The sequence below is a fragment of the Silene latifolia genome, chromosome 1, assembly GCF_048544455.1.
Source record: "Silene latifolia isolate original U9 population chromosome 1, ASM4854445v1, whole genome shotgun sequence".
NCBI lineage: Eukaryota > Viridiplantae > Streptophyta > Magnoliopsida > Caryophyllales > Caryophyllaceae > Silene > Silene latifolia.
In genome coordinates, this window is record NC_133526.1 from 173590745 (window position 1) to 173662224 (window position 71480).

Below are 71480 nucleotides of genomic sequence, written 5' to 3' on the forward strand. Positions count from 1 at the left end.
AAAGGATAGATCTTCATACAATAGTTGTAAATTAAGACGATAATGTAAATGTATACTAAGGAACAATAGTGAAAATATGAGTGTGCGATTTTTGAGAACGAAAGTAATTCTACCCGGCTAAAACTCAAACCGCCTGCACTCCTCTGATACAAAATGGAGGCTCCTCCTCCAATCCTCCTTTTCCTGCTTGTTTTCTTGTCCGAAAGTTGTTTTCCTCTTTTTATGACCCACTGTTTCCTCTTTCTATGAAAATATGTGGACTTGTCTCCACTACCTAGTACCTCCCTACTACTCTTGTTCCCAGCCAAAAATCAATTGTCAAGTCCTCTTCCTTTTGGCCTTTTTTTGACGGGTCATTTAGTAATAGGCCCAAGTTAAATATTGAAAGCATGTATTCACACAAGCTCAACATGATAATCCACGAGATATAACTTTCGAGAACCGTCTTGATCCACTTTATCGGCTTTGTTTTCCCTTGACTCGGTACCTACATCACAAAAAAGATGGACGCAGTACCAAATCCCGGAAAATAATATAGATCGACATAAATTAACATAAAACCAATAATATTCTATTTTATTCCAAAGTGGGTGAATTAGTCGATAGTCGGGTGACCAATTTGACTAAATAAGAGATGAAATGTGGGTTAAAAATCGGCAAAATAAAGTGTTATCATACACATTAACAGTTACGAATATATTAAAAATATCCCAAAATATTCCATTGCTATTAAAAATGTGAGACTAAAAAAATTTATACAATTTGATCAAGTTAAGGTTTTATTCAACAAAGTTGGACCTCCATTCGGCATAATGGATAATTATATTTGATTATCGACAATCTTAAGTATCTTCAACAACATTCGATAACGGCAATAGCGAATTATACAATACGAATACGTGTCATGTTGTTCTCTTTTTTATTCTAATTTCTTTTTATCTCTTAATTTCTCATCCATTAATTTGATTCCAACTCACCACAAAGGAAAAATATGATTTTTTTTTTTGAAAAATCAAACCAAAATAAAATATATAGGTGAAAATAGACAACCTTTTATGTTCTTTTTTTTCTAGGAATGTGTTAGAGTTCTTATCAATTGATCATCTTTTTAGGCAAAATTTTATCGAATTGATCTCATAATTATAGAATATGAAAAGTTTGGCATTAAGTAGAGATATTGTGGTTATGAAATGAAGTAATGCGTGGAAGATGATGGTTTACATAATGTGGAAAATCAGTATATTAATTGCTACTTTGCCTTTTCATGTTTTTTTTTTACTTTTTTTATTATCTTTTTTAGGTAAAGCTAATTTTGTTACCCGTGAAAATCACGGATTATCTCTATGAAAATTAAAAATTTAAATAGTTGATTTTTTTTTGTGAATATCAAATGAAATCGGAATTCATTTCATCATTGATCATATGCCTATTCTTTAATTTTGATCATCAACTAATAAAGATTCATAAATTTTAGAATTTGATTATGTACGAATTAGAAAACTTAAAACCAAATTAAAATATTGAAATTGCTAGTTGTATAAAAAGTAAATTTACCTGTGGAGTATGCATGAGCATGGCATCAAGAGTTAGCCGCTAACCATATGACTTCACCACAAGGTCTTCCTTTCGTATTGTCTACAAAACAAAAGTACAACAAAAAATAATACACAAATTAGTATTTCGTCATTCCAAATTCAAGTTAACGAAAATACTGCAATTTTTTACCATCCACAAATGATCGTTTTAGAGGAAAACAAATGAGACGTTCTTAAATAGGAGAGGCTAAATAATGTTAATTTGGAAGTTAAATAATGTACACTAAAATTAGTGTTCACAAACTTTAAATGACATAAATATTAATTAGGAAAAATACAAAAACATTCAAAGGGTTGTATATAGTGGGTTGCTTTATACAATCTTTATGGTGGTAGGAATTATTGCAAAATTAGTATGCGAGTTAAATTGAGTAACGGTTAGGGTAGGGTAGGGAATTAGAAGAGACTTGTGAGAAAATTCGACGATGCCTTTAAGAAAATCATTGGACTTATGTGAAAATTATCGTGGGTTGAACTTAAATAATGGTTGAATATAAAATGCCATAATTTTACGTTTAAGAATATTATTAAGCTCATTTATTTTTCTTTTCAAGTTTGTGTAATTTTAAATAAATAAATAAATGTATAACTTTTATGAGCTATATTACTATGAAAAATGTTAATCGATTCACTAACATTTCTTTTTATTGTAAAATGGGAATTTTAATTATAAATTAAGAAATTTTGATAAGTTACATATTTTTTTTTGGAATTTTTTAATTCAACCATGAAATATAGTTTTTAATTTGGAAGTTCATGAGTAATAGTTATTAAATGGAGGATTAGTGAATGAAAACTATTGTATGTTTAATAGCCATTATAAACTATTGCTTCCCATCTTTTAATTTGCCTTTTCATTTATTTTTGAGTTATAAGTATTATTAAATAAGATAATTCATTAGTGAGAAGCTCAAGAGGTAAAACAAATAGGAAAAAAATATTAATGAAAATTACTATTATTTTTATTGATCTTAAATAGTGGTTGAAATAAAATGTCATACCTTTACTTTTAAGAATATTATTAAACTTCACAATTATTTTAGTTTTAGTTAAAAGGAATTGTATAACGATCTTAAATAAATAGATGTAGGTGTAAATTTTAAGTGGTACAATTTCAGGAAATTTAAGTTTTAACTTTTTACCAAAAAAAAAAAATTACAACATTTTCAACAAATATTTCATCATATGAAAATAAATTAAAAAAAAAACCTATGAAAAACTTTAATCAATTCATTAACATGTTTTATTACAAAACATTCAATTAAAATGTTAATTTTATAAGTTAATGTTATGTTGTCAATTGTCATTAATCAAGTAATATAAATTAAAATTAATTAATATTAACCAATCTAAAATAACATGTGGAATAAAATTAAATGGTATAAGTAGCATTTTAACTATATAGTATAGATGTCTGCGTGGAGAATTGTTGGGTAGACGTGTGTCAATCTTAACCAAGGTGGCAATGTGAATGTCTATGTGGCTTTTCCACATCCTACGTGGCTTTGTCTAGTTGGCATTTTTAGGATGCCTTTTAATAATATTTTATAGCATCAAACTTCTAATCTCTCCCAAAAACAAGAATCTCAAAGACGACTCACATTTATGAAATCGGACAAAATCCAATTCGGAACTCCTTTGGGGGGTTTAACAAACGAAAGCCTCATCAACTCCCTTAATTTATCCGGAGTTTGAGGCATTAAGATCCTGGTAGCCTCTTCTAAGTCTCTAACTTTAAACAAACCCTCCTTCATGTCCTTCTCTTCAAGGCACACCCCTGTGCAGCACAACACCGCCTTCTCAACCACCTCAGGAAACTGAGTTGCCAAGCTATATCCTACAAAGCCTCCATAGCTTATACCTACAAAGCTCAATTTTTGGGCGCCATGGATGTCCATTAACTTCATTAAGCACCTTGCTTGGAAGGCCTCTGTTCTCTCTTGTTGTGTGGTGTATGACCTTCCAAAGAAGAGTAGGTCGGGTACAAAGACCTGCGCATATCGCAGAAATACAACATCAAAGCATGCAGGATTATTACAAGTGTACAACTTTCGAATCAACTTGTAGATTACCTCTCTATCCCAAACAAGTTTTCGAGTTTAGCTTTTTGTGACATTAACAAAAGTTGCCTACCTTAACACTTTTTTTCTCGTTCAAGTGTTTGTTATATCAACAAAAATCGCCTACTTAGTTAATAAGGTCATTTGAGAATAGACTAAACATGGTTGGTAACGCAACCAATGTTCAAAACAAATTTAACAAATACGAGTAATACTTTTAGGCATTGTTTGGATATAAGAATTAAAGGAAGGGATAGGGGAGGGGGATATGAGAATTGTATTCCTTCCTTCAGATATCAAATTTTATTGAAGGGAAATGAACGGAAATAAAATCAATTTCGTTCCTCCAAGGTATATCGAAATCCTTTGAACATAGGAAAAATGTAATGATATACTCTGTACCATGTACTCCATTCCCCTTGCCCTCCTCTCTCCTCCTATTGTCCCATTTTAAAAAATGATTTGAAAAAGATTTTATATAATCCCTACCAAACTCCACATGGCGCGCACTCACTGGCCTATATACCAAGACCCTTGTACACCGTGTATTTCTAGCCTTTTCGTAGACTTCTAGTAGCACACCGAATTAGAAAAACTGTCACAATTCACCACAAATACCGTACAAATACGAGAATACAACGACAGCACGCCGACATGTCAGCAATAATTCAATAATAACTAACCTAACGGTAACGGCTAACACTCTCATCTCCTTATTTACTCTATTACCCTTACTCCTAAAAAAAAAACACCCATCTCGATCAGGTTCTCAAGGGCATAACAGTCATTTAACAAATCTTTTAGTTTTCCTTTTTACCACTCCGCCGCGAAATCAAAATCTCGTTTATTTTCCCTCTCAAATTGAAATTAGGGTTTTTCTCTCTCCTCAGAAATTAGGGTTTTTCGATTTTCCGGCGAAGTAAATGGGAGTTCCGGCGTTTTATCGGTGGTTAGCGGAGAAGTATCCGTTGATAATCGTCGATGTGGTGGAGGAAGAAGCGGTGGTTATTGACGGAATTAAGATTCCGATTGATACTAGTAAAGCTAACCCTAATGATATTGAGTATGATAATTTATATCTTGATATGAATGGGATTATTCATCCTTGCTTTCATCCTGATGATCGGGTATAATTTTCTCCGTTTATTTCGGTTTAATTTAATTGATTGTGCTGTCAATTTAGTTTATTGCTGATTTGGATAGTTGATTTACTAGTGAAGTTTTATGTCGATACGTTTATCAAAATATGCGAGGAGGATTTTTAATTATGTTGTGAAATTGTGAAGAGATTTTGAATTATGTAGTGAAATGACTTAAACGGAAGGAGTACATTTCAGTGATTTAGGGCTGGTAGTTGATATAAGGTATTAGACTTAGGACAGTAGTATTACCTTAATGGTTCGAAGTCCTACACAATTCTCGCGCTGTGACGGGTGTGGGGATGAATGAAGATTGCTGTGAGGGGTCTTTATTAAGGAATCTTTTAGGTTGTGTTTGGATTGAGTGATTTGTAGGGAAAAGAAAGGGAGGGAGAGTAGGAGATTTAAAATCCCTTGTTTGGATAGCAAATGAGGGTGGAGGGAAATGGAGGGGGAGAGATTTGGAGGGATTCAATTTCCCTCCTCCAAACCTAATCAAAATCTCTCCACAATAGGCAAGATTTGGAGAGAAATTGTGTCTAAACACCCACACCTCATTCCCCCTCCCCTTCCCTTCTCTCCCTTTCCCCTCCCTCATTTCTCCTCCCCTCCCTTTCCCTCCACTTTTGCTATCCAAAGACATCCTTAAAGCTTTGAGTTGATATAAAGTATTAGAATTAGGATGATAGTATTACATCAATGGCTCAAGGCGGCTTGTGGTGGGTGTGGAGTGGAATGAATCTGTACCCTATGTTGAAATAGAATTCCTAACTTGTTGTACGGCCTTGTAAAAATAAGTAATACGGATACTTATAACCTACTTGTCAGTCTCTAACTTAGTGATATGACGTAATACACATAGATGATCAGTTTGCAATTCGATGGAGGTATTGAGTTGAGCTGATTAGGTATGCCAAGTTAAAAACACTGTCTATTTGAAGTGTTCAAGCATTGAGTATATGCTCAGTCTACCTTCAGTAGTACATTGCTGAGCTGTGATGTTTGTATGCTGCTTTGTAGGATTTAAGTGACAGTGTATTACTTATGTTTACATGAATAAATAATAAATAAACATTGGCGGATGTTTCGTTCATGTTTTCAGTCAAAGGCAACTTAACTTATTGGAAAGAAATGTGATTGCACTTGGAATCGTATCTTTCTTGATGGCTTTTATTTTATGTGGGTTATCGTTAGTGTTTCTGAATGTCTCCTTCCACATCATGCAGCCTTCTCCATCAACCTTTGACGAAGTATTTCAGAATATGTTCGATTACATAGATAGGCTCTTTAATATGGTTCGTCCGAGAAAGCTTCTGTATATGGCGATAGGTGGGTGTCAGTTATGTTTAATAATACAAGCTTAATTATGTGATTTTTATCATTTAGACATCCATTCATATAGCCTGCTCTGTTTCCAGATGGTGTTGCTCCTAGAGCTAAGATGAATCAGCAGCGTTCGAGGCGATTCAGGGCTGCTAAAGATGCATCAGATGCTGTATGTAGTGTCCTTCTCCTTTATGTTATCTTTGTCTTCGTCTCTTTCACTGTGACTTACATGTTCATTTGAATTTTTCTGTGATTCTTCTAGGCAGCTGAAGAAGAACGACTGCGCCAGGAATTTGAACAGGAGGGTAGAAAGCTTCCTCCTAAAGAGGAGTCTCAAACCTGTGATTCCAATGTTATCACTCCTGGAACAGAGTTTATGGCAGTACTGTCAATTGCTTTGCAATATTATGTTCATCTGAGACTAAATAGTGACCCAGGATGGAAATCCATCAAGGTAGTATAGTAACATGTAATGATCTGATATGATGATGTATATGGTTTTCAATTTTCATAGTTGTGAGTTGTGACGTTAAGTTGTGTTTATGCTGGAGTACTAAGTTATGGCTGGTCACTGTTAGGTTATATTATCTGATGCTAATGTTCCTGGGGAAGGGGAGCACAAAATTATGTCATACATACGTCTTCAGAGGAATCTTCCTGGATATGATCCAAATACAAGGCATTGTCTCTATGGATTGGTATGTCTTATAGTTATATGCAGGAATTTTAAACATGTATTCCTTGTATATTAAGTTTCACTTTCTCTCTTTATGTTGTTGAATAGGACGCTGATTTGATTATGTTGGCACTGGCTAGCCACGAGGTCCATTTTTCAATCCTGCGAGAGGTCTGATTATAAATTTGTCCCTGTTTGTTGCCTCTATATTTTATTGGTGCAGATCACTTTGTGTCTTACCCATTGCGTTTGGTAATGTGATTACCCTTTGACACTTTGGTTTGATATATGTCTGAATGTTATTGCAGATTGTATTCACCCCTGGACAGCAAGATAAGTGCTTCTTGTGTGGGCAGGTAGGCCATTTAGCTGCGGCCTGCGAAGGTAAGGCAAAGAGAAAAGCTGGAGAATTTGATGAGAAAAGCGTAGATGGTGGTGTGTCCCATAAACCTTTTCAGGTTTGTCTATTTTCTAAATTTTTTCAAAGAAATGCCCCGTGCCAAGAAAAAAGTACACATTTTGTTCCTGTCATCTTGTTCTCATCCTAGTTGGAACTCCATTTTGCAGTTTGTCAATGTGTGGACTTTACGGGAGTATCTGGAGCATGAGTTCAGGATTCCCGATCCTTCTGTCAAGATTGATTTTGAGTGCATAATAGATGATTTTATCTTCATTTGCTTCTTCGTTGGCAATGACTTTTTACCTCATATGCCCACTTTGGAAATTCGCGAGGTTTGTATGTCTTATGTTACTTACGTTCGATTTATCGAAGTTAACATACATGTTATATCCTTGTAATTCGTTCGGATTTGATGTCCTGATAAATCATTTATTTTTTTGCATTACAGATGATTTGTGCTTATTTACCTTCTTTGCGGCATTGATCTTTCAATTGTTATGCCATATTGTTTTCAAGTTTAAAATTCGAATCTGTAATAATTGATCTGAAATGTTTAGGAGGTGAATGTAATTGCATGCATTTCATGTTATATGTTTCACATAGGCTTTGAAAATGATGTGGCGTTTGTGCTCTTCTCAATTATAATTACTTAACTCCTCAACATGAACGTGACCCAAATACTTAACTTGGTTCTTCATTATGACCTGAACATGACCATTTTTTTTCGTAACACATACTGGCTCGTCTAATCCATTGGATAAATAAGCAGGTCAATGTTACCCGCTTGACGCGTTTAATACTTTAATGTACCTATTTAACCCATTTAGCTCAAATATGGTTCCGAGAGTCAGAAATATGGTTCGAGAGTCAGTCTCACCCAGAGAAAACTATGAGACATACTATTAATATGGATTAGATTCCACATATTCAATTGTAATTTATGAGTAACTGCAGCGACGCCAAAAATTGTGTTAGGCTGTCTTTTTTGAAGACCTTGTGTTTTTTTTGGCTAATGTAAATTATAATGTTAACTGAATTTAACCCAAATAACTTTCATGCATGGTTATTGTCGACCCGGTTACATAAATAAGTCCAGTCCTAGTCTTAATAACTGCATGTTGGTTTCATGTTATGCTTTTTGGGCCTGGTTAAGTTTCGCCGGTTTTACTTGCACATATATAATATAAAAATAGCAGTTTATATGGCAGTCATTGTAATATGACGTGCTCTACATAACGACGTGCTCTACATAACTCTGGGACGCGTTAATGCGTTTAGTGTTTGAATTTATTGCCAACTATATATGCTCTCGATACTCGGGGACAAAATAAAGTTCAAATTGCAAAAAGTTGAGGACATCTGTGTCTCAGCTTGAGAATGTACAAGGGTTTTTGTTCTTTAAATGGGTTTATCTTTATGATATATATCTGGGTGATCTATATGTCTATGTCATCTACACGGGATTTGATTTACTATATGAGTTCTCAACTATTCTTTCCGTCATTCAGGGAGCTATCAATTTATTGATGGCTGTGTATAAGAAGGAATTTCGTGCATTGGGTGGGTATCTGACTGATGGAAGTAAGGTATAAAGTGGATTGATTTTTTTTTTTTTAATTAATTATTTTTTGTGAGATTACTTTCAAAACAATATTTGTGTCATTTTGTTTCCAGCCTAACCTGGATAGGGTCGAGTATTTCATACAAGCTGTTGGATCATATGAGGATAAAATTTTTGACAAAAGAGCTCGGTTGCAACAGGTTAGTTTGTTACCAACTACTAAATGCAGTTTGATGATGGTTGTGGTAATGAAGGGGCTGAAGCCACGAAGTTGGGTTATGCAATGGTCTTTTTTCAGTTTTCACCCTTGTTAGACTGAGATAGGTCACATAGGGACTCACATGTTTTTCATCCTTGTTAGACTGAATTACAATGGATTGTCTCATTTCGAGGTGTCTTTGGTGGGACTCATATGACCAGTACTATTATTCTTATATTTACTAAATTTTCACTGCTTGTTTGTTCAGCGGCAAGAAGATAGGATTAAACGTGAAAAAGGTCAGACCAAAAGAGGAGATGATGCTCAACCTCAGTATGTGCCCGAGTCGTTGGTTCCAGTTTCACGATTTCAGGGGTCTCGTCTTGCTTCAGCCTCATCACCTTCCCCATTCCAAAAGGGACAGAGTGGCTGTTCAAATAATTCCCCTCGCAAAGCAGCACGTCTTTCTTCATCAGCAACAATTGGTGCTGCTATTGTAGAAGCAGAGGATAGCCTTGAGAAAGAAGTATGTTTTCCTGCTTTAGGAGAGATCCTTTATGCAAATATGTCTCTTCGGTATCTTGTACTGTTGGACATTGAAATTTAAATGCAGATGTAAGGGATTGATTGCGTTTGCCATTCATCTCTACTCTTTAGGCACATGAAAATAAGGAGGATTTGAAAGCAAGGCTAAAAGAGTCTATTCGTGAGAAGTCAGATGTATTTAAATCAGAGGAAAGAGAGGAAGATAAGGTGTGCCCCCATTTTTTTTCATTTATTTTGGCTGAAGGTTTTAATTGGTGATTTGGTATGCTGTTTTATGATGCATTGTCTATCAACAAGTGAGAATTGATGTTACATGAAGCACTGATGATGGCGACGATGTTTGTTTCTTTTTCTTTTTCTAATAGCACTCAACTCCTCGAGTCTTTTGTGGTGGAATTTCGCATTGTTTGATATTAAATAGCTGGATGCCTATACTTCTTTTTTTGATGAGCGAGTTTTAATTATGGGAAATCAAGGGGGTGATGCCCACGTAACAAAAAAACAAAAGATGCCGTGAGGCCTTGGGGTGACACCCATGTATAACTGATGCTTATTAACGCCAGTTGTTAAGTTGGAGGAAACAACCCGAGCCGAGTAATGGAGCATTTGACTTGGCTCAAGGTCTGTTTCTGTTATTGAGCTCAAGACAAGCTCTCCATGTTTGGACAAGCATTCACTATATTACACAAAATTTATCAAGCATAAAATAATTTTTTTTTGTTCGTGAACATAAATGTAGATCTTACTCGAGCGCACTTGTTATCAAACGAGCATGGATGACTGGATGTAACGTTCTTGTTCATTCGTTTAGCTTTACTTATAGGTTTTGGTTGAGCTTGTTCGCTTATTGTTTGCTTACACCCTGTTTTAAAAACTGGTATAAATTTTAATGCCTCTTCCTTGTATTCATGTTATGAGAACTTGAGGCGGTGTAGCTCATAAGCTGGGTTAGTTAACGCCGAGTAATATGGATTTCACTACTCACATGAGACATCTTTCAAGTGCAGCTCAATAGTTGAAATGATCCGAACCATCACTACAAGAATTCTGTTCACGGGCGACTAATATTAGCGACTGCCTATGATAGTCGCCCGGGCAATTAATTCTTGTAGTGCATTAAGTGCAAGACTACTTTGCAGTTTGTTATACTCTTGAAGAGATGAGTTAGCTGATTTTTGATTCTTTATTGATGTTCCTCTACCAAACCAACGAAATATGTATATTTCTTGAGGGTTCCTAGTGGGTCCCCTATAAGAATTCAGAATTTTGTTGCCTCTCCAGTATTTCAAAATTTGATCTGAAAGTCATATTTCCCTGCTATTCTATGTGGACCATAGATCACCGATTTCTACTTCCTCATTACCGTTTTCAAAACCAATACCCGCCCCAATGGGTAGAAATCTAACCTCATGCCCGCCCCGTGTACCCAAAGATCAATTTTATTCGGTAGCTTTTTCATCATAAATTAGTCTAATATATGGATGTTTGATAATTGAATTATTGTAGTATTTAATTTGTAGGGTTTTTGGGGGTTTAGTTCGACGAACCTTACAAATCTAGTCTAACCACTATGAATTTCCGAAAGGTTTTTGTTTTCTGTTTATAATTATGATTTTCAACAAGAGGCCAGTAAAACTTCATAAAACAGTCATAATAACCTTATTTTTTTTAATAAGTGGCGGGTAGGCGGGTATGAGGTGGGAATGATGCAAAATCCATCTCAGCCGCACTACCCATGGTTGGTACAAATTTTGTACCCACACCCGCCAAAACTATACCCATACCTGCTCCAACTAGGGTGGATGTGGTGTGGTACCCACTTGTACCCGTGCCTCTGACATCCATAGTTATTGATTTGCTTTCAGAAGAGTGCTGGGAGGGCTGTCTAACAGTGTTGTTTGGAAAGAATGTGTTAAATTCATTAGAACTTTCCAGTTAAGCAGAGCGTAGCTGCTGAAAATTTGTGTAGTTTAAAGCCGTAAAATTATTAAGGAAAATTTACAATTATGTCTACTGTGCAGATCAAATTAGGGGTGCCTGGTTGGAAAGAAAGGTACTATGAGGGAAAATTCGTTGCCGAATCTCCTGAAGAGATGGAAGCAATACGGAAAGATGTGGTAAGTTGCTTATATCAGAATGCTATCTTTATTATTCTTGTTTGGATACTGTTACCCTTCAGTAAATGCTCTTTCAGTATATGCAAGTGCTTCTTTTAGCAAGCTTCTTCATTTTTTCTGGAATGATGTAGGAACCAACTTTTGGGGTTTACTTGACATTTTTTATTTGCTTTAGCATTTTTTATCTGCTTTGCTTTTTCTTTCTCTACAGCTCTACTAGTCTCCATAAAAACATTTGTGAAGCATTAAAGACTTAAATGGGTTCCAGCTGTATAAGCTGGTTAAGGAAAGTTAGGGGTTACTTGGCTTGCTATCATGAAAGAACGTTTTACACACTGATCAGTGATGAGAAATGCAACTACCTACTAGTTTACAGTGAATCAGAAGCATGGTCATTAGTGACCTATTTGGATTTATTTCGTAAATTAGAGTACTTGTTGATGGTCTATCTATGCTTGGACATGCCAATTGCCATCCTACAAAATCAAAAGATGCATCTTGCTGGATTTGCACTATTTCTACACATTTGTTTACGTTGTCTGCTTTCACACTCTCCCTTGTCTATGAAAACCTGGCAGAAGCAAAGGGCTACCGCCAGTACAAATCTTCGCCTTTCTTGTTTAAAAACACCACATTGATCTGCACCATAGATGAACTCACAGAGCCACAGAGCTTCAAACATCCACCTAGAACTACTTTACCTTAAACCGGTTAGATTCTCTTCCTGACGGGTCCAGCATTTTCCTTGGCAAGTTTACTTAAATAGAACAGGAAAGACTAGAAAGAGAGGATGGTATGTGGTGGTTGGGATCAACGAAGAGATGGCCAGGAGCAGCCGGGACTGGCATTGGAATTGGAGGAGAGAGAAAAGATGTTGGTTGATTGTGGAGCTACCATGAATAAATGGTGACATAAGGAGAGATAGGTTAGGGATAAAAATGTTTTTACTTTGAAAACAGAAGTAAATTTTTAGCGGAGGCTTTGCTATTGTATCTGTCCTGACCCAATGTAATGGATCATAATGACCCTTCTCCTTTCTCATCTATGCACGCCTTCTCATTAAATCTGATCTTGTCTCTTTCTTATTAGTGTATGTCTTTAGCCTGACAACTGAAACATCAGTTACACTGCGCATTGACCATGTCTGTTGAGGCTTTAGGACTGATCTTTGTTATACCAGTGACGTTGCACTGAAGCAAACAATCAAATAGGATTACTGTTGTATATGTTGGTCATAATTTATATGCTATAAAATTTTATTTATACAATATACGTGCATTAGAAGATAATGTTACATTTGCATAGATATGTCAAGTGATTCTTTACAAATTATATTCAGTGATTGAAGTTTGGTTTTAATCCACTGAGAAACTCACCATTGCCATAATTTATACGCTATGAAATTTTATCTATGACAATATACGTGCACTAAATGTGTTATTCTTGCAGGTTTTGAAGTACACTGAAGGCTTGTGTTGGGTAATGCATTATTACTACGAAGGTGTGTGCTCATGGCAATGGTGAGTTTCCTTGCTCCCATTTCTCACGTCTTCTTGTTTTACAGAATTACAGTTAATCACGCCCAAGAGCCTCTTATCTTCAGCATGTGCTGACACTCTCTACTGTTATTTATCTTCGTAAATTGCACTATATTTTGTATCTTAATTACATGTAACTGATTGCTAGTTATGGTGTAGAATGTGTTTCATTTTATCTTGAAACCGTGACAGGAGTTCTTTGGCTCTTTGCTTACTAGGTCCTTTGTTGTATTCCTTATTTATTTTGTGGGTAGGGAGAGGGGGTTTGCTATCCCAGGTTCTTTTGTTAGGTAGTGCATCACTGCATCTAGATTTGCTTGATTCATTTCTTGCTGGTGGCTGATGAACCTTGGACCGTTGGAGACATTAGGCACAGATAAGATTATTTACGTGCTAGTCTGAACTGGTTTTTGGGTGAGATTGTTTGGATTGGTACATGGTTTAAGAAGTACAATACTATTAGGTTTTTTTTTTTTTTTCTTTAAAATTTTTTTCCCTACAGTACTTATGCGTCTATCTGTTCTTATCTCAGATTTTTATGTAGTTATATACTTATATGTCAGAGTAGAGGGGTTCTCAAGCACATTGAATTGTTTTGCTTGTAAAATTTGCCATGCTGTGGCTGCTGATACAATAACCTTGATGATACTGTTCTCTATATGAGCCATGTTACTAATTTGTAGAACCTTTGATATAAATATGTAATAGAAATACGCGATTCACTCGGACTAGAGTATTCGATACTCTTGAAATATTACAATCCAGATTGTTTAGTTCGAACTTGTTTAAAGAATTAAAATGCAAAATGATATTTAGAAAAACAGGGTTTAGATAATGGATAAGTCATAATACGATAGCCTGCTGCGTACACTTCAAAAACCAATATATCAAATACAAAACATCAAGATACTAGCCAATAATAATTGGAAATGGAAAAATCGTTGCAGTTGTAGACTCTAGTCCTAAATCCTAAGACTCCTCAATCGAAATTTGTTGTCCATTCGGACTTCGCTGGACAATCAGTATATGTTGAGATATACTGTAAAGTGTCAACGTTTGATTTACAAAACCACCAGCGTCTTATCATTTTCATTAAAAGTGTTGTAACTATTAAATACTACGAGTTTTTTTGGTCAAAGCCGATATTGTTTGACCAGCAATAAATTTGGGATGGAGGAGGGAGTACTGGCCAATAGTACCACGAAATGGCGTAATTTATGAAAATGTGGATTTTACACATTGTATTGCCACATGTTTGCTAACTCATGGTCCAAAGACTCCAAGGCGTGCATAGGTTGTGTGGTCCAAGGCATTCCATGGCTTTTTGGTTCTAATTTTTGAGTTACAGCTCCGATCTTATAATCAAACTGTTATGTTGTTTTAAATAACATTCACATGAGCTTAAGTTTTTGTTGCTTACTTTTGCGCGTTTCTTTGTCTGTTTTCTCCAAGTATATCACTTAGTAATTCGGTAATTTGAGAGTATTTAGCATGAATTCCAGTGAATCGATAAGAAAATGTATTGCGGATAAATACGTGTGTATCGGTTTACGATCATAGGAGGCTTAAGAGAATCCAGTATCCCTGATTCTGAATTAGCCTTTATTATAGTAGTGGCTGAGCAGACAAGTTCATTGTCTACTAAAATTTTCAATGTTCACATTATATTCCTTTTCTGGGTGTCTGAATCTAGATGTTTGACTCGGTCCATATGTTTTTTTTTTGCATTGTCCATTTGTCCTACTGAATTTGACAGGCGCATGTCTTTGTCGTGCTGAGTGCCTGAGTTTGTTGCATTATATCTCCCTTTGCTTCTACTTCTCATTCTGTTCTTTTCTTTGTAGGTTCTATCCATATCATTATGCTCCGTTTGCTTCCGACATCAAGGATATCGCTAATTTAGATATTAGTTTTGATCTGGGCACTCCTTTCAAACCATTTGATCAACTTATGGGAGTTTTTCCTGCAGCAAGGTGTACAAATTACCTTTCTCTTGCTTTGTTACTTGCTGTATCTAGGATTTTAATGATATGTTTATGTGCAGTGCCCATGCACTTCCAGTGCAATACAGGAAGCTGATGAGTGATCCTGATTCCGCAATTGTTGATTTTTACCCACAAGGTATGTATAAATCGTTGGCAATGTGCAGTTACCTGATGTTGTGTACGGTAGCTTTTAAAGAGAGCTTAATTGCGTGGTTTTTGAGGTTGTGTTGCATTCAAGGTTTTTGTTAACCATTCTCTTCCCTCCTCCTAGATTTTGACGTTGACATGAATGGGAAGCGTTTTTCCTGGCAGGTTTGCTTTCCCTCTTCTTTCCTGCTTCGCTTTTTAGTTTGGACTGCTACTGTAAGTTATGCAGATGTATTATTTTCGAAATGTTACAGGGAATTGCAAAATTGCCGTTCATTGATGAAGGTCGCCTCCTTGCAGAGATAAAGAAAGTTGAATATTCTTTAACGGTGTGTTTTAAAATAGAAACCAAACATGATTTGGTTGTCTTTTTCTCTCTATTCTGCTACAAATCGTCCATATTCATACCTTGATAATCCGTTGTATTTCTCCAGGAAGAAGAAAAGAGGAGGAACACTACCATGTCTGACATGTTATTTGTGGCAGTATCCCATCCATTGTCACCATACATATTTTCTCTCGATGATCGTTGTAAGCAGATGAATGAGACGGATCGGGCATCAGTCAGAGAAAAAATTGACCCTAAAGCTAGGTATTATTTGCGTTGTTGAGAGTGTAAAATATCTGCTTTCGTTTGTGTTCTAGTCATGCTTAGTTCTTTACTGTGGTGGTTCTCTAAAGAATTTTATCCCGAGGGTATATACTCTGATGGCCTGATGCATATAGACCTGGTTCCAAAGGCTGGTCCAGTATTTGAAATTTAGAAGTATTTGGAGTTCACACAAAAACAAACTTTGTTGTGCTCAGATCGTCCGGGCTTGTGGCTCACTATAACTACTTTGTAGCGATAGAATTGCTGACTGAAGTGATTGCGCTTCGTTTTATATTTTCTTTTGACAAGTCGGTACTATCCTACCGAATCAGGTTGACATCATAGCTTTCTACTATCAAGTATTTGCTGGGATCTGGTCTAAGTACTCTGTATATCCTAAGACGTTTGTTGGGCATACAAGTGTTTACTAATGGTGTTGTGTTGCAAGGATACAAAAACTTCTTTTAATGAATAGGCAGGATGTATAAGAGTAGTATGCTCTGTCAATGGCTTCAAACGTTTAGGAAAATGTTAATTTGGTCCGCCTCTTAATCGGTCAATCTTTAGCAAACATTTTCGCCATCTATTGATGGTTACTCCAACATTATGCCTCTATTTAATTAAAATCGTAAATTCGTAACTGTTAGAAAATTGCGTGTGTGAATTTTGAGACTATTCTGCTTGTTTTCTGATTTCATTTTGGTCTATTTGCAGTGTGGGAATGAATGGTTACATATGCCCTTGTGCTGGAGACCCATGCCCTCCCATTTTCAAGTCCCCTGTTGATGGATTGGACGATATTTTTGACAACCAAGTCATGTAAGAATATACAATTCGTACAATTGTGAGATTGTTATGTATGTAGCATTGTAGCGTATGTGTTTGTAATTCTATGATAATTTCATGATTTTCACGCAGTTGTGCAATATACAAGCTCCCAGACTATCACAAGCACATAGCACAGCCACCTCCGGGAGTTAACTTTCCTGTAAAGGTATACACTGGTTTTTTGAAGTTTCTTCTAAATCTCTGAATTTGTTGCTGTGTTTCTTCATCCACAGAGTTACTATAGTTGTATTTTCGGTAATTTGTGCATTAAGTGCATGTTTGCATCCGTTCTGGAGTTAATGTTTTACAAAGTTCTTAATAGTTGTATTTGATTTGGCTAGCATTAAACCTTTTTGTTGGTGACCCTATGGAGAGGGGTAATCTGGTTTGACTTGTGAGTCTATTATGTCTAAATATACTTTGTGAGTGACGGTTTCATACTTTCATATGGAAAATCTTGTTAGCCGGCCTCAAACCATTTTGGACCAAGTCTATGTTGTTGTCGTGACTCGTGACTTGTGACATGAATTGGTGATATTCAGGCGTCTTTTATATGGTCTTCTCAGTATTTTCCCGATTTTTCCCACCTTAACTGCATAAAAGAAATATCTCTGTTAAATTTACTTAGGTTTCTTTTTTGCTGTTTTTATGTAAGCCTTCCTGACACCTTCTGTTTCCTTGGCAGATTGTCTCAATTGGGGAAGTGACACAACCGGTCCTATGGCACGAGGATACTGGAAGGCGTAATCATATGGGCAATGGAAATAGGCAGCATGAAAATGGGGGGCGACATATGGACAATCGAAGGTATTATTTTTTTAAGAAGTTTCTTAACTTGCGACTCGTTTTCTTCCTTTTCTTTTTGGGTAAGTATGGAGTACCATCATTTTCATTTCCAATGGAGCTGAATACTTGCTATTCTTAGAGTCTTAGGTTTATGAAAACGACGGAAAACAAAAAAAGCAATATGACCCCCTTAACGACATGTTGTTTCTTTTAAGGGCCATCCTGGTACAGCTCTTCCGTATTTTAACACAGAGTAACACTGCGTACATCTAGTCCGCCTTACCTCGTTATGGACGGGATCCCTTTAGGATGGGATCATTTTTGTGATTGTAAGGGGGAGATTGTTTTGTCCATGTTTTAACTAAGTGCTACAATAGTTGGCCTTTTTACAATTGTTTTCTCCCGGTTGGTGTCTAGGCCAAATCTTGGGGAGGGAGCACATCGGCTGGTTACTAACAGCTTACAGAATCGGGGTGACCATGGTGGATACAATGGTCCGAGGCATGCCAACTCTCCTTCTTACGGGCATGCTGCAATGCGTCCAGATAGCAGATACCATGGCTATCATAATGAGGCCATGGCCCAAAATCGTAACCATCCTTACCAAAGAAGTAATAATTATTCAGACCCCGCTCCGCCGGGATACTACCCCACTGATCCTCATCCAAATGGGCAACACTATGCACCTGGGCCTGTTAGGCCTGGTTCATACCATCACCAGGGTGGTTACAGAGGTCAGAGTCACCAAAGCTATGGTGTTGGTGGGTACAGTCAGTGGGGTGGAAGGCCCCACTCCGATAATGGTGGTCGAGGATACAGTAGCAATCCTCAACGACCTGGTAATAATTCCCAACAAGGGGGCAATCGATTTCGGCGTTAGACAGAGGATCAAATCAGGATCAAATAGAAAATCATCACCAAGACAAGGCCGCTGGTAAGTTCTCCGACTCATGCTAAAAACAGCTAGGTTAAGGGAGACGATGCTGTAAACTATGTACCAACTCTTTTTATGTACAATAGCCATTTAGATTCACTATATTTCCACCTTTGGTGAAGAAATAAACCACATAAAACAGTCGTCGTAATGGATTTCATAAATTCACGACTTCACGTACACGTTCTTCATCACCTGTAACTCGGGTCAATAGTAAATATAGTGAATACAAATGAACTATCAGAGTGACACTGTAACAGTTTTCTTCTTTTTTTTTCTTTTTTTTTGGATTGTAACTGAAACTGTTCTATATGTACAACTGTACAAGGCCTTGATGCCTCCATGTAAGTTTCACTGTATGATTATAATTTTCGCAAGGAAAGTTGACGATAAAATCAAAGAAGTTGGTTTATTTTTGGAAGTTGTAAGTTAAAACAGCTATTCTCGCTTGTGACGTAAAGTTACTTATGACATCTCATAACCACCTTTCCTTTTTTATCATTATTTAAACCGGTTGTGACTTGGCTTAAAACACGTCACAAATGATCTCATAACCACCTTTCCTTTTTTTATCATTATTTAAACCGGTTGTGACTTGGCTTAAAACACGCCACAAATGAGAATCTGAATCTATGAAGTTGAAATCTGTAATTTCGTTGTTATTTCTGTTCATGTTTAGAGGAGAATATTAGGATAAGATGAGGTGACTGAAAATTCAAAGGAGAATAAAAGTGTGAAATCAGTGAATACGCATAATGCTGACTTTAGTTTAGACAGGTTGTGATTGTCGGGAGTTAGGACGTCTTAACTCTCAAGTCTGAATTTATTGACATTTGAATTTAATGGCATTTCAGCATTTTTCCTGTTACCCCTCGTGTGTTTGACAGATAATACTGATTTCAACTCATAAACCCATGTTTGTTGGCAAGGATGTGACATTTATAGTTTAAATGCTCACTCTATAAACTAAGTCTATTTTTAGAAAAACAATATCTAGTTGTAACGCTACTTATATATATACCAGACTTAGATAAGCCGGCTAATTAATATTCTCACAAAACGAGTGGTACAAGTTTTACTTTTTTGGCGTGATTGTTCTTTAATTTTAGAGGGTTTCATTTTTTTTTTTTTTTTTTTTGAGGTGACTGAATGTTAGGGAATTTTATTTAGTGAATACGCATAATGCTGACTTAAGTTTAGAATTGATGATTGTCGGGAGTTAGGACGTTATAATTCAAGTCTGAATTTATTGACATTTATATTAATGGCATTTCAGCATTTTTCCTGTTACCCCTCGAGATATGTTTGATAATAATGCCCAATATTCTAAAAAAATGTATTTGTTGACAAAGGTGGAACTTGTGAAGTTTAGAGTTTGGTTAGTCAATTTTGATAAGGGTTATTTGAGTGTGTTATGGACTTTGTTTAAATTTTTTTTTGGTTCAAGGCCTTTTTTTGACATGGAAAATGCGGGTGTAAGTCACCTCATGTTAAGTTATTTTTGGCTCATTAGCTACATTTCATGTCAATCAGGTTTGTTTCAAGTTATGATGTTTGAAGTTGTTGCCAGTTAATCAATTCGATTGGTTCGGGTCGAATCAATATTGATTCAACTTTAGGTATGGTTATTTTTTGAGCATTATTTTAATTATGTTCATTTTTTATTTAAAAATTCAAATTCGAGAATAGATTAATTTGATAAAAAAAATTATTAAAGTTTTTATTTATAAAATAATATTTTAATTTATTTATTTTCAATAGATGACCAAATAGGTACACATTTAACATCTTTTTTTTTTTTTTTTTTTTTTTGTTGGGGTCAAACAAGCTGCAAAGGCAATATATTGGGGGTGAGTTAGGATTCGACGTGAGAGCTCGAGCTATATCTTTTATCTCGAGCCGAGCTTTGACCGAGCCGAAAACCGAGGGCTTTCGAGCAACCTGTATATTTAACCTAAGTTTTAGTTTTGAATTGTTTGTTCATTTGATATCATATTCCACTTGGAAACAAACACTAGCCTTCAAATTACGTATTCCTAATCCTACAAATGTAGAATCAAATCACAATACGAAATGTTTTTCTTTCCTATCACAAAACTTAATATTTTATTTCCAAAGTCATCAAGATTATGACTCAAAAGCGTGTAGGGTACGTAAAACAAAAATGCATAAATGCCCACCAAAGTTGGTGTTGAGTCAAAAACTAGAAGGCAACATGATACTCCCTCCCCATGCACGAAGGTTCATCTATTTTTAGTGCCCAATATTCTCAAAAAAATGTATTTGTTGACAAAGGTATAACTTGTGAAGTTTAGGGTTTTGTTAGTCAATTTTGGTAGGGTTATTTTGAGTGTGTTATGGACTTTGGTTAAATTTTTTTTTGGTTCTAGGCCTGTTTTTTGACATGGAAAATGTGGGTGCAAGTCAGCTTAGGTTAAGTTATTTTGGGGTCATTAGTTACATTTCATGTCAATTAGGTTTGTTTCAAGTTGCTGCCAAAAAAAAAAAGGTTTGTTTCAAGTTACGATGTTTGAAGTTGTTGCGAGTTAATCAATTCGGTTGGTTCGGGTCGAATCAATACTGATTACATAATTTAGGTATGGTAAATCCGAGCATAGATTGGACACTATGTTCATGAGCTCATTTAAGTCGATCCTAGCTTAATTTGATAAAAAAAAAAAAGGTATTAAGATCAAAGTTTCATATTTGAAAAATAGGTACATTTAACATTTTTTTTATAAAAATATTTTATCGGGGATGAAGATTATATATTTATTTCTATACATCTCAAAAATGTCTTATTGATTTTCCCATATTTGTATATAAAACTCTTCAACCTTGTATATTTAACAAGTAATGCATTTAGTTGTATCATATTCGACTTGGAAACAAACACTAGCCTTCAAATTAATGTAAAATCAAATCAGAATACGAAATGTTTTTCTTTCCAATCAACAAATTTTAATTAATTATTTCCAAAGTCATCAAGATTATGACTCAAAAGCGTGTAGGGTACGTAAAATGCCCAACAAAGTTGGTGTGGAGTCAAAAACGGGAAGGCAACATGATACTCCCCTCCCCATGCACGAAGGTTCATCTATTTTTAGTGAAACAGTTTTTGTACAACGTATATTGTAATTCCGACACCTGTATTTTTAAGTTAGTATTATTGTACTACGTATGACTTAAAATTCATGACTTTTAGATCCCATTTTTGGCAATTTTTAATAGGTGTCACATGATAGTGCTACTATTACTAGTTTTAGATAAGTGTTGAAACTTAAAAGTGTCAAAAATGTACACCATTTTTAGGTCAAAATGTGCAATGTGTCGATTTGTTTCTGGTTCAATCTCCATTGTTATCCCACTAAGAGTAGTCCTCCTAGGGGTGAGTATTGGTCTATGCATGCAATGCTACTCTATCCTCTTTGAGATAATGTTTGGGAAATAAAGTTTTTGGAGAGGAAAAATGACTAGACGAGACTCAGTATTTTGAGGCATTTTGGTTGTACAAGTGGGTCAATTTCTTTCGTTTTAATAAAGATGTGAAACTTTTTTTTTTTTTTTTTTTTTTTTTTTTTTTTTTTTTTTTGACAACGATGAAACGTAACTATTGCACCTTATTCAGTTTAGAATTCTAAGTAATGCGTACATATATGATAGAGTACGCATCTGGCAACAACGAGACGCCTGTCTTCGAGGTTCAAGGCGGTTGCTTGTCAGTCTGCGCGGACCTTTCTCCTATGCTACATAAGTAAAATAATGTAAAGTCTCTTGTTTGAGGACGTAGGTAAAAATTTGCAACAGAAGCTGAAAACACACCGATATGGTAGAAGCGGAGAAGCCTTTACTCACGGCCACACAAACACAACTTTAACGGTGGAAGACACACCGATAAAGTTCTTGTGACAAACCTAAGAATAAAAACTATCCATTGCAGAGTAGCAAATCTATCAAAAATGTTAAGTGTATGAAACAAAGACACCAAGGGCGGGTCGTGAATTATTGTAGAAAAATAGAGACGTAAGAGAGGTAGGACAACGAGTGGGTACAAAATTGTGTACATTATTGTACTTTAAAAAAAGTACAACAACAAAGACTTGAGCTTAAGCATGTCTCTAGCTTATTAGGAACCCGTGTGGGGGTCTTCACGAGCTCTATACGTGTGGGAACTATCTTATTTTTGGTCTTCATACTATGTATACTATATTTAGATTTGTTTATATTATTACTCCATGCATATGCTTGTTATACACCGCCAATAAATATCTATACAATTTACAAATGAAGTATGATTGTGTGATTTAGTAATTGCAAAACACGAATGGTAGGGCACCATTCTTAAATGGTAATCAGTTCATGAGTTGTATCACCGTCTCATGTGTCTCGAATCTCGATGATGAAGCATATTACCATAGCGGATCCTCCACGGTAATTGCACGTAGCTCTTGCGATACTTACTACTCTAAATTGATGATTGTATTCAAGTAATTTCACTTAAGATTTGAGTTAGGATAGATAAGGAATAAGGATAGAATGATTCGATAAATGAGGCAAAACCCGAGTTATAGGTTTGATAAACAATTGGCTTGGATTTTACCATACTCTTTATTAACCTTATCTAATTATTGTCATCACAAACTTATCTCGGTAAAAACAAAACCTCGTCCTTCTCTCTAAAAAACAAAAAAAACCCTAATCTCCTTACTTGATCCACGCCTCTCTTTCCCACACATTTCCCCTCCTCCTCCTCCTACTCTATCACCAGAGATGGGGTCACTCCTTGTTTGTCCGGCTGGCTGGGTTGGTGTTGCATGTCGTCGCCGAGGTCGTTCCGTTCTGCCGTTCTCCTGTCCTGTCATCGAAAGCTTTGCATGCAACCTAAGGGTGTTTCCCCTTCCCCTCCAACTTCCTAATTATTCTCACTTATACTTCTCAAGTATAAGCTAATCTCACTTATACCCCTACTTTTACGGAAAGGCAACACTCCAATATCTTAATTACATAGTAATCGGGACCAAAATACCAAGCACCAACAATTAAGACGTTAAAAAACCTTTCATTTCACATCTTGAACACTTAAAACTTTACTTTAACATTTGAAATACCCTTAAAAACTTTTTTCTTTTTTCATAACTTATTTATTATATTTCTTCATAAATTCTCAAATTCACCGGGTGTAGATAAAGGAGTGGGAAGGAATAGTAAATGATGAAGTGGAGAAAAAGGATAGAAAATGAATGTATAACCCTTAACACTTATGGTCACGGTTGGTATATAACTAAAAACTTAGAAGGCATAAGTGGACTTTTCTGAAAATAAGAGTATAAGTGGAATTAACCTATACTAGAGGGGTACAAGTGAGAATTTCCAAAACATAAAAATTTCATAAACCAAGTTGTTCACTTCTCATTAACATTTTTCGATTGTCATTTTGGATTCGTTTGCATTCTAGTTGGGTCATTTTTTTTTTTTTTTTTTTTTTTTTTTTTTACAACAATGAACTTTTATAGAAATAAAAACCGGTCTATAGGGTACAATTAAAGTACAAACAAAGGGGTATTAGATACCCCAAAACCACTTGAAACCCAACTAACAGAAGAAACATAACACGTAGTCGCAAGTGAAGAAAAAAGACGAGTTTTCTTGAATGGTGGATTGAAGTAGGCGTCAAACTCGATTAAGTGGGCATCCTTCCGCTTCATCCTCGTAATAGTAGCATTATTGCGGGTGTACTTGCAAAAAGAAGATGAAATCTTGGCCGAATTCAGTAATGAATCCCTCGGAATGGCCGAAACATGACCCTTTCGACCTTTAGCGTAGCAGTACACATTGCGTCTCTCAACGGTAAGTGAGTAATCCCTGACAACAGCAAACTTAAAGGGGACCAACGAGATCTCAGCAGCATAGGGTGAAGACGAATTAAGGCGAATCTTCTTATCAACCTGTAAATTAGTCTCCTCCTTAACCAACCCAACACATTCATTAGTTTGTTTAACATCAATACGGTTTAAAAGTCTCTCCGGTGGAGAAGAAGAGGTGGGAACTTCTGCTGTCCCATGAATATCCTCATGGGGAGTTCCCGTCTGGATAGTTTTAGAGGTAAGGGTACGGACCCTCACGAAAGACAAGGACCTTGGGTGGTAGAAATCCAAAGTTTTACCTTGTAGCAAGTTGTCATAAGCTTGAGTTGATAGATGTAGTGCGGTATGAGGACTCTTCTTGTTGGAAAAGCATAGCTAAGGTTATTTCGAATCTGAATCAGTCAAGGTTTCATCAGGTAGACGACTACTCGCGGAGTCCATATGCGGCTCTGGTGAGGCACATGGGACACGTTCAGGACACAGTTGCTGCTTCTATCCTAACTTCTCAATACTAGAGTCCAACTGTGATGATCATATTAAACAGATCAAAGTTCAAAGTTTGCATGCCGTGCTATTATCGAATAAGACAATATCTACTATTTTATTTTTCCCGTGAAATTCGTAGGAGTTAATGACAGAGTAATTTTTCAAGGGCTCATAACATAGGGCATTATCAGCAAATGTGACAAATTGTCGGCAAATTCAACAATTTACGTGGACAAACTATTCCATTCCCTTGCCAAAATCAGTTCAATGCACCATGCATAATTAAATACGGAGTATTAATTATGGACTACTTGATATTATTATTATTATTATTATCATGAACTACTTTTTAATTTTTGCTCGTGTTATATTGAATTTTACGTCCATAATTTGCTTGACTATTATGTAATTAAATATTAGAGATAAAGCTTTAGGTCTATTTTGTGGAACAACTCCATTTACGATAAAATATACCATTTTTTTTTGATAAAAAGTTATCAGAACAGTTTTGTAATAAGATGTAAACAATATCAGATGTAACGTTAACCTAACATTATGTCATTAAAAATGGTTACTTTTAATTGTAAAATGACTACTTCTCTCCGTCTAAATTTTAGACGAAAAAAACCCGTTTGAAATAAGAATTTGCGTTTGTGGAAATGCTTAGATTAGTAGTCGACTTGTTTGAATGTAGATTTTACATGGGTTAGGCCTTGTTCTCTGATCTCCCCCACCTTCCAATTAGCTTAATAATCTTTGGTGATGCGTTCTTTTCTTAACCACGCTTTTAAATCTAATTTGTTAATCTTAATTATTATACAATTGATGTGAATTTGAATACCAACCAATATTATCAGTCAAAAGATGGTAATGATGAAAGCCACTTTGATTAGATTGATTTGTATTATTAAATACTAAATTAACAAATTTGAAAGTGAAGTAGTAAAAAGCAAGTGATGAATAAATATTTTACGTGGGAAAATCGGATAGAAGAGGGTCGAAGTCGGCATCTCATGTTATGGAAGGTGGAATGCTAGGTAATCTAAAGTTGTACACATTACGCGAGCAAAAGTTGGTAGCGGAATCAGAAGTCCTAAATAATACTAAGAAGTTATATTATAAGTTATATCTTTGTTATCTATTTCTTTTTATTATGTAGATTTGTTTATATTTTATTAATTAAATGAGGACGCTTTTTAAAATATCTCATTTGAAAGCATGTGCAGTTTTAAAAATACATAATTTAGTTGGTTATTACATATACAGAAAGGTGAATTTAAAAATTTTAAAGCAATATATAACCACGTGTTGTTGTAATGTATAGAACATGATGATCATAGTATGCAGAAGAGATTGATTGTAGTTGACAGATTAATCAAGAGAAGCAGAGAGAGAGAGAATTGAGAAGAATATAGAAATCGTGTGTATTGCAATAATATGTTGTGTGTTACAATGATTGAGATACTTTGCCTTATATAGACAAGTTACAGCAGCTTGAATAAAGAAACCTAACAAACTTTGTAACAAACTCTTACAACAACAACTAACCGCCTAACTAACTCTATATTCCAACACCCCCCCCCCCCCCCCAAGTTGGAGGGTGTGATGAACATCCCCAACTTGTTTTGTAAGTAATGATGTTGAGGGCCATTGAGAGCTTTTGTACAGATGTCAGCAGGTTGTTGTTTAGTTGGAACATAGAATAAAGAGATTAAACCTTCTAAAAGTTTCTCACGAACAAAGTGACAGTCTAAATCAATGTGTTTTGTCCGTTCATGGAAAACGGGATTTTTAGCAATATGGATAGTTGCTTGGCTGTCACATTTGATTGGAATAGCAGTAATGTCAGGCACTTCTAACTCATGAAGCAATCTGCTAAGCCAGGCTAATTCTGCTGTGATCCTTCTGAGAGATCTATATTCCGCCTCTGCAGAGGATAGTAATACTATCTGCTACTTCTTTGACTTCCATGATAGCAGACTACCACCCATAAAGATAAGAAAGCCACTTACAGATCTGCGAGTTAGGGGACAAGATGCCCAATCAGCATCACAGAAGCCTTCTAAACCATAGGTTGATTTGTTGTTCAACAAAATTCCTTGAGAAACATCTGCTGCAATGTATCTCAGGACGTGTATAGCAGCCTCCCAATGTTGGGTTCTGGGAAAAGCCATAAACTGACTTAATAATTGGATGGCAAAAGCGATATCAGGCCTGGTATTGGTAAAGAAATTCATCTTTCCCACCAGTTTCCTGTACTCTGAAGGATTGTCCAGTAGATTCCCTGATTCTGAGTCTAATTTTATAGTAGGATCCAATGGACAGGTTGTGGGAAATAATCTGTATACTTCTCTTAATTTAGAAGGATTATAACGATTTAACAAAGATGATCTAAGGTCATAAAATAAAATACATAAACAAAAGTAAAATATTCAGAAATAACCTTCGGTCCTAGCAAATATGGCCTAAGAACAATATCAAAATTGATATTCGCCTATTAGTTGCACCCAAGACGAAAAAATATAATATGTGTTGAATTGTCGTCTAGTGAGGATCGAACCCATGACCTCTTGGTATGTGTACCCTCACTATTACCACTATGACACATTCAGCTTGTTGATATTAAATACAACTGATTATATTTAATTACGAATTAACAGATTAATTCGTCCAAGCTAACATTATATATATTTAATTAAATATAACTTATTATATTTAATTTACGAATTGACAGTTAATTCGTCTCAACTTAATATTATTTAATTTTCATTAAATAATTATCTCATCAACACATCGACTAACTTTTTAGTCATTTTGGGCATCAATGTAATTATATTTCTATAACCACATTTCTCAAACACGTCCTATAGGTGTGACCTTTAGGGACCAGTTGATCACCACCATCTGTATGATAATAACGTCAAACTTTCTAGCAAGCCAACCGTTATTAGGTAAACGTTAATCAACTGATTAAATATACGAAGTATACCCTTGTGAACCTGTAAGAGATTTACAAATGTTATCACACTAATTTGTGGAGGACACCAGCTCCAACACAGGTAACAGGTCGACAAGAATCACACCCAAACTCTTTGATCAACTCCTTTGCAAACTTTCTCTGAGTAATGGCAATACCATCTTTAAGCCTTAAAAATTCCATGCCTAAGAAAAAATTCAGAGATCCCAAATCTTTTATCTTGAAGGTGTCATGCAGATATTGTTTGAGACTCTTTATCTCCAAATCATCATTGCCAACAATGAGAATATCACCTACATAGACAGCCAAGAATACAACTTTGCCGCCTGTCTTCTTAATAAATAATGAATAGTCATTCAATGATTGCTTGTAACCCTTCATTTTCAAAGCTTGAGTAAGCTTAGCACTCCACTGTCTGGATGCTTGCTTCAGTCCATACAGGGACTTTTCCAATTTGCAGACCAAATTCTTTCCTGGAACAGGCATACCAGGAGGAACCTTCATATAGACTTCTTCGTCTAGGTCACCATGCAAGAATGCATTGTTGACATCAAGTTGAGTCATTGACCATCCCTTTTTGACAGCAACAGCAACCAAGCTTCTGATTGTAGTCATTTTGACAATAGAGGAAAAAGTTTCTGTGTAGTCTATGCCTTCTCTTTGTGTATAGCCTTTCACTACCAAACGTGCTTTATACCTCTCTATAGTGCCATCAGCTTTGTGTTTAACTTTAAATACCCACTTACACGATATTGCTTTCTTTCCTGGAGGAAGAGGTACTACAGACCATGTGTTATTAGTATGCAAGGCCTTAAACTCAGCATCAATTGCTTGTTGCCACTCAGAAAAGTGAGAAGCCTCCTCATAATTCTTTGGTTCTTGAGGTGGTAAATGGGGAGTTTCATCTCTTGCTGCATTAAGGTTAGTAACAGACAAACAAGTAGAGGGAATTTCCATAACAAAATGCTCAGCCAAAGAAGTAAGTGTGTGACAACAATAGTTTGCAGAAGCATTGTTACTTTTCTTATTTGGAATTTGACAAACATAGTTGTTTAAGTAGGATGGTGGATTAGATGCCCTGGAAGATTGCCTCACAGGAGCAACAATATTATTTTGCACGTGATTATTGTGAAGGGAGTTGGTCTGTTCTGTGACAGTACCAGTAGCAGATGTAGTGACAGGGTCAGTGTGAGGGATAAAAATGTCTTGAGTGTGCTGTGTAAAAACAGCGTCATCCACAGATAAAGGCAAACATGTGGAAGTGTCCTTGACATAAGGAAAAGTCGTTTCTTGGAAAATGACATCTCTTGAACAAATGATGGCATGATTATCTAAGTTTAACAATTTATAGGCTTTCTTCCCAAAGAGGTAGCCCAAAAATACACAAGCTGAAGCTCGAGGAGAAAACTTATCTCTTCCAGGTTTTGTAGTTGAGGCATAAACTAAACATCCAAATGCTTTCATATGTGTGAGATCAGGCTGTTTACCATATAATAATTGATAAGGTGACATATGTTGCAAAACTTTACTAGGAAGTCTATTAATGATGTATGTGGCAGTCAAAACACAGTTACCCCAATATTTAGTAGGAAGATTAGATTGAAATTTAAGTGCCCTTGCTGTTTGTAGGAGGTATTTATGTTTTCTTTCAACCACTCCATTTTGCCGTGGAGTATGGAAACATGCTAGGTAGCACCAAAACGGACACGGACACGGGACACGGACACGACACGGACACGTGACACGTCATCCCTTGAAATTTAGGACACGGGACACGTTATTTAAATTTAATAAAATATATATTTTATAATTATAAACGTTCGATTTTATTTTTATAAAAGTATTTGATATTAAATTTAAATAAGTGAAGGTAAAACTTGCCCTTGATTATAACTCGTTTTCATTTACCATCCAAACGAATCTTTTAATCAACCTCTTTCGACAGCTCATTTCACGCTTAAAGAACATCATTCACCCCAAATGATGTCCAAATGTCATAGACACGCGTCGGACACGGTCGAAATACCATGGACACTTGTCGGACACGTGCCCGAATAAATGTAGAAAGTTAGACACGGCTTTGTAGGTGTCCGACACGTTTCGAGGTGTGTCCGAGGAGTGTCGGTGTCCGACACGGTGTCGGACACGGGACGGCTGATTAGGAGAAGTGTCCGTGCTACCTAGGAAACATGTAGTTTGATGTAAAATGCCATGATCAGCTAAAAGTTGTGCAGTAGAAGTACTAGTCCCTAGTTCAAAAGCATTATCAGACCTAACAATCTTGACAGTTCTATTAAATTGTGTTTTGATCATTTGTAAGAATGATTTAAGCATTGTGAAAGCATCACTTTTATTAGTTAACAAATGAGTCCAAGTACATCTAGAGAAATCATCAACAATAGTAAGGAAATACTTGTAGCCATTATAGGTAGCAGTATGATAGGGCCCCCAGATGTCAATATGAAGTATCTCAAAAGGAGCAAAAGAAATAGATGTATTATCAGCAAAACTGAGTTTATGTTGCCTAGCCTTAGCACATATAGAGCAAGTTCTTAAAGCAATTACAGTAGACTCATTGTCACACAAAGACAACTGTTTCATTTTATATACAGGTAAATGGCCAAGCCTACTATGCCAAGTCTGAGTAGAGACAGTACTAGAAGTAACATTATTCAGGCTAGCTAAATTGTTATCAAATTTATGAGCAGAGGTGATGTCCTTGTTCTGTGAAAGCAGCAAGTATAGATCATTATGATTTTTACCAATCAAGAGCTTCCTGGCAGGGTCCTGCAAATAGCATATGGTAGGAGTAAAACTCACTACAGAATTTAATTGTTTGTTAAGCTTACTTATGGACAACAAATTAAAGTGAAAACAAGGAACATAAAGTACATTTTCTAATGTCAAATCATTATTTATGTGGACTGTCCCTACTGTGTCAATAGTAACTTTATGTCCAGTGGGTAAAGAAATGCAATAGGGCCTATCAATGTGTCTCATATCAGCAAAATCATTCTTATTAAAACACATGTGATCACTTGCACCAGAATCAAGAATCCAAACATCAGAGAATGCAGAAACATTATTTGCAACAACATTTAAATTAAAGGAAATTTTGAAAGGAATAGTGGAGTCCATACTAGCAAAATTAGCTGCAGTGAACATAAGATCTGAAGAAGTATTGTTGTTTGTATAACCATAAGTAGTATTGTTGTTTGTATAACCATAAGTATTATTTCCTGAAGTGCTTGCATTCTGAGTAGGATTCTGATCAGTAGTAGACTACAAATTGTGACCATTATTACCCTGCACCATGGAACCTCCAACATAAGTTCCTATGGTGTTGTCTTGATTTCCAAAAACATTCCCAGCAAACCTTCTGTTGCGATTCTGAAGATGGCGACAGTTATCAACAGTGTGACCTCCCTTCTTACAGTAGTTACAAAAGAAATAAGGCCTTTCTTGAACCACAGTTTTACCCTTGTCAGATACATGATTGTTAGCTTGATTTCCATAATTCCTGGGAAAATTGCCTTGAGGATAACCAGGTTGTTGCATAGAATTTCCTTGAAAACCACCCTGATAGTTGTGTCTTGGTGGAGCAGAATTCTGATGATTATTGTTCCTTGGTACAAAGTTGTTGCCATTGTTGTTTCCCCAAGTTTTATTGTTGCTGTTCTTGTAATTCATGTTTCTTGCATACAAAGCAGCTGACTCAATTTGAATTCCAGCAGAATTGTGTATTTCCCTTTGCCTTTCTTCCTGCAAAAGATTGTTGTAAATCACAGCGAGTTTAGGTAGTGGATTCTGCATCAGTATGGTTCCTCTTATGACTCCATATATAAGAATCATTTAGCCCCATTAAGAACTGAACAACTTTCTGATCTTCTTGAAACTTATGTTGTTTTACTTTGGCACCACAAGTACAACCACAAGTGCATTGAGGATTCATCCCCATTCCATCAATCTTGTTCCATATTGATTTTATTTTGGTAAAGTATGTGACTATACCATCAGTACCCTGAGAAAAATCATTCAACTTCTTATGAACACCATAAAGTTGAGCTCCATTAGACTGCCCAAATCTATCTTCTAACTCTTTCCAAGCAACTTCTGCGCTGGTACTGTAAAAAATTGAATCACTGATTTCAGGAGAAAGTGAATTCAAGATCCAGGAGAAAACAATATCATTACATCTTTGCCAGTTTCTTGCTGTAACTGCTGTAGCTGCTGGACGAGGAATACTGCCATCTATAAACCCAAGCTTGTTCTTGGCAGAGAGAGCAATGAGCATTGAGCGTTTCCAGTTTCCAAAACCAGACCCATCAAATGGTGTTGCAACAAGTTTGGACACAGGAACATCAGATGGATGGATGTAATGAGGATCATCCACCCCAATAGTTTGGTTATCTGTTTCAGGCATATTGTGATTAAATCTGTTGAAAGAAAAGGAAAATTTTGTGTTTTGTATGAAGATTGTAAGAATGAAGAACGATGAAGATATACTAGATGAAAGATGAAGATACACTAAAAAAAGGATGAAGATGTAAAAAAGAAAAGCGGAAGCAAACACTAGTAAACAGAAACAAGATCAAATTAATGACCTTGCTCTGATACCATGTTGTAGTGTATAGAACATGATGATCATAGTATGCAGAAGAGATTGATTGTAGTTGACAGATTAATCAAGAGAAGCAGAGAGAGAGAGAATTGAGAAGAATAGAGAAATCGTGTGTATTGCAATAATATGTTGTGTGTTACAATGATTGAGATACTTTGCCTTATATAGACAAGTTACAGCAGCTTGAATAAAGAAACCTAACAAACTTTGTAACAAACTCTTACAACAACTAACCGCCTAACTAACTCTATATTCCAACACGTGTAAATGTGAATCTAAAAGTTTCAAAGCGATATACTATAATCTAAGGTTATTTTATTGAGCTATTTGGAAAACATTGTTCTATTTTTTTTTTTTTTTTTTTTTTTTTTTAATATTAATCAAAATCCACAGGAGCTACAGAAGCAATGTTTGGAGAATCGGAGGTAAAGACTTCGTCCACCTACGAGTTTCCAGGTTGATTATCGTAATTGGCAAGACGATGAACATCAATAACATAAAAGCAATTGAAGTTGATTCAAGGATGACATATGTAGCTATCGTAAGTGGCTAAGGTTATATATACAATTATACATAGTGATGGCTTTCTTTAGTCGATTTTGTTATAAAGTGACAAGTGTTTAGAATTGAAGTGTATGATTATATAGTTTTGATAGATGAGTAGTCCCATAAAATGTGCCATGATGTCTACTACTTCTTCCGTCCTGGTTAATTGTTGTTCTTTGATTTTACCATAAAGATCAAAGAAAGAGAATGGAGTCAATTATTAAATAATAAGTTGATTAAATTGGGTGTGAATGATCAAATTGTTCATCAAATACATTCCTAAAATAGAAAGGATAACAACTAAAACCTCAAAATAAAATAGGATAACAAATGACCGGAATAGAGGGAGTATTTCAGTGCCCTTCATTGCGGGCTATATTTTTGTTTTATTTACTGAAGCAATTAGAAGATATTAGTGTTTACATGAAACTAAGTTTGTACTTCTCTAGAGATTATGTGTAAGAACTTCCTTAAATTTTGATATATATTTGAATAGTAGCGGATTTAAGGGAGTTATAACAGGGGTACTCGGCCCCAAAGGCTAAGAGAAATTCGAAAATTTTAGTTAAAATTGCCGAATTTTTTTAAGTTTACGTATGCTATTACTTGGTCGCCTCCCCTAACTGCAAATCCTTGCTCTGTCACATTGTTTAAAAATGTCTCGCCGATGTTTTACTTTCAAATATAAGTATTGTTAAATAGGTCAATAATAATAGCCGAAACATAAATAATTAATCAAAAAGACAACTTATATGTCAGTTTTTTTATTTACTTAGGCTATTGAGTTTCCATCACCAAATTTAGTTTAAAAAGTGTATAGAAAGTAGCCGATTCGATTAATAAAAATATTGTTCACAAAATGATAAGTATGGTCATTGTCATGAACAAATATCATATAGAAGTACAATGCTAATGCATACTACTCCATATTACCATATAGTATTATTTTCAAATGGTGATAATGTCAGCTTATTTTTGTATAAATTCACAGTTTCAATAGGTTAGGGAGAGTATTGTATCATAAAGGAGTAGCTTGAGGCAGAGGTGATTGATCAATTTATGAATTATACAACCTGTTATATATGTTGTATGGTGTAGAATCTGAGCTTTGTGATAAAGTATCCGAGCTTTATGTTAAATAATATGAGCTTTATATTAGAAAGTAATGAACTCATCCATTTACACATTAAAAACGTGAACTTTGAATTAGCTCGGAAAAAATACATATAAACTCAGATTCTTATACTTTGGTTGTACAATACTTATGATACAACTGGGTGTATAATCCTATTTGTGATGATTGAGTACATGAAATAGGTTGATTGGTCCAATCTTCAAAGATCGATCTAATTTTCTTACCTTAAAAAAATGATATAAAAGAATCATGACTTTATACAAAAGAATAGTTTGTGCTAGAGGTGAGGTAGCGATAACCATAATACTATTTATTTTCAAATATAATAAGCTTATAATATAATTATAATATTAACGAAATTGAAACTTAAATTATATGTATCACATAGCTTACATTTACTCTCTGATTTTTATTAGGGTTAAAAAGACCAATTATTCGAACCGATCCGAACTTTTAGATATCTAGTCCGAAAGTTAAGTTTGTATCAAATATCCGATCCGATATTTTTGTTATCAGATCGGAAAATTATCCTTTAGATATCCGATCGAAAAATTATCTTTTAGATATCTGACCTGAAAGTTAAGTTTGTATTAGATATCCGGTCCGATTACACTTAAATATTTAAAACATTTGAACCGAATATAAATATCAGACTTTAAAATTTATAATATAATATCTAATTCGAACTAACACTTTAAATTGGATATCCGATACGTGCTCCGTCTTTATCTTTACAATAATTTCATTTAATGTTGGACAAGATAGTCCACTTTTTGCATTAGTTAATAAAAATGTGATGAGGTAAGAATTAGAGAGACGTGTAGAGAAGAATCATTGTGTTTTTGTGATATAAAAGGACCCAACCTAAGTGTAATGCATATGTATTATTATTAGTGGTCACCTTCCCTCTAATCTCTCTCAAAACTTTACTATTCCTATCTTTTTGGGCATTTTTAGGCTCCATCCCAAATCCTTTTTTTGCAAACAAAACACTAGCACCCAAAAATATAAACCACTACCCTTATCTTATTTATTGAAGAAATTGTCATACTAAATTTTACAAAATTATCAATTTTTCATATCCAAGATTTACAATAAACAACAAACTATTTGAAGCAAAATTTTAGTTATTTTTAGACATGGAAAACAAACTAGAAAAGCAAATTAGTATGAAGAAGAGTTTAGCAACAAGTTCTAGATTTAAGAGAATTTGTGTGTTTTGTGGTAGTAGTCCTGGCAAGAATCCTAGCTACCAGCTTGCTGCTCTTCAACTTGCTAATCAACTGGTATTTTCCACTTTTCTGCTTACATAAGACTGTTGTACGATATATAACGACTTTATAATAGCTTATACGTTTCATCTATCGTTTAAAGTCGTTGCATGAGGTGTATGGGATTATTTTTATACGTCCATGATGAAAAAGCAAGTTTAAATATAGAATATGAGCAATATATATTGTGCAGATGTTAATTAGCCTAGTTGGTAAATTCTGAGCGGTGGCACTCATTACCTTAGTTCAAATCCCGACAGCATCAAATTAACAAAGAACAATATATATTGTTTGTAATGTTGTGAATAGAATATCTATTAATCAATCTTATTTTGTTAATGAAAAAAAACTAAAGATGCTATGTTGTTGATATAGGAACATAGAGGTTGAAGTGTTGTTTTCACATTTTATACAAGTTTGGAACTTTTTAATACAATTGATTTATAATTTGTTCCTTAGAATAATTATATATGTTTGCTTAATATTTTAGTGCTTTAATCTCTCAAAAGTGGGAATTAAGTAACTTGGTTAGTAAGTAAATTAAATTAAATTAAATAAATGGCAGGTGGAAAGGAAAATAGACTTGGTATATGGAGGAGGAAGCATTGGATTGATGGGTTTGGTCTCTCAAGCTGTCTACAATGGTGGTCGTCATGTCTTGGGGTAAATTTATTTACTACATTTTCACTTTTAATACGAATTTATCATCGAAAAATACTATTTTAAGTGCGCATGGGTCGTCCCATTTTTCTCTTATGGTATATATCGACTTTAATTTAAGTGAATGAAGCGAGTATAATATTATTCTTAAGCTGATTAATATAGGATTCTAGATGTATATAGGACGACCCGTGCCTTAGTCATTGCGTCCAATATTTTGAGAGGGTGCGAGTATAATTTATAACCCTACTACGATAATCATATAAATTACTCGTAGTTAATTAACTTTCATCAAAAGTAGCTATAAAAATACTCGATAAATTTGTCAATTTATTTTAAAAATTGTTTTTTTCTTATATGGTGTTTTAACGTGCAGAGTGATACCGAAGTCCCTTATGCCTAAAGAGGTACCATTCGGATCCATTTTATTTCCGTGATGTGAACTAAATACGAGTATATTAATTTCTTTTATGTAGTAAAGTGAATTATAAATAAATAAGTATATGTAAAATGACAGATAACGGGAGAGACGATAGGGGAAGTGAGGCCGGTGTCGGGTATGCATCAAAGAAAAGCAGAAATGGCACGTCAAGCTGATGCTTTCATTGCTTTACCTGGTACCATCTCCTTTTTTTGACCACTATTTTAATATGCTCTTAATTTTTTGATTAAGAATTAAATTACTGATTCGGTATTGAAAATAGGTAAAACTTTATTGGCTAATTCCCGAATCTAAAAGTTTATCATAATAACACGTGATTTTACATTGACACTATTGTTCGTATATTCTTCTAGTCGAAGGGATATATTCACTCGTTTGTAAGTATCAGATGTTTTGCCTACCTAAAGTTTACTATACATATCACCTGAAAAATACCACAAAATTAAAAATATGATAGTCGAAAATATTTGACCGGTACATTTGCACTCCAAAGGAATCAATCACACAATCATCTTATATTTAATTACTCCGTATTAAATAAGTATGATCAATTTCTACAACATACATATATTGAGATGATTTTAACAAATTAAGTTATGAATTTTCATTTTACAGGAGGCTATGGAACACTAGAAGAATTACTGGAAGTGATAACTTGGGCTCAACTCGGAATTCATGAAAAGCCGGTAATTTACTTCACTTAAAAGCTTGATAATTTAACAGCTTAATTAGCGATAACTCCAATAAGATTAATCTGTTAATTAAAAACTGAAGATATAATTGATCACAGAAAAGTTAAAATTGTGTCAAGTCTCAACTTGTAAGTAAAACACAAATATTTGGTGATAATATAATTGATGGAACTAATAACAAAACAAAAAGAACAATTATGTTCACAATGTCAATGCCATATGTTTCTTAAGGAATAATAGTGTACTCTATATGACAAATTGCTACTTTTTGTAAAGATTAGATCGATTGTTAATTGAATAGTGGAACAAAATGTGGTTCATAAACAAACACGATCCACTCTAAACAACTTAACAAAGTGCTCCACTTGATTTTAGCATCATAATGTTGTAATGTTAGGGTCTCTAGAAATAATGGAATCTTAATTATGTCGAGCATATATTTAAACAGTTATAAAACGGAATCTATTATACGATTTCAAATCAATCACCGGTAAATAAAACAATAATATGATTAAGCCATCCTCGAAATATAGAGACCACTTGCAATTTCAATATTGTTTTTTTTTTGCTCGAGAATCCAGTTATCTCGACTATTCAGAATTTAGCTAGTTATCTAATAATCTAATAATTAAAATCACCCGATTTTCAATACGAGCTCAAATTCAACTCCGATTTTTACACTAATACAAAACTAATGACTTGCAATGGGATGATTAAATTGAAAACACAGGTAGGATTGTTGAATGTGGATGGATACTACAACTCATTGTTGTCCTTCATAGACAAGACTGTTGACGAAGGTTTTGTAACCCCAGCTGCCCGTAACATTATTGTATCTGCCCCAACTGCCCATGAACTCATGTCTAAACTTGAGGTATCATCATCATCTCTCTCACATGTCATTTTTATCCATTTAAATAATCATGAACCAAGTAATCTCAGCTGTCCACGTGGCAATTGTGCAGGAGTATATTCCAAAGCATTATGGGGCCCCACGCCTGAGCTGGGAGATGGAGCAACAGCTTGGATTTGGTACGGCCAAGTCAGAAATCTCTCGTTGACTTTTCAGTCAATGGTCGACGTGTGACAGTAAAATTGGTAGTGCAGTAATAATCAAGTTTTTTAACTGCGGTAGAATTTGGGTACTAAGGAAATTGGGGTAAAACATTACATAATTAGGTTTAGTGTGTACTTAAAGTAGTGACGGTGAGAATAGAGGAACAGATTTTCTAGTATCAATTGTTAATAGAATTAAGAACTTAGTATATAAGTCTGAAACTATTTATGAATATGTAAGTTGTTTATTCATTTCTTATATCTTGATTTCTTGTATTATTATTATTCTTGGATTTCATAATAGTTATTGTTAATCAATGTTTTAAAACTGAGTTCCGAGTTTCTACTGTCAGGGTGCACATGAATATTAACCCATATGGCCTTATGTATCATCCATTTGTTGCAACATCCGTTCTATATAGCGAAGAGATCTTAGCCTAATGATTAAAACAGAGGTATCATGATTCATGACAACACATGGGTTCGAATCCCCCTCATATATTGCCGACGATTTGTGTTTTCAATATAGTGATCAGGATGCATGCATATGCTTCCTTAAGGATGCATACTTTTCAATTACATTTCGACCTTGTTCAAAAATGAAAGTAAGATCGAAGGAGGAGAGGAATGGAAGATGGAAGAGAATAGGGTGGTATACTTTTTATTCAAATTTCACCAATGGTAGAAATTTTTTCATTTCACTAGATCCAAGAATAAAAAAATCCTCCATTGCACCCGAGCAATTTACTAAACCACAAACGCAAGATTTATTAGGATTGTCAGCGTCTCTCTTTTCTCTTTAAACCTTGATTTAGAGATGTAGGTAGGTATTGAGAAGAACCGGGATGGGAGGAGAAGATCGCCCACCTGATAATTGGATCTAATTAGTTGTCTTGATGTACTGTAATTTGTAAACCAATATACACTGAACTTTCTACTTGCAGTGAATGTAGTCACATTCATAATCCACAGCAGAGGTAGATTGCAACTAAGACAAGGTTATCAAACATTAGAACACGGCACAGACGTGGGCTTGAAGTCCGTAAACACTAGAACTGTACTTGTGGTTCCATCTACACCCACCCAAAACAAAGGAGAATAATCCGCAACAATTTAACTACTTCGCACCTTAGCTGCTGCATAACAACAGTCCTTGTCTCTGTCCTTGCAAATGATATATCAGCAAGCTTTCCTTGTCATCAAAATGCTGATGTACAACACTTGATCTGTTGCAAAAACCTTGTCAATGCACACCAAAAAAGAAAAAGGCGAGATTAAGATGTTAAAAGGAAGTGAGATTTGATTCCATAATTATCCTAATTATAATTGCAAGAGACCCTACATTCAAATAGCAACTTCTCATTTTAACCGTGATACAAAGGCAGCCAAGGCTGAAGAACTATCAAAACTCTACACCCAAAACGAAAATTCTTCGTTAGGGAACTTACAGATTATCTCCAATGAATAGAAATCTTTACTCGAACATTAAAGCGTTGATGACCAACCTGCTTCTTGTATAACAGAAGTGACCGATAGCAAGATGACTGAAGCAGATGCTGCGGTTTGTCATATGCAATGCAAGTGTCTAACAACATCAGAAATACAGCTGAATACCAATGCAATTGATCACCGGAAATGGCAGGCATAGTTGTCTTTCTAGTTTTGTTCGGATATTTCAGTGAGACAAAAGGGGAGGAAGGAGAACCAGTGGAAAAGAAAGGGAAGGTTCCTCTTGGTTCGTCGTCAAAAGAAAGGAAGAGTCCCTCTTGGTTTGTCGTCAGGTCACAAAAGTTAATATCTCCCAAGCTAGTCCATTCCATAACTCCCAAAACTAATCCATCTAAACTTAATTTTTGGCATCTGGATTCTGGGCTTAAAAAGTTGTAAGCATAATAATAATGCTGAATCCAATCAATTAATGGACAAAACAGCATCAAGGTTCTTCTGAAGCATCCAACCCCTCGGATACTTGGCACCATGAGCATCCAAATGCAGATGCCAGTTCATTATCTTCCCACAACTGTCAGGAATGCCTTCCATTTGACTTTCTTCTGCGATGACTTGCTCTAATAACGCTGTCTCCTGAAAAATACTAAGTATCAGAAAATGGTAAACAAACTCCAACAACATTTATTCAAAAAGATTGTCCGCCTTCCTTTGTAACAATATAGTGATAACACCTTGTTTTGCGTACCAACAGATCCCGCTTTAAACCCTTTTGACCTATTTTGACGGCCCTATTGAAGCCTAGATCATGCGTTTTACGTTCTTTTCAAAAGTTCACTCTGGTGTGCCTTTTTTTTTTTTTTTTTTTTTTTTTTTTTTTTTTTTTTTACCATTTAGCCATATTCCAGAACGATGATACTGCTTTCTTTTGGATCTGATCCAGTTAAATTCAAGAGGGTTGAAATTTCGTAAACGCAAACAGGCAAGTTTGGCCAAGTATCCCTGGCTAATAGCTCAATCTGGATAACCCATCCCAGATGACGGGACACAAACCCAATTGAACCCAAATCCAAAAACAAAACCACCTGTAGTAAACATGAAGCAAGAACCGCACAGAAATCTGACACAACCTATCTCTAAAATGACCATTTAAGAGAAAAAAAAACGACCTCAAATTCCTAAAATGACCCAATTAATCCGACAAACAACAATTAATCCGACAAGCAATCACCAACTCAAAAATAATCCAAATTTGAATTGACCCAATAACAATCCACCATAAATTACCCGAACCCGTTATGAGCCAACACAAATGACCTTGGTACTTGCTTTAGAGGCGAGTCTAGGATTTGGTTGATGGGGGTGCCTAAAAATTTCTTGCAATGAAAATCGAGTTATACATAAAAGTTTCTTAAATTTGATTGGATAAAGCAAATGGTAAAATAACATGGGAAAAAAAATTATTAATTATAGGGATTGAACCCATGACCTTCAAGTAAGAAATAATATCAACCACCACTAGACCAATATATTTAATGTTCTTATTTGCACAAAAATGTGGGTATTTCTGGAAAATGAGGGGTGCAGATGCACCCACTCCATCCCCCTTGGAAACCCTATGGTACTTGGTAGGTCTAATCATAACTCATAAGATATCATGCAAAGAGCTCACGCAAGAGCATGACACATAAAGTGAATACCTGAAAATCCTTGACAGTGTCCAGCTGCAGTACATGATTCAAAAGCGGACGTTGCCATCTCTGAGAATCCCACAAAATGGTGCTATTAAATGCAAATCCTGACATATCAACATGAAATCTTCGAAGTCTCTTGCTTTTCTCATTTGTATGCCATCCAATTACTTGACTCCCATTGCACACAGGGCCTTCAAGAATTGCCTTATTTTTACCTTGTGCCAGCATTGCAACAGGCCAAGTGCCAAAACGACTGTAAATGTTACAAGAACTTGATTTTAGGTATTTTGATCAAGCATAGAGAGAAACAGAGCAATGAAATAATATGGTCAATCCTGAATACTGAATGCTTTTCGATACAAAGGAAATTGGATGGACCAATTTCCCTCTCCTTTACCCTTTTCACTTATTCTTGTTATATTTCCTTTAATAAAATTTTCTAGTTTATGAAAGGAAATATATTGTTTGATGAGAGCTAACACAGAATTTCTTCCAGGAAAATGACCAAATATCTTCCAGGCAAATGACACCATAAATGAAGTGGAGAATACAATAACAAAACAGGCTCAAAAATATTGTTTGATGAGAGCTAACACAGAATTTTAGTTTAGAGTACATTTATAGAATGAAACGAACAAGACAGAAAATTCACTAGAAATTTTTAAGGTGGTGTTTCGGTGGTTGGTGCTGGATTATAGTCGATGTGGTGGGTGTTCAATGTGGTAGGTGGTCATGATGAGGAGGTGGTGGGCCTGGCGGCAGTGAGGATCCGGTAGTGGCGAGGTGGCTGTAGATTAGGCTTTGAGAAAGGCGGTGGCCAGTGGGTCAGGCGGTGGGTTGTGGTGGTGCTTGGTGATGGTGTTGTGGACTGAGGTGGAGAAAGAGGATGAGGGATGTGTATGTATTAAGGAAGAGCTAGTTAGTAATAACTAGTTTAGACACCGTGCATATTACTAGTTTAGACACCGTGCAATAAATGCACGGTATATAGTTTTTTTATTTTTAATAAATTACTTAATAATAGTGGTATCTTATTAATTGTTCATATTCTCGTCATTGTATTTTGCTCTGAGAAAAAAAAAAAAAAGTTTTAACTGACAATTAATCAAGAGCATTGAGTAATGTGCTGAAATGTATTTTAAACAAAATAATTTTTATACTACAAAGCTAATGATGTTAATTATTAAACTCTCTTAACTTTTCTTTGTCACTAAAGTAATAATAGCGATTAACAATTTTGTTTTATACGTCAAGTCATTCTCAAATAATAGCATCAATAAAAGATTTAGCAATTTATAATTTCATAAAAAAATTATTTATATTTTAAGTAAGAGAATATAGTTTAGAGTTTAGTGAAAATAATATAATTTGATGAAAAGATTAATTTTAATGAAATAAATAATAATTATTAGTTTTCTTATTTAATAAATGGACTTAATTGTAATTTATCCCTTATTTAAGAAGATTCATTGAGTAATGTGCTGAAATGTATTTTAAACAAAATAATTTTTATACTACAAAGCTAATGATGTTAATTATTAAATTCTCTCAACTTTTTTTTGTCACTAAAGTAATAATAGCGATTAACAATTTTGTTTTAAACGTCAAGTCATTCTCAAATAATAGCATCAATAAAAGATTTAGCAATTTATAATTTCATAAAAAATTTATTTATATTTAATTAAGAGAATATAGTTTAGTGAAAATAATATAATTTGATGAAAAGATTAATTTTAATGAAATAAATAATAATTTTTAGTTTCCTTATTTAATATAAATGGACTTAATTGTAATGTATTCCTTATTTAAGAAGATGCTTTTTGGAAGGAAAATTTTAGATCCACCTATTCTTTTAGTAGATAGGGGATGATAAGGATATTTCGGTCATTTGGACGGTTTATTTTTGCCATTTAAGGAAATGGGAATGCACTAAACGAGCTGAAAAAGGAAAGGGGGTATCAATCCAAAGTAGAGGGAATGTTTTTTAAGATGTGATTGTTGCTTTGAGTTTGTAATAACATCTCATGTAATGTGGTCTCCTTTAACTGTGGTGAATGTAGCTTTTTCCAAATCATGGTAACAATACCCTCTATCGGTTTGTTATGTTGACCAGCCTTTGGTATTGTGATCTTGAAACATTGGCATGCATTGCTTTCTGTAATTGACCTAATGGATATGGTTTTTCAACTTCCAATTATAGTAAAGTAGAATAAAACTAGTGATATATAAGGATATGATGGTGATTGTGATGGTGCTTTTGAGAAAGTTGTCATAGAGTGGGAGATGATGCGTTAGGGTGGTGTTTTCACAGTGAATGACTCGGCGAAGCTAGGCTTGAGAGCAGCGGAGAAAGGAGTGGTCGTCACACGATAGGGGTAGAGTGCGATTTCTGGCGCTGGAGACGTAGGGGAGGGGGTGGTTTTGAAGGGTGGGGATTTTTTGGGTGGATTGATGTTGGTTTTCGAGGGTTTCAGGGTTCAGGTGGTCGGCGGTTCTAAGGAAGAGACGCCGGTGGTGATTAGGGGTAGTGGGGATATGTAGAGGAGTGAAGGAGTGAACGCAGAATTTAAAATATAGGGGTAAAAGAGTCCAATTGTACATATTCCTTATTGATTCTTCAAATTTAATGAAAGGCAATATGGTATGAATTGGCTGAATGGAAGAGAGGAGCAAATTATCACATAAACCAGCAGAACAAAATGGATACAAATTCATTGAAATACCTACAAAAGAGCATCGAGATATTATACCTAATACCTCAAATTGCCTCAAACATGTCGAGCAAATAAACATTATCATCATCCGCAAAGTAAACAATGCTATCAAACAGAACATGTGTTACGACAAAAAATATCATACTTCAGATGACAAAAAAAGCATATAAGCATGCTAACACCATGACAAAAAAAAAATCAACAAAACAGTACAAAAAATAGATGGCGACAACATCCTGACAAGATTTAAGCAAATCTTCCAGATTCAGGCAGTATGGAAGACAATCAAAAAAATCAGGCTCTCTATCAGCTACAATAGCATACCACGGAACGACTACTGTACTCATCAACAATTTCCTCAAAAGCAACATCATATCCTTTGATATCGCTATTATTATTCAACTTCATATTAATCGGAAGTTGAAACCTAGCCACATCCAGTAGGCCAACCACAAGCAATGTGTGATGGTCCGCACACTTGGACCCCTTAAAATTTACATTTTCGCACCTTAGTTTGTAATAAGTTGCACTTTTGTAAGTCATACTCGAAAATTACTTCCTGCTTGTCGAATCTTAGGTGATGAAATTAGGTTTTGTAGAGGTTTCTAACCTTTTAGAAAGCATAATGCTATTCTACACAATCAATGTCTCCTAGTAGTAGAATTGCACCATCAAATAAGCCTATTTATGGAATACTAGTCGACAAAAACCGCTTCCTACGTCAAGCTTTGTTAATTATTTTTGCTTGCTTTCAATATAAGAACTGTTGTTTTTGTTTACATGAATTGCTCTCGTTTACCAAAGTTGATAATTGTGACTAGGATTCTTGGTACGTCGTCCCATGACCCTGAATTGATGATGGACATTCATCTTTTCATTTTGGCTCAAAAGTACCGTAGCTAATGACTTGGAATCACATACCAGTCTTCGGACAGGTTTATGCGGAACTCATTGGTTCATCGATGATTTTTTTTTTCTGCATAAGAGGGGCAAACCTCGAAAACTTCATCGATGATTGATAGAGTGGGAAAGCAAGTACCATGGACCGTGTGGGAGCCTTGGAGATGTTGGAGGCTCCCAGGCATGTATCCAAACCAAGGGGAATGCCAAGTGTTCGGGGGAACAAGGGTGCATTTCCATGAAGACTACACCCAAAGGTTCAAACCGGTAAACACTAACTACATTACTAAGTGGCCAAATACACTAGAGAAATGGACAAGTGTCTAGCTCCTCGACATGGGGTAGACCATGACATGGGGGCAGACCATAAGAGTCTCCTAATAGGGCATCTTTGTGTGGATCTAAACGATAAGCAATAATCACATCCTTAAAAATAGCAAATAATCACATTGACCAGCACAAAAAAGGGCACAAATTAAACTAAACACCAATGTAAAAGCATCAAGATATCATACCTAATTCCCCTAATTTCCTCAAACAGCTCGATTGAATAAACATTATCTTCGTCAGCAAAGTAAACAATGCCCTCAAGTCTGTGAAGCTCAATATGTTGAACAGCAGTATTCCTCAGCTGCACACCTCTGTCTTTCACATCCGTCAAGCTCTTCCGACACACCAAATGTCGATACGTTACCCCCGTGTTTCTCAAAATCGCTGCTGTTTCCGGCGACTGAGCTTCCATTTCCACAACAATCCACAACAACGGCGCCTCTACCAGTGACAAAACTTGCCCTAATCTATTCAAATAATACGCTTGCAACACCCTATTATACGTCGGCGTCACAACTATCAACAATTTCCTAGGTCTATAATCAATATCCATCGATAATTCAAGCGATTTGGGCGCGACATTGATTTCCTCCTCCGACTTCAAAACAACGTCGTTTTTAGGCATTTCTCTCACAGTGATTTGACTGATTTCCTCTCGATTGACATTATCGGAAGCGAAATCGCGATTATAAACATTTTCATCAACATTAGCGAACGATAAAACGCCTAACAAAAATCCGATAATGAAGCAAAGCAAACACCTGTAGAAAGGTTTACGCCATGGATTTCGTCTGGAAGGTTTTGACGGCGGCGATAATCCTTCGCCGGCGAATAATCGGCGTAATTTGATGATAAAGCTTGAGCTTGAAGATTTACCTGATGATGATGAAGTTCGTGGTGAAGATGTTGATGGAGATGGTGACATTGTGACGGAATTGAAGTTTGGAGCACAGAAATTGTGCCCTAATTTAGGGAGGATTGAGCAAAATAGGATGAACGATCTGAGAAGAGAGAGAAACCATGTGAGGGGAGAGTTAGAGAGAGTGGAGGGACAGCACGTTGAATGACAGGGTGGATCGAGTACAATGATTAGTGGGTGTAACACTGTAACATCATCGTCTCTCACTCTAAAGGACGGATATTGACCTCCAAAAAACAACCCGGCGATTAACCGGTCCGAAAAGGCTGATCTCATACTCGAAATTGACCCAAACTATAACCCTTAAATGTGACCTGAGACCGAAATCGACCCAACCCGCCCCGAACATGACATGGGCTATGTTGATTCAAAACTGACCCTATTTGAAAATGACCGACAAAACATTACTATAATGAACAAATAAGACATGAAATGACTAATTTAAAATTACACTTAATATTATTTACGTTATAATAAAGGATAAATAGCTAATAACACTAAACATACTTTTTTCTCTTATAATCTTTGACCCGAAAATAACCCGAACCCGAAATAACCGGACCCGCTTGACACGAAAATGACAAACCAACATACCCAAAAACACCCGAAACAACCCGACCCGATCCAAACTAACACGATAATATGACAAACCTGAACTGATCTCGCCCGAATTGGCCCAAGTAAACCCCATCAACCGTTTGGCATGTCTAAACAGATACAACTATAGAGGTGGTTAAATGAGGGCTTAGGTCGGACGTGGCAGGGCTAGTATGATTTTTTTGGCCCACAGACAAGTGGGTTCTCGAGTTTTTGGCGGGTGTTTGACTGGGCCTTTGTAAATATTGGAAAATACGTTTCCAAGCCTGCTTTGTTAGGGGATGGGACGGGCCTAATGGGTCATCCCGTTCATGAACAACTCTAGTCATACAAATTGTAAAACGGATATATTAATACAAATATCATAACCCATTTAAATAAAATGGTAATTATTGAAAGATCTGTTTTACAAAGTTCTTTTGTAAGTCGTCTTATACAGAAATTTGTAATTTATATCGACTATAAAATTTGGTAAACAACCTAAGAAATTCAGCAATACTCCGAAATTATATTTATCCAAGTAAATGCAGATGCCAACTAAGTTACGGTGATGATACTAATGATCTTTGTTCGACCCCATTTTTTTGGTATTAAGAGGATGTGAATATATGATGTAGAGGATTAAACGTTAGTAATTGATTTGTTTGATGCGTTGATTAACACATTTTAATGGATATTAAAAGCATATGTTGATGAATATGTTTAATCATCTCCATCAATATTGATCTCAATAAATAAGATGCACTTATTTGGATGAATTGCGTAGAAAATACAGTGTCATATTCATTAACATATTCAATAATGAATTTGGCTATTGTTTTCTAAAATCTTTGTAAAAACATTTGAATTTTCTATATTGGTATTAAAAGGATGTGAATATATGCTATATAGGATTAAACGTTAGTAATTGATTTGTTTGATGTGTTGATTAACACATTTTAATGCATATAAAAAGCATATATTGATGAATATGTATAATATCTCCATCAACACAGATTGTTATATAGAAGGTCTCATTCCATCAATATTGATCTCAATAAATAAGATAACACTTATTTGGATGAATTGCGTAGAAAATAGTGTCATATTCATAAGAAAATACATACGAGTAATGAATTTGCCTATAATCACCAAATCCCCGCCCTCACTCCTCCAACCGTGTTTCTCCTCACCACACCCTCCACCCGTGTCAGGAGTCAGGACCCCTACAAACTCGACTTTGTTTCGCTGTTCCCATATTGCCCAACACCCACATTATGAATTCAACAAACTCTCTCCCCACTCCAAACAAACCCAGCACACACTTCCTCCACCGACTCCCATGACCTCTCAAACCCCACCTCCATTAACAGCTCCAACCCCAACTCATCCCATATCCCACCGACCCACTCCCCACGCCCCCACAAGCCCGAAATAAATGGAGACTCCTCTTCGAGTCACACAACACACAATCGGCACACAGCATCCATAATGTCGGTATAATTAGCATATTATAAAATATTCCATTCATCTCCATCATCTCTTTCCTTGCAAATGATATATCAAGATGCTTTCCTTACATCAAAATGCTGATGCACAACGCTTTAATTTGTTATAAAAACGTTAACAATTCACACCAAAAAGAAAACGAAGATGGAGATGTTAAGGAAGAGAAATTTGATTCCACAATATTAATTGCAAAACGGCAATGCATTCAACTAGCACCTTCTCATTTCAGTCGTAATACAGAGCCAGCAAAGGCCGAAAACTACCAAAACTCTACACCCAAGACGAAAATTCTTCGTTAGGGAACTTACAGATTATCTCCAAATGAACAGAAATCTTCACTCGAATATTTAAGTGTTGATGACCAACCTGCTTCTCGTATAACAGAAACTCACGACAGCAAGATGACTGAAGCAGATACGGCTCTGTCATATGCAAGTGTCACACAGCATCAAGAAATAGAGCAGCATATCAATGCAATTGATCACCGAATATGGCAGACCTACTTTGTCGTTCTATATTTGTTTGGATATTTCAGTGAGAAATAAAGGGGAGGAAGGAGAACCAGTGGAAGGTCCCTCTTGAGTCGTTGCCAAGTCACAAATGTTAACTTCTCCCAAGCTAGTCATTCCATAACTCCCAAAACTGATCCATCTAAATTTAGTTTTTGGCATGTGGATTTAAAAGTTCCTAAGCATAATTAATAACGCTGAATCCAATCAACTAATGGACAAAATAGCATCAAGATTCTTCTGAAGTATCCAACCTCTCGGATACTCGACACCACGAGTATCCAAATGGAGATGCCAGTTCATGATCTTCCCACAACTGTCAGGAATACCTTCCATTTGACTTTCTTCTTCAACAACTTGCTCTATAAAAGTGGTCTCCTGAAAAATTACCAGGTATCAGAAAATGGTATACAAACTCCAAAAACATTTATTCAAAAAGATTGTCTGCCTTCCTTTGTAATAGCAAAGTGATAACACCTTGTTTTGTGTACCTACATACCCCGCTTTAATCCGACCTATTTTCGGCAACCCAATTGACACCTAAATAACCTCTTTTACATTTGTTTGCAAAATTGTACTCTCTCATGCCTTTTTTTACCATTTACCCATATTCTAGATACATGATACTGCTTTCTTCTGGTTTTTATTGCATGTCTCTAGAGAGTTAACCTAAGAGGGGCACATAGAAATTTCATCAACACAAACAGGCAGGTTGCCAAGTAGACCTAGCAAAACTAGCTCAATCTGAATGACCATTGACCCATCCCACATCCAACCCATGGGGTGACATAAACCCCAATGAAATCAAAGTCCAAAAAAAAAATTTCTGAACCAAATCACATTGCCCTAAAACTACTAACTTAAAGAGAGAAAAAACAACTTTACATTCCTAAAATGACATGATTAATACGACAAGCAATCAATCACTTACTCGGAAACAACCCAGATTCAAATTGACCCAATGACAACGAACATAAATGACCCTAACCCAAATGACCTTGGTAGGTCAAATCATATGGTATAATGCAAGGAGCTCAGCCAGCTCACACAAGAGCATGACACATAAAGTGTATACCTGAAAACCCTCCTTGACAGTGTCCAGCTGCCGTACAGGATTCAAAAACAGACGTTGCCATCTCTTAGGATCCCACAAGATGGTGCTATTAAATGCAAATCCTGACATATCAACATGAAATCTTCGAAGTCTCTTGCTTTTCTCATTTGTATGCCATCCAATTACTTGACTCCCATTGCACACTGGACCTTCAAGGATTGCCTTATTTTTACTTTGAGCCAGCATTGCAACAGGCCAAGTTCCAAAACGACTGTGGATGTTATAAGAAGTTAAGAACTTGATTATAAATAGGTATTTTTATCAACAAGCATAGGGAGGAACACAACACTGAATTTATACAAATTGGATAGACCAATTCCCCTCTCCTTTACACTTTTCCATCCTCGTGTTATTTTTTCTTTCAAATAAATTTGTCTTCAATGTCTTTTTTTAAGAGAAATGATTATCGCATGTGTACTGTGACCAAATATCTTCCATGCAAATGACACCATAAGTGAAATGGAGAACACAACACCAAAACAGACTCAAAAATGTTGTTTAACAAGACAGAAGATGCAACAGAAATTTCTAACCACCGGAAGTCCAGAACTATAGAAGAGAATATCCCAGTATCCCACTCCTCAAAGCACAAGTAGATGAGAAAAAACATTAGAGTTCTCCTGTTCTTTTTATTAACTAAGCAAACTAAAATTAAGCTTCAGAAATTACTAGAAGTCCAGAACTACCATGGAGAAAATGACACTCCTTGAACAATAAGCAGATGAGAAAGAAAAATAGACATGACTCTTGTTCTTTCTGCGAACCCAGCAAATTAAAATGAGCTTTAGAAGGGGTAATCAAACACAACAACAAGTGCTCCCCAAAAGAGATCATCAAAGCATGGCGGAGATCTGAATGTACACATCAATCACTGCATCCCGTAGAAAGGACAGTCCTAAAGAATTCAATAAGCAATGAACTCAAAATAGGAATCAGCTTTACTCGCTGTCAGACCCTAGATACTCAGGATAATCCTCAAGGGTACTCAAACTTGGTAAAAACTGCCAAATGACATAGGAGTATAGGACTATAGGAGTATACGGTGAATATCATGCCTTCAATAGCATGAGACAAGTTTCTGGGAATCGATGTTCCTAATTCCTATATATCTAGAATTCTAAACCAGTTCAAACTTCAAACAAAGACCTAGGCAAAGACAGTCGTTACAGGCTCACTACAAATCCAAGAGATGTGACAGGTGATATGCAGGACGAAACAGCCAATGACAGAGAGTCTCTTCAGCAACACCTTATCCTAAGCTATTGACAATAACTTAAGCTAAAATAAACCTTCTTTTTTTCCCAAAATGCAACTACTAGTCTACTATATGCTACCTAGTCACAAAATGACAAGAAAACCGAATATCTGTCATCAGAATATCATCATTTTTCAAAAAAAAAGAGCAATCTCTCAAATCTCAATAGGCTTTCGGAGAGCAAGTCAGCACAAAAGGTAGCAAATGAAAACACTGCTTGGTTATTTTCCTACGTAATATTCAAATCAGTGCAAGGTTTCAAACAGAGGCTTCCGAGTTTTCAAAGATCAGAGCTCTACAAAAAAGTAGATCAAGGGAAATTGTATTGTAAATTTATCAAACAGGGCATGTGCTATAACAAAAAAACATACTCCCTCTGTCCCGGTCATTTGTTGTCCTTTGGTTTTGGCACAAAGACCAAGGAAAGGGGATTAGACCAATTACTAAATGACAAGTGGAATAAATTGAGTGTGAATGATCAAATTACTCATTAAATTCATTCTTAAAATAGAAAGGACAACAAATGACTGAGACACCCAAAAATGGAAAAGGACAACAAATGACCGGGACAGAGGGAGTACTTCAGATAGCAAATAAAGCATATACTCATGCTAACCCCACGATGCAACAAAAATGTCCACAACTAGAAGCATGATACGCAACGAGTACAGTACTGTTCAATGGCTTTCTCGAAAGCACCATCATATCCTTAGATATCACTAGTTTTATTCTAAATCACAATAATCGGAAGTTGAAACCTAACCACGCCCATTAGGCTAACCACAAGTCCACAAGCACGCAAAAAGCAATGCCTGCCGATGCTTCAAGATCATGATACTAAAGGCTAACCAACACAACAAACAATACAAGGTAGTCTTACCATGATTCGGAAAAAACTACATTCACCACAATTTAAGGAAAGCACATTACATCAAAAGCCAATCAAAACTCTTAAGCGATAATCACATACACCAGCACAACAAAACGGATACAAAGTCAACTAACAACCATGAAAAGAGCATCAAGAATTTATACCTAATACCTCGAATTGCCTCAAACAACTCGAGCGAATAAACATTATCATCATCAGCAAAGTAAACAATGCCATCAAGTCTATGAAGCTCAATATGTTGAAGAGCAGTATTCCTCTGCTGCACGCCTCTATCTTTTACATCCGTCGAGCCCTTCCGACACACCAAATGCCGATACGTCACACCAGTATCTCTCAAAATCGCAGCAGTTTCCGGCGACTGAGCGTCCATTTCCACAACAATCCACAACACCGGCGCCTCCACCAGCGACAAAACTTGCCCTAACCTATTCAAATAATACGCTTGCAACACCCTATTATACGTCGGCGTCACAACTATCAACAATTTTCTAGGTTTATAATCAAAATTCACCGATAATTCAAGCGATTTCGGCTCAACATTGATTTCCTCCTCCGCTGCCAAAACGACATCGTTTCTCCGAATTTCGTTCACACTAAAATTCTCTCGATTGACATTACCGAATGCGAAATCGGAAGTTCTAGAGTCTTCGTCAATGTTAGAGGAAGATAAAACACCTAACAAAAATCCGATAACGAAGAAAAGTAAACACCTGTAGAAAGGTTTACGCCATGGATTTCGTCGCGAAGGTTTTGATGGCGGCTGTAATCCTTCGCCGGAGAAATATCTGCGTAGTTTGACGAAGAAGCTTGAGCTTGAAGATTTACCTGATGGTAATGAATTTAGTGTTGCTGTTGTTGTTAATAATGATGATCCGTTTTGGTATACTGATGATGATGATGATGATGATGATGATAGAGATGGTGATAATGTTCGTCTGATTGACGCCATTGATGAAGGAATTGAAGCTTCGAGCACAGGAATTTGTGCCCTAATTTTGAGAGGATTGAGTTTAATACTAGTTTGAATAATTTCAGAATTTCAGGATTTCAGGAGAGAAAGAAAGAAACCAGACGAGAGTGAGAGAGAAGGTGGAGGGGGGACAGCACGTTGAATGACAGGGTGGATGATTGGGAGAGACTACATTTATATATTCTCTCCGTTCCGAATTCCGATCATTTCTTTAGGTTTGTTTTTTTAAGTAGTGTGACATGTAAAAGGAAAGGCTATTCTAGTATCCCTAAAAAAAACGTAAAGAAATGATTGAGATAGCAAATAAGAGAAGCGTAGAGAGATTTCGGATAGCGGGAGTAATATGCTCCCTGAAGGACGGAATACCACCATATACTTACTTATTCGAAAGAACTTCACATTATAAGACGATAAAAATAATTTCATACATTAATAAATAACAATTGTATAAAATACATTTTTTTTAAACAAAACGTATAAAAAATAAACGTAAAAAATTCATTGGCACATGAAGAATACAATATATTGAGAATCCATATTTATCAAGTAATAAATAGTATGATATCTAAGATATCTACCTAGACTAGATATATTACCATATTCGATAAAAGTTATCTATCGCATTCCTTTTTTGTGTGTTTTCTTTCCCTGATTTTTGGAAAGTATCTAAATTATTTACTACATTTTTTTTGAGGATAATTATCTACTATATTGTTATTATTAAGAGGATGGCAATATCTAGTTTTTTTTAATACTTAGATAAAACAATTTTTAAAAAAGAAGTTAGAGATTGATTTATTTGATCTACAGATTAATACATTCTATTGGATATAGAAAACTTGTGCCGGGCAATGAATATGTATGTTTACTCATCTTTGTGAACATGTTGGTGGTTTTGGAAATGGAAAAAAATGCGTCTTTGATTGTGGGGATAAAAATCCGACCGATCCTGTCTGGTTTGTTCAACACCAACTCGTCACTTCTAAGAATGCATCTGATCCGTTATCTCTATTTAACTCGTCTCCCGGTACTTCTTACAAGGAAATTTATGTAAGGTGGCATCCTCCTCCTTTTGGCTGGTTTTTCTCGATACTGATAGTGCGTCAAAAGGAAATTCAGGCCTGCCGGTTGTGGTGGGATTATTCGCGACGATTCAGGTAATTCGTTTTAGCTTTTTTTTTTCTTTTTTTTTTGTGGCATCTGTAACTCAATGAGAGCGGAAATGAGAGCTCTTTTGGGCGTGTTGGAGCATGCTCGTACTCTCCATATCACGAAACTTCTTGTTCTTATGGATAATAGTTCATGTGTGAGTTTCTTTCGAGATGAACAACTTTTAAGCCATGGATTATGCCCCTTGGTCTAACGCTGCAAAGAGTTAATTAAGCTAGATGGATGGTGGTAAAAATTGACCACTTGTATAGAGAGGCTAATCGTGTTGATAATTGGCTTGCTAATGAAGGAGTCACTTTGCTTTCCGTCAACTACCGCTTTATCCGTTCCACCTCATAGTTTTGGGGCTTTACCCCCTCTTATGTACCAAATAACTATTTTATATTTATAAAATGGCTTAAACGTAGAACACATATATGAATTAATTATTAGTTAATTACTCAGTTGCAACATTTTCAACAACCCAAATAAGATAATCAATTAATCATTTAATCATTGATTTAAGTAATATCTAATGATTACCAACGTGCTAAAGACTCGAACACAAAGGTTAGGACTTAGGAGCCGACTTTAAAAAAACACATAGTCTTCATTCAGACTGAGTATCCGAATAAGAAATTGATTACTTTGAAAAAAAAAACAGATAGGAGCTGATTTTGAAAAAAAATTATCACTATGTACGTATTGTTATAGGAATTCCGATTAGATTTTACAATTCAAAAACGCTTGGCTGATCTTGAGTCTTTTGATTCTATTTGTAGAATCTTATAATTATAAAGGTAGGATTATAAAGAATCGTACGATCCGATTCTATTAGTAAAAATATAAAAATATATTTTTATATAATGATATTGTAAAACCCAAATTTCGTGCGAGTGGTAGAAACATGTTCATATAAAAATACGAATTAAAATCCTTAATTATCAATATTTTGATAAGAAATAAATAAGTGTTTTGATCTTGAACGATACTCTCTCCGTCCCGGTCAATTGTTGTCCTTTTGTTTTGGCACAAAGATAAAGGAAAGATGAATGAGTCAATTACTAAACGACAAGTGGAACAAATTGAATACGAATGATCAAATTGTTCATCAAATTCATTCTTAAAATAGAAAGGACAACAACTCACTGGGACAGCCTAATATGGAAAAGGACAACAAATGACCGGGACAGAGGGAGTATGTTTTTACCAAATAAAAAACTATAAAGTAAGTTCATAGAATCGTGATTATAAGATCATATGATCCGATTCTACCGATTCAATCCTATCTACCCTATTGATCAAAAGTAGAAATTTCAATCCTAACAATATTGTATGTACGTGTACCCTTAGGACAAGAAATTAGTAGTATTCCATACTCCCTCCACTTTTTAATATATGACGTTTTGTTTTTTCGAGGCGAGCCTTTGACTTTAATATTTACAACAAAATATTTGGCAAAAAATTATAAAAATTATACCATTAGATTATTTATGAAAAATTCTTTCATATGAGTATACATATCACTATATTTAAGCATATAATTTGAGAGATATTGAAGAGAGAAGTGTGTGTCTCGAAATGTGAGAAAGTCATATAAAGAAAAATAGAGGGAGTAACATATAGTCCATCTTATTTCCTTATATCTTCCCCTTTTTTTTGGGCACAAAAATTAAGAAAGGAGAAGAAAGAAAGAATAAAGTATTGTAAATTGTGAAATTTATAGGTGAGAGAAAATAATAAAGAATGAATGATGAATAAAGAATAGATAAAGTAATGAGAGTTGTTGATTTTTTAGGAGAGAGAAATTAATAAAAAATGAATGAAACTTACCAAAAAAGGAAAGAGGAAAGATAATCAAACTTGTGTGAAAAAGGAAAGAGGGAAGATAATAGGAAATTGGAGGGAGTATAAGTCAATGGAGAGAGTGAGAACAGCTAGAAACAACTCTAGTAATGAAGAAATTTGGTGGGAAAAACCTAGAAACGGTTTCCTAAAGCTAAATTTTGACGGCACAAGAATAGAACGTAATAAAGTTGTTTTATGATATTCTATAATAGATCATAATGGTAAAGTCGTTTTGTTGGGAGTAAAAAAGTGCGGATCCAATAGTATCCTTGTTGCGGAAGCTCTCGCTTTAAAAGAAGGTATTTTAGCAGCTAAATACTTAGGAATCTCAAAGTTAATTGTGGAGGGTGATAATTTATGTGTTATTAACTCAATTCAAAGTACTTGACAAATTCCTTGACAAATTTCTAGTATTATCAATGATGTAAAATTAGACCTTCATTTTTTCGATGAAGTGATAATTAAACATTGCTTTCGTGAACCAACAAGGTTGTTGACTTCATGGCTACTATTGGACATTCATGTCCAACTTTTTCGAGGTGGTTTGATAGCCGGCGGCTTCAACATACCTCCCTCATTCGAAAGGATAAGATAGGTTGGTCCTACCCTAGAATCAACCTAGTTTTCTTACCTAATAAAAAAAAAATGAAGAGTGTGAGACGTATGATACAAAAGAATCCCCATACTACTAAGAGAATAAAAATTCTCTTAATTTTCCCGCCTAAACAACTCCTACTTAATTGGGCCTATTTTCTGGATATTGACACCACAACATTAGACGGTTTCTAAATTGTGAATCATATAAGTAGCCCACATTTTTCTATCCCACATGTCAAAGTAAAAAACTATTAATAGCCCACGCTTTTGAATTAGCCATTGTTTTTACCGATTTTTGTTTTAAGATTAATACGCGTTGTAATTAGATTATACAACTAACTTAATTATATTATTAATGTCATAAAATAGTTGTATGTAATGATATACCATTATTTTTAATAGTAATAAAATAGTAACTTTTTTAAAGTATTTTTTTGATGGTAATAAGCATTTTTTTTACCTTCTATTAATATTAATAGACTATAACATTTAATTAAATCATAATTCATTTATGTAAATACTTTAAATCTTTAATTGAGAGCGTCTCTTTATAAAATAAATCTAAAAAATGCCGTGCTTTAGCACGGAAATTACACTAGTGCTCCATTAATCTGCAAACCTGCCTTGAGGAAGTTTGCTATTATTGTCGATAGGAGATACTCCTAATCAAAGCCAAAAAGAATTTTCGAGCTGAACGGAAGATGTGAGCAATAATGTAGTATTGAATTTACACCGATAAGATGATATGAACCCAAAAACCTTACACTAAATACAATCAATGAATTTCTTAGGCAATGCTACTAGTTTTAAAGTTCATGACAAAGAATGAGGCACAGCCGAAGTCGTAACCAAACCAGAAAGGAGACCAACAAGAAGGGCGGTGTTATATGTGCTTGGCTCTCCTTGCATCGAGTTGTTGCGAGAATCAATATATGTTTCATTTAAGAATGGTCCTCCGACAAGGGCTCCAACGGCAACATATGGATTGGGTTTATTAGAATTAAGCCATACAAACCCATCATCACATCCGGTATCTGTGTCTGCAGGAATCGAGGCTCCCCTATGGTGCACATATTGTGGAAATTTATCGCCGTAACCCACAAGATAGCTCAATTTCATGGGATTCTTTCCCAAGACATAATCAGCCTGCCAATAACCATATCAACCAAAAATATAAAGACCGGCTACCCGTGACAAAATTCTACCCTATCTAGATTAACATTTTTTAGGACAGGCTTGAGTAATTTAACACACATACACACCTGCGATATAGCAAATTTTCGGATTTCAGATGGCTTGTAGGATTCTCCACCGCAGGTTACCGTTGCAGTTTCAGAAGAAAGCATGTAATCACTATACAACACTGCCAAAAATGCAGCTGCAACAGGCTGCTGAAGAGCATTCCATTCACTGACCCATACTAGACCACCTGAATAACAGCAGAATGGTAAGATACCAACAGCCAAACAAAGATATTTCACTTAACATGCTGAGAAAATTCAGACTCGCAAACGAAGGAGTAGTCGGAATCAATTCAAAAGTCCTGCCGAAAAATTCACAGTAATTCTGAATCTGCCTATCTCTTTTGTATACCCCCGCTAATAGGCCCCAATAGTTTATGTTTCCTTAATATACGTCGTGTGTTGAAGAGTGGATCTTCGAAGTTTTACCGCACTTGCACATGTTTATATAAAAAAACCGATCCAAAAGCTAACGTAAATTCTTTGCTAAGGTAGAGGGAGTAGCAGATAAGACTCATGTCTGGCTATTAATTATTCTTGAAGCCTTACATTATTTTTCATGATTGACTGAAGGTACAAATATATTAGCTGGTTTCTTTATGACATCTCAAGATCAATTTAGAGACAAGAAATCATGAAATGCCACCAGGAGGACAATGTAGGGCATAGCATTTAATTTCCAGTTAGGGCACACTTCAAGAAAATTATTGGAAGTACCCTTAACACCCACCATCGGCGAAACTAAATTGTACTACTATTTAACATTTTGACCTTTTTAATTTGCTAATTTATGTGATAGCTCAGTTTATATATTATATTTCAGAGGGAGGGAATACATTACTTGAGAGTTCAAGTAATGTAAACTATGCAACATTAACAAATAACAATTACCCCTATATCTCAACGGCTCCTACAAATGACGGGGTAAGGAGGGTTGGATGTAAGCAGCCTTGTCCCTTTGCTATAACACAAGTAAATTGTTCGTGGATGACTCATAATGAAAATTGCATCATGATTCACATCGAATGACGGCTACTTCGTACTTCGCAAATATAAAGAAGTGCAGCCGAAATAGTTTATTTAGGAAGACATTGTTTGTTTTCTGTTTCAATATCCTTTTACTCTTGGGCTTTCTTGGAATGGGAGTGACTATTGCTTGGGTAATAGACCTCAAAATAAGAGGACAGTGGAGGAATTGGCTGTAGTGGAAGGTGGAAAAAGGAGGTGAAACGGGATCTATTACCTCCATATGGAGGTAATGCATTACCATTGGGAGGAGGTGGGTAACTATTCTCCCCTTTATGGAATAACCATTACCCTCCGCATCCTCATTTCCAAACTTCCACCACCACCACTCTCCATTTTTTAGTTCATTTTAGCTCTATTACACAAGTAACTATTCCTCCCATCTCAGGCAAGCCCTGAGGGAAGGTGGGGCATGTTGGAGAGGCGAGTGGGAGTGGCATCCAGAGAGTGAGATATGCTTAAGAGACCATTACCATCAGTTCTGCTGGAAGTTGCTGTTGGTGAATTCGGTATCAGGCCACAAATAACAGCTTCTGCAGTTTCTCTGTAACTCTCAAGGCCAGAATTTACTGTACTTGAAAGGTCCTTCGATCCAAGCATATTAACCCTGGAAAGTAGTACCTAAATAACAACAGACGACTTGTCAAAATTCAAAAACCAGTGATCAGCCTCAGTTACCATAAGATAAAGATGCATGTGTCGAGTTTTCTGTTGCAAGTACAATGGTGATATAATCAAAACCACTGGCAGTGCATACAATTATAAGAAATGTCACATATATTACCCTTTTTAAATCCCTGCCAACCAAAAAAACAAAAAAAAGTAGACAATTCAATAGCAGAACGCCAGAACCGAGGAGGCAACAGATCAAATAAGCCTACGTTACTCGACACTTTTGGTCGCGTGTCGCTTGTCTGACACAACACGACACTTTGATACTTCATTTTAGACCCAAAAAGTGAAAACTTCGCGGAAAATAATCGCATCCGACACCATGTCGTGTGAGACATTTTTGCAGCCTAGTCGGAGTAACATTGTGATTGAGTAAAGCAACTGAACGGATTTCCACACAAAGCTAAAAACAGAAATAAAAACAAACTAAGTAACCTGTGTTCCAGGAAGTTTGTTATCCCAACTAAACCAGGATGGATTTCCAAAATCAGCGAAATCTTTCCCATTGTCATTGACGTATTCAAGATAAGTGTTATCTTCAGTTGCATGATAAAGCCAGCTCGCTGCCCATAAGAGCTCATCACCATAACCAGTTGAATTGTAGTAACTTGCAACCTCGGGAATGCTTTCACTATAAGAACCTCGATACTTGTCAGCGAAGGCAAATAGCTGCTTAGCATGTTTCAAAAGATTGGTTGAATAGGTAGGGTTACTCGACTTGAACACAAGTGATGCCGCGGCCATAGCAGCTGCTGTTTCAGCTGCGACTTCTGTTCCTGGTGTAGTAGTGTCCACTTTTGTTAAAGGCCTTTTCTCAGTCATGGTTTCAGGCCTCTGCCAACATTTATGGTCCGCTTCGGGATCACCAACCTATACGATTAATCATCATCAGATACGTTAATATTCTCTTTGATTCAATATTACAATCCAAATTCAACAATGAGATAATGTTAAGAAAAACATTAACAAATAGGAGCCAGAGTGCAAGTGAACTAGTTTACGCTTTGAAATAAGGACATTACGACTGTAAAGAGTATAGCAATTTAGCCATTCTAAGTAAGATAGGAACTGTGAAGAGTCGCCCTACAACAGTAAGAGTATACATACAGTGAATGAATAACAATGCTGACGAAGAAAAATAAATGCATACAAATACACATAGACGCAATCCTAATTTTGATCCTGAATTTCGAATTCCAACATTACAAAACCAAGCATTATGTCTAGAAATCTAACAAATACGGAAACAACAATAAACGACCTAAGAACTCAGAAATACGAAACCTGAATGTAGAGAACATTATCCTTAGGATGCGCATTGATAAAATAGTCTGTTATCCACTTGAGATTTTCTTGAGCGAGTTCTAACTGTTTTACAGAAGTCATATGATCCCCATACTCAAGAATGGCCCAGGATAAAACAGTGGCAGTGAAAGCCATAGGGAAACCAAACTTTATGTGATCACCAGCATCATACAACCCTTTCGAGAGGTCAAGGTTTGCCTCACTCCCATCCTTGAGCGCGGAATTTCCCCTCCATGATATCTTGTTATCCACCAGCTTACCAGCTGCAAGATCAATGTATGAGCACCCTTTCCAAATTACATAAAACTTACAATCCGTCACTATCCGTCTACAGCTCTAGACGGATAATGTCCGTCTAAAGTGAGAATTTGTGTAAAACTTGTATGAGCATATAACTACTATTATTTCAGGTTCATGAAACAGTTTTAATAGTACGGTTAGGTAGAAAACGTATAATCCCCAATAAGTGAGTTCCAGTCTGTAGTTTAAAATATAGGCCACGACACCAATACGCCACCAAGTTATATTTTACCGGGTTTTAATGCGATATTGCAGCAACAACCAATACTGCGAATCTGCGATCACAACTGAAACCGATATTTAATACTATGAAATGACAATTTCAGAGAAACCAGATCACAAAGATAATCCAACTATCAAGTTGTAAATAATTAAATCAACAATGATAAATAAACTTTTAATCCAAAAATAATTAAAAGTTGACTTACATTAATCAGTCACACCATATGAAATTAAAACTCACCCTAAACTCAATGCCATCATCTAAGCTTAATTACCATATATATAAAACCTCAAAATTATGATAAATAAGTACTCCTTCCGTCTCAGTCATTTGTTTACCATTTATGATCGTTGCGAGGGTTATTTTAATCAAAGGTAACCAAATGATCGGGGCGGAAGGAGTAAGTACTAAGTAATATTTTACATCAAATTGTAAAAAACTAGTAATAATCTAACATTAAAAAAATAAATATACAAAATAAAACTCACATTTTTGAACGTCAAAGAATTGCATTGCAACATTAAGAGCATCAGAGTAATCAGAGACAACACCATCATTAGAATCATTAACTTTTGATTTAATAAAAATTCCTAAACCAATTGCAATTACTGCCACCACAATCAACCCTACAGTACAACATAAACATCTACCCCTTTTCATTTTACCCCCAAAATTAAAAAATCAAAATTTTGGGGAAATTAAGATCAAAAATTGATGAGTACCCAGAAAAATTAAGAATGTGAATTGATGTGGGTAGCAAAAGGTTTAGGGTTTCATACAAGATTTGGAAATGTTGTTAGTATGATTGATGATTTTTGTTGTGATGAGGGGCATTGAAAAATGGCGGGTGTTGAGGGAAATAAATTAATTTAGTTGAAATGTACGGTTTAATTGTCTATAAATAGATGTGTTTCAAATTAAAAATGTTTTGTCAAATGGAAGAGGTGTCATTAATTGATTATGACAGAAATGGGAATTGGTGAGATGTAATTGCAAGCTTTTTGTACATGGGAAGATCTATTGATCATTTGAAGTAAGGCTGCACATAGCGCGTTTTTTATTTTTTTTGAAACATGTTGGCCTGCTTTGTTGGATGATCGTCTAGGTCTCCATTTTCACCGATTGCAAATTGACTTTTGAGTGTTGAGATACAAAATCGGGTCATCTGTCGGGGTTGACTCAATATTAGGTCACGAGTCGGATTTTGGTTGCAACCAAAACAGCTACTATCGGTTATGGGTTTAACTTTGGACCGGGTCTGATCGATTCCGATACACCTAGCACCTAAGAGTGTAAATAAGGTGATCTGAGCTCGAGCTCAGCTCAAAGTTTGTCAAGCCTAAAAAATTGAAGCTCGAGCTCGGCTAAAAAAAAAAAAACGAGCTCGAATCGAGTTTGTTTTGTCATTATATTATCTTCAGTTTCTTACTAAAAAAATATTATTCCCTTTGTTCCATATTATATGATGTTTTTGTTTTTCGAGGCGAGCCTTTATCTTTCATTTTTACAAAAATACATTAGTCTAAAAATTATACCATAAAATTCCTTATGAAAAGACCTTTCGAATGAGTTTACATTTCATTATATTTATTCTGATATTTTGAGAGATATTGAGAAGAGAAAGAAATGTCTCGAAGAGGGAGAATGACAAATAAAAAGAAACAGATAGAATATAAAATAATATAGTTATAAATGCCTAGGTAACATATAATTTGAAAAAAAAAAAAATATTACGGTATAAAAATTATAAAAAAAAATTATAAACGAGCCAAATAGAGCTTCTGAGTCGAGCCTTGCTGAGCTCAAGCTTGACTCGGATTTAAGCAAGCTCGACTCGAGCGTGAGTCGAGTTTTGACCGAGCCGATTCCGAGGGGACGATGTGCCGGCTCAGATCATTTACAGTCATACACTCAATTTTTCGGTATTATCAGGTCAAGTTTCGGGTACGAGATGGTATTAAAAAGTATTGTGAGATAAAACTTTTTTTTTTGTCAGAAAGAAAAAGATTGCTTTAACTTATTGTATAGCGGTTGCTATACTATGAACAATCCTATTAAGGGACTTGGGACAATGACTAAGAGAAAAACAATGACATGAAGATAGTAAGGAAAGAAGTGAGCGTATAATTGGGACAATGGCACAATCGACAGTCGCACCACCATTCAACTAGAGAACAAGGGTCAAACAGTCCGAAGTTGCATCAATATGTCGATATCCCATAGAGATGGCATCCCGGCAAGAAGACTTCAAAGCAATAGCCTAAGCCTGAAGAGCAGTCTTCGCCCAGAAAGTACTCTGTCCAACATGACACATAACACCATCGTCCATTCCTATCTTTGAAAAAACACCCGGCAGAAGCCCTCAGATTTGATTTCCATGAAGCGTCGCATTTAATACGAATATGCTCCGAACAAATTACTGACCCAATTAAGAAAATAGGGAAATGATTTCGTAAGAGAGCGGAAATTTGCATCTCATCAGGAGCATAAGGAGCGACCTCAATCATTACTGTACATTTCTCTTTCTCAACTTGTACATTATTGTTAGCATCCATGTTGATAAGGTTGAGAAGACCATAATAATCAATTGATGTACCTTGGAAGGTAAGTCGATTACGCGCACACCAGATATGCCATAAAGTGCTCACAAACAAAGAGATAGAAAATGTAGAATTCGCGGCTTTAGACAACAAGTGTAACCAATTAATTACCCATTGTTGGATAAGGATATTATTCCCAACAGAAGTTCGAATACCCAGGGGCGAAGCAGCCCAAACCCGAGAAACAAGAGGGCAATCACGAAACAAGTGATCCAAGGATTCAAGTAACTCGGAGGCAAAGGAACATGAATTGCAATAACAATACCACTGAAGATCCCGTTTTCGCACATCCTCCCCACAAGGTAAGGAGTTGGCCAAGATTTTCCACAAGAAAATTTTCCATTTATTATGGATTGGAAGGTGCCATAGCCGTTTTCTACAGAAATCAAGAGATGAAGCAACCAAACGAGTCTTGTCTTTGACAGTTGCATTTGTATTCCATAACTTAGAGAAGGCCAAAGCATACCCACTCTTGCTAGTATAATCCCCACTTGAAGTTAAATTCAAATATAGTTGGTCCGAATCATCTTTCAACGGAATAGGAGTCGAAAGTACAAAAGATAAAACATCTGGTCCACACAAATTAAGCACTTTCTCATAATCCCATTCACCAGATTGGTTTTGCAAGAGAGAAACCAATAAACACGGTTTAAGCAAGAGATCCGAAGGAGTTAGTGATAACATTTGCCCTAAAGAAGCACCATGGATCCACTTGTCTCGCCAAATATCCAAACTTGAAGGAAATCCAATTTGCCAGGCTAGATTGTTTTTCAGCAAGTCAAGGCCCCATTGAATACCTCTGCCACCCCATGAAAGGGATCCTTTCATAATGAAATATGGGTTCATGATATTAGTCTTCGTAATCTGATACTTAGAGCCTAAGACCCGTGAGAGCAAATAATCAGTCTTAGTAATAATTTTCTATCCAATTTTAGCAAGCAAACTTTGGTTGACACATCCAACATTCCGAATACCTAGGCCTCCATTGATTTTGGATGAATGCGTAAACAATTTACTGCACCAGTGAATTCCATTCCCTACTTGATTACCACCCCACCAAAATTGTGAAATCAAAGAATCAATCTTTGATGACACACTTACCGGCACTTTAAATGCTGATAGAGAGTAAATAGATAGTGAGGATAAGACCGAGCAGATAAGTGTTAAACGACCTGCAGCAGATAAAAGGCATTCTTCCAACTAAAAATTCGCTTACAGACCTTGTTAATGATTAAGGCAAAGATTTCCCTTTTACTAGAACCAAACTCCGTCGGCAACCCCAAATACAAACCATTTCTTTGCCACTAGAAATATAAAGACTTTCAAACAATTAGTAACATTACGAAGAGTACAATGTGGGATGAAAGTCACTGCAGACTTTGTTGTTATTGATTTGTTGACCCGAGTGATGACAATAAAGTTCCAAAGTGTCCCTTAATTGATGACACTCTCGTGTATCCGCGTTCATGAAAAAGATAGAATCGTCTGCAAACAGAAGATGAGAAATAGATGGAGACTCACGACATATCTTTACTCCAGTTATCCGATGTGAATCTTCTGCGTCGGGAGTTGGGAGAGGACTTCAGTACAAAGAGCAAATAAATACGGAGATAATGGGTCGCCTTGACGAATACCTGAATTTGGAGCTGTTCCGGGTGTAGTTCCAGAGCAGTGTTATGACCACGTAAGCTTGTAGAATGATGACTTTGCTTGACTCTTCCTTTCGGCCTCTCCTGAAACAATGAACAAACTGAGGGCTCGGCTTGGTACCGAGCGAACTCACTCCGACGCTCAAGTCAGTAAACTTAAAGGGATTAAGTTGTGTGTTACTTGGCACAAAGTATATTGTAGAGAGATAAGGGAGTTTATACCAGATTAGTATGTTTAATTGATTATTTGCGGATCCTTTCCTCAATGAGGGTTGAGGAGTATTTATAGACTTTCACCTTTTGTCACGTAGTGGCCAAGTGGCCAAGTGGCAGAGCAGGTGGAAAGACTGATCTACCCTCGGCCGAGGGACCCATGGCAGGCCGGCGGGCCCTGTTGACTCCATGCCGAGGGGTCTTTGGATGTGAGTACGCGGATGTGTATCCCGGCTGGCTAGTTGCAAGGCCGAGACCCAAGGGACAAGCCGGCAGGCTGCGTCGGCTAGGCTGTCCAAGGTGTTGACTTGCTTTGGATATCTTTGACCTTGCTCAATATGTTGACTCGGTCAACGGGTGCAGAATATGCCCCATCAATTTGCCCCCAGCGTAGTCTATGCCGTGGTATGGACCTTCGATGAGTGTTGAGCGTATTCTGCGTAAGTAAAAATTTTTGCCCCGGCTTCTTCTTCCTCGGCTTGGTTCTGCTTAGGCCGTACCGTATCCCCCTTCCACATGGATGTGTAAAGGGCATCAAATGTGGAAAAGAAAGTGGCGCTGGCCGAGACTGAGGTTGTGAGTGCCGTGTGTTTTTGATTGCCCCAGCCGGTGCTGCCCAGCTTGGTTGAGTCAGCGGGCCGTTTGGCAAGTAGATACCAAGGATCGTGTTTGAAGAAGATACGTCGATTGGCATTCTGTCAAGGAGCGTGTTGAAGAAGTTTTGTAACTGTTTGTCGATTGACATTCCATGGCTGCATGCTTGACACGTGGCTCGGCGTTGATTGGTTGACGCCTCATGGGCTTTGCTCTGATTGGTCGGATTGAGTGGGCTGAGCTCTATAAATAGGGCAGTTAGCCCCTCATTTTGGCCTTCCACATTTTATTTTCAAAAAAATTTCTCTTGTTTAGCTTTTCTTTCGCAGAGTTCCTTTCTCTTTCTAATTTCTCGAAGCGTTACCCGGTGTAACATTTCCTTCCAAGGTAATCAAACAAATTCTTCAATCTTTTTCTTGTTAAATATTCGTTGTCATGTCTTTCGCTCGATGCCGGACCTAGTAATCCTGGGGGGGTTCTCCATCGCGCCTTGATGAAGAGGAGGCATCGCGGCCGCCATCCCGATAAGGTCAGGGGCCCCGGTCTCCTTCTCCCGAGGTTGACGATCGTATTTGGAGGATTTATCGGATGATGATGATGGTGATGATGTTGATGATGATGGTGATGATGAGGAAAGGACTCATTCCGATGAGGAGAGGCCGCATCTCTTGGATCACGGCGACGCTGTAAGATCGGCCCCGATCGTGCTTGGACCCGACAAGTTCGCGATTGTTCAGTGCTGAATTTTTCGAACATCATTTCTCCTTGGCGGGGAGTATAGGATTGTTATTCCTAAAGAGGGTCAGCCGTCTGTTGCCCTCCCCGGGTTGTATCGGCGTATACATGAGACACCTGGAGTATGGGCTCCGGTTTCCTCTCAATGCATACGTTTTTCGCCATAATTAAAGCAATGAACGTCGCTGTGGCACAGTGCATCCGTTGGCCATCGGGACGATTGTTGGCTTTGTGTGGCTATGCTAGTTTAAGAGGGAGGCCCCAACGGTGAACCTATTCCGCCGACTTCATCACCTTCGACTGAATGTCCAAGGTGGCAAGGGGTGGTATAACATACTGCACCGAGCAGGTTATATCACCGTCTCCAAGCTTACTTCCCGCAAGGACTGGAAGGCACGGTGGGTATATGTTGAGGTTCAGGGATTATCCATTGCCTCGGTCCTTCCAAAGATCACCGCGTCAATTTGCGGTGCGAGCGCAAAGGGGAGCGTGAGAAATATGTCTCCCGGCATAAGCTTAAGATGGACGCCTTGAAGGTCCATCTTAATGCGGACGAACAATGGCAATGAAGGCTGTTTGAGGGCGAGAAGGATGGGGCCGAAGGGATGGATGCCCCGACGCAGATCATTCTTCAAGATGAGCCGCTCTGCAACGTCGGCCTCATACCGGCCCTCGAACAGGGTGAGTGGGGTCGGTGTGAGGCCCATCTCTGCTTTTAATGTTTCTGTTTTTGAACCTTGATTTATTTCTTTTACTTAACTCTTGCTTCGTTTCCACGGACCGTTTTGGCCGGATCATGCGAGGAAACCCTCAAGAGGATGGGACTTGACAAGGACAAGAAAGTTGTTGAGTTGCATCCGAAGGCCGATACACGTGATCGCAGACCGACGCCAAACGACCTCATGGATCAGCAGTTGAAGGCCCTAGATGTGACGGCGGCCCAGGCGAAGGTTGCCGGTAACGTGCCGCGCCGAAAGCGAAAAGCAACGTCTTCGGCGGTGACGGCGTCAACTTCAGTTCCACCTCCAATCCCCTGCGGTCAAAAGGAGACGGTGGTGGTCGTCGATATTACCGATGAGGAGGTCACCGTGGCGAGAGGAATCTCTCTCTTACGTAAGAGAAAAGAGATCTTTGTCGGCTGCTGCGATTGCCTCTCGCTACCGAGGCGACAAAGAAATGGGTCCTCCGGCCAAGAAGGCCAAGCTGGTGCAGATCTAACCCGTGGTTCAGATTTAGTTGGTTCATTAGGCGTTCGATGACAGCTCTCGGCATGTCAATGAACGTTGATATGGATGCTTTGTCCGAATTTTTGTAGATCAACGCCGCCGTCACCGGTCCCTGCGAACGGCGTATTGAGAAGCGACACGCGCAGACGGGTGATAAAGATGCCGCCATCGTCTCCTCCTTCCCGAAGCCTTCCCCCTTGATTAGAAAGATCTTTGGCGAAGTGGGTGATATGGCGGTGCTCATATTATGGAGCAAGAAAAGGTCATGGCCGAAGCTACCCCTCAGCTTGAGCGGCTCAGCTTGAGCTCGCATTGCGCGAAGAAGGAAGCCGAGAGGGCCAAGGTTGAGGCCGAAAAGGCGGTCCTTGCGAGCGAAAACTTAGAGAGGATTTGAAAAGACGGTTCTTCCGAGAGAGCCAAGGTTGAGGCTGCGGAGGCTGATGCCGCTAAGCTGCTGGAGGAGCGTGACAAGCTTCAGGCTGCCTTCGACTTCACTGTTAAGAAGAGGGAAGAATGGAAGTCTATGTATCGGCTTCAGTTGAAGTCACACAGGAACACAAAGGCAATCCTCACCCAGAGGGAGGAGGACATTGAGACGCTCCAAAGCGTCGTCCTCCCTAACATGTGCGCCCACACGGGACTGGCCGAAGAAGCCGCCAGGGAAGTGATCGGAGAGCTCTTTCCTGAAGGCTCCTTCCCGTGGCAAAGATTTGACGAGCTGTTTGATGATAAGCTTGATGCAAAGGCGAAGGCCGCGGAGGAGAAGGCTGCGGAGGAGGCAAAGGTGAAGAAGGAGAAAAGAGGAGGTGCGGAGAAGGCGGCCCTTCGAAAAGGCGAAGGCGGCCAGGAGGAAGCGAGAAGTTAAAGGCGGCTGAAGCCGAAGCCGCCAAGTCGGTCCCGGGTCGCCCACCAAAGATGATCTTTCTTGATGTCGCCGTGGTGGCGGCAAAGAACAAGCATAGGGAGACGGGCGGTCGTCACCGAGGTTCACCCGGCATCTCGGATAGCCACTGTTCGGGGCCAATTATTAAGCCTTTCCTCCCTGCCATCTTTTGGCACTTCATGTCTTATGTCTGTACCCTTTTGTTGTTCCTTCTTTTTTGTAAACTTTGGTAGGTAGTGTTTAGGCTATCCCTATGGGGACTACGGCGTCGACTTCTTCCTTGTATTTCGTAAACATTTTCGATGAAGAGTTTGTTTATTTTTGCCTCGGCTTGGCCGAGGTCTTTTTCTCATTTTTGTCCGAGTTTTCTTCCTTCGTTATTAATTGAGCGCTTTTCTTTCGTTTCTACCTTCGGCTTGGCCGAGGCAGTTAGAATGCGTATCTCAACTGTACTTAACGTTTTTAAACATGTTGGCGGGTCGGTCGCTTCCTCCACCGCCCGAGGCGATCGATTTGCGTTTCCCAACCGCCGCCGTGAACATGTTAGCGTATCGGTCGTTGTGTCCCCGTCACTCGCCTGCAGTCGAGGCAATCGGGGTTCTGCGCGCGACAGCGTTCGTATCTGCAGACGTGTTGATCGCTTCCTCTTTCACTCTCGGCCTTGCCGAGGCGTCCGATTTGCGTTTCTCAACCGTACTCATACGTTCCTAAGCATGTTGGATCAAGCTGCCGCAGGGCAAGTCGCGTTCCCTCGTCACCCCCGGCTTTGGCCGAGGTGATCGAGTTTACGTTTTACTTTGTTGTAAATATCTTGGTATGACTATGGGAGGGACACTTCATTTTTATAGAAAACTTGGAACATTCTTCATTGGATATAATCAAGCGTTGGGGTGCCCACAACGGTCTTGGACACCTCCGCCGCTATACGAAGTATTTTCTAAGATTGTCGGTGTTCTAGTGGCTCATTAGAGGCACTCCCTCCATGTCTGTCAGCCGGTATGTACCCGACCTCATTTCTTCAACCACTTTGTAGGGTCCTTCCCAATTGGCCGTCATTTTGCCATGGATGTTTCCTTTGTTGGTGGCGGCCGACTTTCTTAGGACTAGATCTCCTACTCTTAAGTCTCTTTTGTGGACCCTTCGGTTGTATGCTCTTCTCATTCGATTTTGATATCTCGCCAAGTTAAGCCGTGCCGTGTCTCGGCTTTCTTCGACCAGATCTAGGGAGACTCTCGGGCCTTCCTCATTCTCGACCGGGTCAAAGGTTTGCCTTCTGAATGTTGGCACCGATGCTTCAATTGGCGGGACGGCTTGAGACCCATGTAGACTAGGTGGAATGGTGTACCCCGTTGCTTCTTTCTCCGTGGTTCTAAGGGACCACAGGACGCCGGGTAGTTCATCAACCCACCTCCCCTTTAGATCTTCAACCTTCTTTTTTAGCCCGTTTAGGATTGTTTTATTAGCTGCCTCCGCCTGCCCGTTGCTCTGAGGGTGGCAGACGAAGGAGTATGCAAACTTGATACCGAGCTCTTCCAGCCAGTTCATTACCGTGTCACTCCAAAACTCTCGGCCGTGGTCGAACACCATGACTTGGGGTAACCCAAATCGAGTTATGACGTTCTCCCAGATTACCTTTCTTACGGCCGCCGTCGTCTTGGCAGGTACCGCGACAGCTTCAACCCATTTAGTGAAGTAGTCGACGGCGATAATCAGGTACTTTCTTCCTCCGGAGGCCGTTGGAAATGGCCCCAATAAATCCATCCCCCACTGTGCAAAAGGAAGGGGACTAAGTACTGGTTGTAAGTCTCGGGAAGGTGCATGTATCACCGGAGCATGCATCTGACAATTTTTACACTTTTTGGTCTTAGCTCTGGAATCCTCAAGCATGGTAGGCCAGAAGTAGCCGGCTCTGAGAGCTTTGTGGGCTAGTGTTCTTGCCCCCATGTGATGTCCACAGATGCCTTCATGAATCTCTGTCAGTATGAGCTCTGCGTCGGCTGGGCCGACACATTTCAGAAGTGGCCTTATTACGGACCTTCTATACAACTCTCCTTCAAACACTAAGTACCTTGCGGCGATCCTTCTTATCTTCTGGGAGAGACTGCGTGCCTCCGGTAACTCATTTGTCAGTTTGTACTTCATTATCGGAGTCATCCACGTCGTCTCGGCTTCTATGTCGCCCACCATGCCGACGGTCTCAGTGATGCTTTTA

At 37.0% G+C, this 71480-nt stretch overlaps 6 protein-coding genes across 7 annotated transcripts; 2 read left to right on the forward strand and 4 right to left on the reverse strand.

The window, feature by feature from the left end:
* Window positions 1-3181: 3181 nt before the first annotated feature.
* Window positions 3182-3493, reverse strand: LOC141587910 (uncharacterized). Its single transcript, XM_074409376.1, has one exon. It carries the CDS (start codon window positions 3491-3493, stop codon window positions 3182-3184), a length of 312 nt encoding a protein of 103 aa, XP_074265477.1.
* Window positions 3494-4470: 977 nt separating this feature from the next.
* LOC141612111 (5'-3' exoribonuclease 3-like) lies at window positions 4471-18824 on the forward strand. Its single transcript, XM_074430830.1, has 23 exons — window positions 4471-4782; window positions 6021-6123; window positions 6213-6289; window positions 6383-6574; window positions 6699-6818; window positions 6905-6967; window positions 7105-7254; window positions 7364-7528; window positions 8705-8782; window positions 8871-8957; window positions 9225-9482; window positions 9614-9709; window positions 11524-11619; window positions 13069-13139; window positions 15002-15130; window positions 15202-15278; window positions 15414-15454; window positions 15544-15618; window positions 15724-15881; window positions 16596-16700; window positions 16800-16875; window positions 17395-17516; window positions 17913-18824. The coding sequence occupies exons 1-23, from the start codon at window positions 4579-4581 to the stop codon at window positions 18373-18375; spliced, it is 3006 nt and encodes a 1001-aa protein (XP_074286931.1). The 5' UTR covers window positions 4471-4578; the 3' UTR covers window positions 18376-18824.
* A 16107-nt stretch (window positions 18825-34931) lies between these two features.
* Window positions 34932-38513, forward strand: LOC141612121 (putative cytokinin riboside 5'-monophosphate phosphoribohydrolase LOGL10). Its single transcript, XM_074430840.1, has 7 exons — window positions 34932-35344; window positions 35895-35992; window positions 36366-36396; window positions 36507-36606; window positions 37047-37117; window positions 37854-37997; window positions 38089-38513. The coding sequence occupies exons 1-7, from the start codon at window positions 35198-35200 to the stop codon at window positions 38182-38184; spliced, it is 687 nt and encodes a 228-aa protein (XP_074286941.1). The 5' UTR covers window positions 34932-35197; the 3' UTR covers window positions 38185-38513.
* A 496-nt stretch (window positions 38514-39009) lies between these two features.
* LOC141612132 (putative beta-1,4-xylosyltransferase IRX9H) lies at window positions 39010-46361 on the reverse strand. 2 transcript variants are annotated; one of them, XR_012528991.1, is made up of 4 exons: window positions 45449-46361; window positions 41326-41572; window positions 39628-40261; window positions 39010-39405 (listed from the first exon to the last, which is right to left on the reverse strand). XR_012528991.1 is itself a non-coding variant. In XM_074430851.1 (3 exons), the coding sequence occupies exons 1-3, from the start codon at window positions 46186-46188 to the stop codon at window positions 40091-40093; spliced, it is 1158 nt and encodes a 385-aa protein (XP_074286952.1). In that variant the 5' UTR covers window positions 46189-46361; the 3' UTR covers window positions 39459-40090. The 2 variants fall into 2 exon arrangements, 1 of the variants encoding a protein (XP_074286952.1); XM_074430851.1 differs by lacking the exon at window positions 39010-39405 and having other exon boundaries at window positions 39459-40261.
* Window positions 46362-48420: 2059 nt separating this feature from the next.
* LOC141612144 (putative beta-1,4-xylosyltransferase IRX9H) lies at window positions 48421-53250 on the reverse strand. The gene is made up of 3 exons (XM_074430866.1): window positions 52181-53250; window positions 49852-50101; window positions 48421-49154 (listed from the first exon to the last, which is right to left on the reverse strand). The coding sequence occupies exons 1-3, from the start codon at window positions 52984-52986 to the stop codon at window positions 48984-48986; spliced, it is 1227 nt and encodes a 408-aa protein (XP_074286967.1). The 5' UTR covers window positions 52987-53250; the 3' UTR covers window positions 48421-48983.
* A 3975-nt stretch (window positions 53251-57225) lies between these two features.
* On the reverse strand, window positions 57226-62301 carry LOC141612153 (endoglucanase 2-like). The gene is made up of 6 exons (XM_074430875.1): window positions 61857-62301; window positions 60825-61108; window positions 59976-60410; window positions 59342-59489; window positions 57864-58030; window positions 57226-57747 (listed from the first exon to the last, which is right to left on the reverse strand). The coding sequence occupies exons 1-6, from the start codon at window positions 62026-62028 to the stop codon at window positions 57415-57417; spliced, it is 1539 nt and encodes a 512-aa protein (XP_074286976.1). The 5' UTR covers window positions 62029-62301; the 3' UTR covers window positions 57226-57414.
* Window positions 62302-71480: the final 9179 nt, after the last annotated feature.

Excerpts from the sequence above, each read along its gene's own strand:
- LOC141587910 (XM_074409376.1), bottom strand. The coding sequence starts at position 3,493 with ATGGACATCCATGGCGCCCAAAAATTGAGCTTTGTAGGTATAAGCTAT.
- LOC141612111 (XM_074430830.1), top strand. The coding sequence starts at position 4,579 with ATGGGAGTTCCGGCGTTTTATCGGTGGTTAGCGGAGAAGTATCCGTTG. Across the intron at positions 9,483-9,613 it reads AGGATAGCCTTGAGAAAGAA|GCACATGAAAATAAGGAGGA; the intron begins GTATGTTTTCCT and ends TCTACTCTTTAG. Across the intron at positions 15,131-15,201 it reads GGAGTTTTTCCTGCAGCAAG|TGCCCATGCACTTCCAGTGC; the intron begins GTGTACAAATTA and ends GTTTATGTGCAG.
- LOC141612121 (XM_074430840.1), top strand. The coding sequence starts at position 35,198 with ATGGAAAACAAACTAGAAAAGCAAATTAGTATGAAGAAGAGTTTAGCA. Across the intron at positions 35,993-36,365 it reads GGTGGTCGTCATGTCTTGGG|AGTGATACCGAAGTCCCTTA; the intron begins GTAAATTTATTT and ends TTTAACGTGCAG. Across the intron at positions 37,118-37,853 it reads TCGGAATTCATGAAAAGCCG|GTAGGATTGTTGAATGTGGA; the intron begins GTAATTTACTTC and ends TTGAAAACACAG.
- LOC141612132 (XM_074430851.1), bottom strand. The coding sequence starts at position 46,188 with ATGTCACCATCTCCATCAACATCTTCACCACGAACTTCATCATCATCA. Across the intron at positions 41,573-45,448 it reads GAGGAAATTAGGGGAATTAG|TCGTTTTGGCACTTGGCCTG; the intron begins GTATGATATCTT and ends TAACATTTACAG. Across the intron at positions 40,262-41,325 it reads ACACTGTCAAGGATTTTCAG|GAGACAGCGTTATTAGAGCA; the intron begins GTATTCACTTTA and ends AGTATTTTTCAG.
- LOC141612144 (XM_074430866.1), bottom strand. The coding sequence starts at position 52,986 with ATGGCGTCAATCAGACGAACATTATCACCATCTCTATCATCATCATCA. Across the intron at positions 50,102-52,180 it reads GAGGCAATTCGAGGTATTAG|TCGTTTTGGAACTTGGCCTG; the intron begins GTATAAATTCTT and ends TAACATCCACAG. Across the intron at positions 49,155-49,851 it reads CTGTCAAGGAGGGTTTTCAG|GAGACCACTTTTATAGAGCA; the intron begins GTATACACTTTA and ends GTAATTTTTCAG.
- LOC141612153 (XM_074430875.1), bottom strand. The coding sequence starts at position 62,028 with ATGAAAAGGGGTAGATGTTTATGTTGTACTGTAGGGTTGATTGTGGTG. Across the intron at positions 60,411-60,824 it reads ATAATGTTCTCTACATTCAG|GTTGGTGATCCCGAAGCGGA; the intron begins GTTTCGTATTTC and ends TTAATCGTATAG. Across the intron at positions 57,748-57,863 it reads GAAAATTTGCTATATCGCAG|GCTGATTATGTCTTGGGAAA; the intron begins GTGTGTATGTGT and ends GGTTATTGGCAG.